The following is a 69049-nucleotide window of genomic DNA, read 5'->3' as shown; positions in this document are numbered from 1 at the left end:
GTGTTTTGGGAAGTAGTAAGGGTGTTTTGGAAAGTAGTAAGGGTGTTTTGGAAAGTAGTAAGGGTGTTTTGGGAAGTAGTAAGGGTGTTTTGGAAAGTAGTAAGGGTGTTTTGGGATGTAGTAAGGGTGTTTTGGGAAGTAGTAAGGGTGTTTTGGGAAGAAGTAAGGGTGTTTTGGGATGTAGTAAGGGTGTTTTGGGATGTAATAAGGGTGTTTTGGGAAGTAGTAAGGGTGTTTTGGGAAGTAGTAAGGGTGTTTTGGGAAGTAGTAAGGGTGTTTTGGAAAGTAGTAAGGGTGTTTTGGGAAGTAGTAAGGGTGTTTTGGAAAGTAGTAAGGGTGTTTGGGAAGTAGTAAGGGTGTTTGGGAAGAAGTAATGGTGTTTTGGGAAGTAGTAAGGGTGTTTTGGAAAGTAGTAAGGGTGTTTTGGAAAGTAGCAAGGGTGTTTTGGAAAGTAGTAAGGGTGTTTTGGGAAGTAGTAAGGGTGTTTTGGGAAGTAGTAAGGGTGTTTTGGGAAGTAGTAAGGGTGTTTCGGGAAGTAGTAAGGGTGTTTTGGGAAGAAGTAATGGTGTTTTGGAAAGTAGTAAGGGTGTTTTGGGAAGTAGTAAGGGTGTTTTGGGAAGTAGTAAGGGTGTTTTGGGAAGTAGTAAGGGTGTTTTGGGAAGAAGTAAGGGTGTTTTGGAAAGTAGTAAGGGTGTTTTGGAAAGTAGTAAGGGTGTTTTGGAAAGTAACACTGGGCATAGACCTCTTTTCAATGTCTAGTTGTCAACTAATGTGAATTCAATGTGAATTCAACAGAAAATGCCATCATGTCATTGATTTAGGTTAAAAGTTGGGTGAGAAAAATAAGACATTATCTTACTGTCACGCCCTCATTTTGGTTAGGCCAGGGTGTGACTAGGGTGGGCATTCTATGTTCATTTTCTATGTTTTCTATTTCTTTGTTGTTGGGCCCTGGTGTGGTTCTCAATCAGAGGCAGCTGTCTATCGTTGTCTCTGATTGAGAACCATACTTAGGTAACTTTTTCACACAGGGTTTTTGTGGGTAGTTGTTTTCTGTGTTTGTGTCTGCACCAGACAGAACTGTTTTGGTTATTCCGTTTGTTATTTTTGTATTTAGTGTTCAGTGTCAATAAAATAACATGAACACTTACCACGCTGCGCTTTGGTCCTCACCTTCTTCCACCAACAGCCGTTACACTTACGTTGATGACTTTTTGCAAATCCAATCAGTTTTCAACGTTGATTCAACTTAATCAAATTACGTGGAAACAACGTTGATTCAAAGTTTTTTTGGGGAAGAAGTAAGGATGTTTTGGGAAGAATTTAGGAGGTTTTGTAAACAAGCAAGTGGGTTCTGGGTAGAAGGGTGGTTTGGGGAAGACAGGGTGTTTTGGGGAAGACAGGGTGTTTTGGGGAAGACAGGGTGTTTTGGGGAAGACGGTGTTCTGGGGAAGACAGGGTGTTTTGAGGAAGACGGGGTGTTTTGAGGAAGACGGGGTGTTTTGAGGAAGACAGGGTGTTTTGGGGAAGACAGGGTGTTTTGGGTGACAATGTTTTTTTTGGAGAAGAAGTAATGATGTTTTGTGAAGAAGGGTTATTTGGGAAGCAGTAAGGGTGTTTTGGGAAGATGTAGAGATGTTTTGAGGAAGAAGTAGAGATGTTTTGAGGAAGAAGTAGAGATGTTTAGAGGAAGAAGTAGAGATGTTTAGAGGAAGAAGTAGAGATGTTTAGAGGAAGAAGTAGAGATGTTTAGAGGAAGATGTAAGGGTGTTTGGGGAAGAAGTAAGGGTATTCTGAGTAAGAAGTAAAAAACTGTTTCGAGGAAGACAAGGTGTTTTGAGTAAAAAGTAATGTGCTTTGGGGAAGAAGTAATGGTGTTTTGGGGGAAAAGTAAGGTGTTTTGTAAAGAAGTAAGGGTGTTTTGGGAAAGAAGTGAAGGGTGTTTGGGGGATGGAGTGAAGGTGTTTTGCGGGAAAAGTAAGGGTGTTTTGGGGAAGAAGTAAGGGTGTTTTGGGAAGAAGCAAGTGTTTGGGGAGGAAGTAAGGTTGTTTTGGTGAAAAATTAAAGATGTTTTGGTGAGAAGTAAGTGTGTTTTGGGGAAGATGTAAGGACATTTTGGGAAGAAGTAAGGTTGTTTGGGGAAGTAGTAAGAGTGTTTTCAGGAAGAAGTAAGGTTGTTTGGGGAAGTAGTAAGAGTGTTTTCAGGAAGTAGTAAGGGTGTTTTGGGAAAAGGTACAGGTGCTTTGGCGAAGAAGTAAGGGTGTTTTGGGAAGAGGTAATGCTGTTTTGGGGAAGACGTTAGGGTGTTTTGGGGAACAATAAGGTGTTTTGGGAAGAAGCAAGGGGGTTTTGTGGAAGAAGTAAGGATGTTTTGGGGAAGACAAGGTGTTTTGGGGAAGATGTAAGGTTTTTTGGGGAAGAAGTAATGGTGTTTTGGGAAGAAGCAAGGATGTTTTGAAGAAGAAGTAAGCAGGCTTTGGAAAAAGTGCATTTGTTTTGGGGGAAGATGTAAGGGTGTTTGGGGAAGATGTAAGGGTGTTTGGGGAAGATGTAAGGGTGTTTGGGGAAGATGTAAGGGTGTTTGGGGAAGATGTAAGGGTGTTTGGGGAAGATGTAAGGGTGTTTGGGGAAGATGTAAGGGTGTTTGGGGAAGATGTAAGGGTGTTTGGGGAAGATGTAAGGGTGTTTGGGGAAGATGTAAGGGTGTTTGGGGAAGATGTAAGGGTGTTTGGGGAAGATGTAAGGGTGTTTGGGGAAGATGTAAGGGTGTTTGGGGAAGATGTAAGGGTGTTTGGGGAAGATGTAGGGTGTTTTGGGGAAGATGTAGGTGTTTGGGGAAGATGTAAGGGTGTTTGGGGAAGATGTAAGGGTGTTTGGGGAAGATGTAAGGGTGTTTGGGGAAGATGTAAGGGTGTTTGGGGAAGATGTAAGGGTGTTTGGGGAAGATGTAAGGGTGTTTGGGGAAGATGTAAGGGTGTTTGGGGAAGATGTAAGGGTGTTTGGGGAAGATGTAAGATGTAAGGGTGTTGGGGAAGATGTAAGGGTGTTTGGGGAAGATGTAAGGGTGTTTGGGAGATGTAAGGGTGTTTGGGGAAGATGTAAGGGTGTTTGGGGAAGATGTAAGGGTGTTTGGGGGAAGATGTAAGGGTGTTTGGGGAAGATGTAAGGGTGTTTGGGGAGATGTAGGGTGTTTGGGGAAGATGTAAGGGTGTTTGGGGAAGACAAGGTGTTTTTGGGGAAGATGTAAGGGTGTTTTGGGGAAGATGTAAGGGTGTTTGGGGAAGATGTAAGGGTGTTTTGGGGAGATGTAAGGGTGTTTGGGGAAGATGTAAGGGTGTTTTGGGGAAGATGTAAGGGTGTTGGGGAAGATGTAAGGGTGGTTTGGGGAAGATGTAAGGGTGTTTGGGGAAGATGTAAGGGTGTTTGGGGAAGATGTAAGGTGTTTGGGGAAGATGTAAGGGTGTTTGGGGAAGATGTAAGGGTGTTTGGGGAAGACAAGGTGTTTTGGGGAAGACAAGGTGTTTTGGGGAAGACAAGGTGTTTTGGGGAAGATGTAAGGGTGTTTGGGGAAGATGTAAGGGTGTTTGGGGAAGATGTAAGGGTGTTAAGGGGAAAAGTAAGGGTGTTTTGGGAAGAAGTAACGGTGTTTGGGACAATAAGTATGGGTGTTTTGGGAAGAAGTAACGGTGTTTTGGGGAAGAGGTACGTTTTTGGGGGGGGATGAAGTAAGGGTGCTTTGGGGACGTTGTAAGGGTGTTAGGGGAGAATTAAGGGTGTTTTGGGAAGAAGCAATAGGGTTTTGGGAAGAAGTAATGGTGTTTTGTGGAAGACAGAAGGGTCTTTGATGGAAAGGTAAGGGTGTTTGGGGAAAAACTAGGGATGTTTTGGGAAGAAGGGTGTTTTGTGGGACCAGTGGGAAAGCAATGCTACGTTTTGATAGTGAGACCAGTGGGAAAGCAATGCTACGTTTTGATAGTGAGACCAGTGGAAAAGCAATGCTACGTTTTGATAGTGAGACCAGTGGAAAAGCAATGCTACGTTTTGATCGTGAGACCAGTGGAAAAGCAATGCTACGTTTTGATAGTGAGACCAGTGGAAAAGCAATGCTACGTTTTGATCGTGAGACCAGTGGAAAAGCAATGCTACGTTTTGATAGTGAGACCAGTGGGAAAGCAATGCTACGTTTTGATAGTGAGACCAGTGGAAAACGAATACTATGTTTTGATAGTGAGACCAGTGGAAAACGAATACTATGTTTTGATAGTGAGACCAGTGGAAAAGCAATGCTACGTTTTGATCGTGAGACCAGTGGAAAAGCAATGCTACGTTTTGATCGTGAGACCAGTGGGGAAAGTGACAGTTGTTGGGTATAAAGGCCAGACAGATGAAATAGTTAAATCCATAAGCCAGACTGACAGAAGACAAACCATTTAGTAAAGATGTTCTTAGAGATATGATGTAATCATCAGCCAATCCGCTGTACTCACGCTCATAATCTTTAATGTTGATTGTATAAATGTTGTTCTCTAGTCTGTGATAGTATAATCTCTCACTGCAGAAGAATTTGGATCTGATATTTCAGCATAATTCCCCAATACCATTGTCTAACACCTCAAACATGCAGTGCAGTAAAGTTTTGCCTATGACCAATGTACTGTAACACAACATTCTCTATCTATGGCCTTGAAATGTAAGATACAACGTTGAAGCTTCCAAAAAATGTTTTCCATTTGGCTCAAATCAGTTAACTCAATAAATAGGACGAACATTTTCAATAACTCTCCATAATGAGCCCCAATCACAAATCAAAATGATTTCTTATCACTTTCATGTTCATAAAAATGGATAATTGTTTACAGTGCTTCAGTCATCCAGTACAACAATAGTGATCCCTTGTTGTAAGGGCAAAGTGATTCAATATGCTACTTGCATTAAAAAAGAATACTACCAAAAGCCAGGATGTCAAATTGATTACCATAAAACACGCTGATGGCAGCCAGGCAGGGATGTCTGACGGCGGTGGGTTTTAAGGATTTGAAGGGCTAACGAGTGAAACTCTATAGTTTATAGCACTCAAGAAAATGGAACTCCCAATCAATAAATATCGAGTTCATTACCCTGAGAGGTGGAGAACCTTGTCTTGGCTTGCCAACATAACAGGTCCGTCCCGAATGGCAGCTTTTCCTATATAGTGCATTACTTTTTGGCCATGACCTCTGGTTAAAAGTAATGCATTACATAGAGGATAGGGTGCCATTGGGGAAAAAAATCATAACGTGGATGATATACGGCTGATGCAGTAGGGCCTGACATTGGCTATAGTGACGCTAGAGCGCCCCCTAACCGTATAATGTGATACTGCAGAACAATATGATTAGGCTAGGCTCCTATCATGGGGATTAATGGTCAGAGAGATAGCCATCTCAGTGCATTGTCCTTTGTCCAGAATAAAAGTGGCAGGCAGAGAGTATTGAATTTCAACAATCTGCGTTTATGCTACAAAAGCACAAGGCACTAGGCTAGATACTGTGTTGTATGCTGTGACTGACTGACTGACTGTCGTTTCAACTGTTGACAATTGGCATGTGATTGCCTACTGCCACCCCAAACTGTCATGGCAAAATGACATTAAAAAAAAGCTTAGAATATAAACATTTCATTTTTAGTCAGATATTATTATTTTTTTAAAGTGCCATTTCCATGTAAGGCACTGGCACAGGAGGGTGATCACGAGGGTCTTAGAACGATGCAAAATTGGATCGACCCGTGTTGTACGCTGCAATTCATGGTCCACTGAAATATCTAAATCAATAGTCTACAGAATTCTGAGTCTGACACACAAACACAATAAACAACAGCATACTGACAACCATCAGTAAATATCCTTCGCCCAAAATCACCCATGCAATACCAAACATATGGAGCAAATAACTGTCATGAGGGCAAAGGTAGCACACAAGGAACAGACAGGTACATGGCACTTGACAGCGCCCTGATCATTTCCTGTGCAATCGTATAACGGATAAGGAAACCTACCGTCTGTCTGTGTTCTACGGCTCGGTAGCGAACTGTTTTGATTGTTTATTACGTGTTCGTCAATGAAAGGACAGGGCAGGTCCTAAATCCTATTCTCCGTTTGAGACGCGTTTAAAGACGGGAGCATTGAGTGTAGCGTACCCCCCCCCCTCTTGGTGCGTTTTGGTTCTATCTGAGTCTCTGTGTACGAGCGAGGGGTCCCATCTGGCTAATTATGTTATCGCTGTAAACCTGAGAGCTCGTGAAGGAGAGCTGGGAGAGAGTGGGGGAGGGAGCTGTCCCCTCTTCCTGGTGCTGAAATAGGATACACATGCACACCAGATTGAGTGGTCTCTCCTGTATGATCTCTCTTATTCATGTTTGTTTCCAACATCAACGTTGCTCGAATTAGGGATTTTTAAAAATGTGTTTATATTCATTCATTCATTCCCCCCAAAGACATGTAATTTTGTATAGAGGTAGTTGTTTTTATTTTGACCTCACGTGAGCGAATCCGTAACCGCATCCTAAACCAATAGCACGACAGAACAGATGACGTGCACACTCCACTAGGTGTCGACATTTCACTAGTTTTACATAACTGTCAAACGATGACAAGAACATGCCAAATCATTGTTCATGATGAATTACCTTCTCATTACAAACGTTCACAAATTCCGCCTCTATAGTCCGAAACAACTGATGCTCTTACGTTTTTCTTTCTCTCTCTATCTTTCTCAAACAGTCCAAATGCTTGTATTTCCATAACTTCAATGACTCAGAGGGGATGAACCACCAATATCAGATGTAATATTGCATCTTGGCTTGGGACTGCTCATCCCCTAGATAGTAGCATAATACTGAGGCTGACACAGTGGTTGTGTCTGACCTGGTACCCTATTTACCTAGATAGTGTACCACCTTTGACCTTTGACCAGGGCAGTGGTACATGGACACTTTTCTACCCTACGCTGTAATCTTAGTCTCTGCATCCACAGCAACATGTTGACATACAACTCATATAGGCTAATGATGGTTATAAACATGTTAACATACAACTCATATAGGCTAATGATGGTTATAAACATGTTAACATACAACTCATATAGGCTAATGATGGTTATAAACATGTTAACATACAACTCATATAGACTGATGGTTATTATCTGTACCAAAGGGAACTCATCAGAGTAGCCTACGATAGATAAAAGGAAACAACCCATTCTGCCTTTTTCGAGCGCAGATGAAACAGCTCTGTCAAAGCTGAATGACTACAGTTGGCTGAATAAAGTCCACAATAGACAACATAAGAATTTCAGTGAATTTAGTGCAACTTAAAAAATATATATAATGTCAACATACTGTATGTATGTCAGAAACAGGACAAAATCCACACTGGATGCTTAGATATGCTGTATGAAAGAAATGGAGGTAGCGTTAAGTGTGTAGGCGAAGCGATTGAAGGTGAATATTCCTGGTGTTTGGGATGCCCACCGTTCAGACACTGTGGTGAGTGTGTTGATACAGAGGAGACACTGTGGTGAGTGTGGTGATACAGAGGAGACACTGTGGTGAGTGTGGTGATACAGAGGAGACACTGTGGTGAGTGTGGTGATACAGAGGAGACACTGTGGTGAGTGTGGTGATACAGAGGAGACACTGTGGTGAGTGTGGTGATACAGAGGAGACACTGTGGTGAGTGTGGTGATACAGAGGAGACACTGTGGTGAGTGTGGTGATACAGAGGAGACACTGTGGTGAGTGTGGTGATACAGAGGAGACACTGTGGTGAGTGTGGTGATACAGAGGAGACACTGTGGTGAGTGTGGTGATACAGAGGAGACACTGTCAGTCCTTTTTGAATTTTGAGTCGGAGACTCAACCAGACAAAGTCATATTAGGATATCAGTTTTCCTGTTAAAGCTTCTGTGCAGAATCAACTGCGCTGTTTCAGGTGCAACGTTGATGGTCATGTTGCAGTCGTGTGTAAGAGGGAGATTCCAAGATGTGGGGAGTGTGCAGGAGGGCATGGGACAGAGGATTGTGTAGTTTTGGTGGATACAGTTGTGTGTGTCAACTGTAGGGGTGCCCATGTTGCTGGGGATCGGAAGTGTCCGGTGAGAGAGAGGCCTTTTCTGGTGTCTAGAGTCAGAGTAGTGCAGAAGGTGTCGTATGCTGAGGCAGGGAAGATAGCAGAGGAGGATGGGTCAAGGGTCAAGGATCCTGAGAGGATCGCTGTGGGTAGTACATCTGTGCCAGCACAGAGGGATCGGCCAATGAGTGATATATGTTTCAGTAAGGTTGGCTTCTTGGTGTTCATAGCAATGGTTATCAACTGTACCACAGAAATGGAATGTAAATCACAGCAAATAGATGTTGTGGTGGCAGCTGCAGAGAAGTATTTGGGTATACGATATTTGACTCTTTTGTTTTCCCCTTTTGCATCACAAAGTACAATGGATTTATATTATAGTCCAGTTGGGGCCGATAGTGCAACATATTGGATGCCAACCGCCGTTAAAATCCAAAGAAGAAGAAGCTATACGCCATATCCGGCATGTCGCCAGTCCGTCTGAAATTACAGTCCGCCTCATTATCTTCAGCAGCGTGTGTAGCAGCTAACTTCATGTTAGCACCGAACCTGTTGAAATTCACTTTCCGAACTTCAGTGTTTACTAGTGTTTATAGAAATATACCGGTTAGGGACAGTATACCAGTTGCAGAAAGAAGATACATGTCACACCAACCCAAGCGACTCTGCACAGAAAACATGTCTGGTAAAAGAATCGGAACCCATAACGGGACATTTCATTGTGATGAAGTGCTAGCCTGTTTCTTCCTTCACCAGCTCCCGGAGTACAAGGTGCATAAACATTGATTTGTTCATATTTTGCAGGAAACTATATGGTTAATATTAATGCACGATTCAACGTTTCTTCCACCCCGGCAAAGACAAGAGTTCGCTAGCTAGTTAACGTTAGTATATTGTAAAGCCAGCTAGCTACTGCACTTATGGCATAAGCTCAGCATTGCATAACGTTCAAACAGATTGAATTTCATTAAACCACATGGTTCGCCCTCGCCACGATAAGACGCTGAATATTCGTGGGTGCATTCCTTTTAGCTCGCCGGTTCGGCGGATTTTTTTTCCAACTCCATTGCACAGCACCTAATTTAATTTTTTGATCTTTATTTAACCAGGCAAGTCCGTTAAGAACACATTCTTATTTTCAATGACAGCCTAGGAACAGTGGGTTAACTACCTGTTCAGGGGCAGAACGACAGATTTGTACCTTGTCAGCTCGGGGGTTTGAACCTTCCGGTTACTAGTCCAACGCTCTAACCACTAGGCTACGCTGCTGCCTGTTGCATACTAATGTATTGGACATGAATGATATTTTAGACATTTCTGCTGAATTTCATATTTTTTTCAGGATGCTGAGATCGTCAGAACTCGGGACCCTACAGAGCTCGCCAAGTGTGACATCGTGGTGGATGTGGGAGGAGAGTTTGACCCCAAGAAGCATCTCTATGACCATCATCAGAGGTACAGTGGAACTAGCCCTTAGTCAGGACTCTGTTCCATTGCGTTACACACAAATCATTGGACGAAGGCTTCTTTACGGGGGAGTTTATTTAAATTAATATTTTATTTAACTAGACAAGTCTGTTAAGAACACATTTTTATTTACAATGACGGCCTACCGGGGAACAGTGGGTTAACTGGTCTAGGAACAGTGGGTTAACTGCCTTGTTCAGGGGCAGAACGACAGACTTTTACCATGTCAGCTCGGGAATTCGATCCAGCAACCTTTCGGTTACTGGCCCAACACTCTAACCACTAGGCTACCTTCCCCAGCCCCGGCTACCTGCCCCAGCCTCGGCTACCTGCCCCAGCGCCGGCTACTTGCCCCATCCCCGGCTACCTGCCCCAGCCCCGGCTACCTTCCCCGGCTACCTTCCCCAGCCCCGTCTACCTGCCCCAGCCCCGGCTACCTTCCCCAGCCCCGTCTACCTGCCCCAGCCCCGTCTACCTTCCCCAGCCCCGTCTACCAGCCCCGGCTACCTTCCCCAGCTCCGGCTACCTTCCCCAGCTCCGGCTACCTTCCCCAGCCCCGGCTACCTTCCCCAGCCCCGGCTACCTTCCCCAGCCCCGGCTACCTTCCCCAGCCCCGGCTACCTTCCCCAGCCCCGGCTACCTTCCCCAGCCCCGGCTACCTGCCCCGGCTACCTGGCCCGGCTACCTTCCCCAGCCCCGGCTACCTTCCCCAGCCCCGGCTACCTGCCCTGGCTACCAGCCCCGTCTACCTTCCCCAGCCCCGTCTACCTGCCCCAGCCCCGGCTACCTGCCCCAGCCCCGGCTACCTTCCCCAGCCCCGTCTACCAGCCCCGGCTACCTTACCCAGCCCCGTCTACCTTCCCCAGCCCCGTCTACCTGCCCCGGCTACCAGTCCCGGCTACCTGCCCCAGCCCCGTCTACCTGCCCCAGGCCCGGCTACCTTCCCCAGCCCCGGCTACCTTCCCCAGCCCCGTCTACCTTCCCCAGCCCCGTCTACCTGCCCCAGCCCCGTCTACCAGCCCCGTCTACCTTCCCCAGCCCCGTCTACCTGCCCCAGCCCCGGCTACCTTCCCCAGCCCCGTCTACCAGCCCCGGCTACCTTCCCCAGCTCCGGCTACCTTCCCCAGCCCCGGCTACCTTCCCCAGCCCCGGCTACCTTCCCCAGCCCCGGCTACCTTCCCCAGCCCCGGCTACCTGCCCCAGCCCCGGCTACCTGGCCCGGCTACCTGCCCCAGCCCCGGCTACCTTCCCCAGCCCCGGCTACCTGCCCTGGCTACCAGCCCCGTCTACCTTCCCCAGCCCCGTCTACCAGCCCCGGCTACCTGCCCCAGCCCCGGCAACCTTCCCCAGCCCCGTCTACCTTCCCCAGACCCATCTACCTGTCCCAGCCCCGTCTACCTTCCCCAGCCCCGTCTACCAGCCCCGGCTACCTTCCCCAGCCCCGGCTACCTTCCCCAGCCCCGGCTACCTGCCCCAGCCCCGGCTACCTTCCCCAGCCCCGTCTACCAGCCCCGTCTACCTCCCCCAGCCCCGTCTACCTGCCCCAGCCCCGTCTACCTTCCCCAGCCCCGTCTACCTGCCCCAGCCCCGTCTACCTGCCCCGGCTACCAGTCCCGGCTACCTGCCCCAGCCCCGGCTACCTGCCCCAGCCCCGTCTACCTGCCCCAGCCCCGGCTACCTTCCCCAGGCCCGGCTACCTTCCCCAGGCCCGGCTACCTTCCCCAGCTCCGGCTACCTTCCCCAGCCCCGGCTACCTTCCCCAGCCCCGGCTACCTTCCCCAGCCCCGGCTACCTTCCCCAGCCCCGGCTACCTTCCCCAGCCCCGTCTACCTGCCCCAGCCCCGTCTACCTGCCCCAGCCCCGGCTACCTTCCCCAGCCCCGTCTACCTGCCCCAGCCCCGTCTACCTTCCCCAGCCCCGTCTACCAGCCCCGGCTACCTTCCCCAGCTCCGGCTACCTTCCCCAGCCCCGGCTACCTTCCCCAGCCCCGGCTACCTTCCCCAGCCCCGGCTACCTTCCCCTGCCCCGGCTACCTGCCCCGGCTACCTGCCCCGGCTACCTGGCCCGGCTACCTGCCCCAGCCCCGGCTACCTTCCCCAGCCCCGGCTACCTGCCCTGGCTACCAGCCCCGTTTACCTTCCCCAGCCCCGTCTACCAGCCCCGGCTACCTGCCCCGGCAACCTGCCCCAGCCCCGTCTACCTTCCCCAGCCCCGTCTACCTTCCCCAGCCCCATCTACCTGTCCCAGCCCCGTCTACCTTCCCCAGACCCGTCTACCAGCCCCGGCTACCTTCCCCAGCCCCGGCTACCTTCCCCAGCCCCGGCTACCTTCCCCAGCCCCGGCTACCTTCCCCAGCCCCGGCTACCTTCCCCATCCCCGGCTACCTGCCCCAGCCCCGGCTACCTTCCCCAGCCCCGGCTACCTGCCCTGGCTACCTGCCCCAGGCCCGGCTACCTTCCCCGGGTACCTGCCCCAGCCCCGGCTACCTGCCCCGGCTACCTGCCCCAGGCCCGGCTACCTTCCCCGTCTACCTGCCCCAGCCCCGGCTACCTGCCCCCTGTGCTTGTTTATGTTTATGGAAGAAGACCACACCTGTGTGTAACGGAAAACCGCCGTCAGAAAAGTGTTGTCAGTGTTAAAATACTGTCGACTACAACTGAGATAAAACCGGTTAAAACTGTAAGTTTGTATTTTACGTTTGAAATGATTTTGATATGATATGAAAGTAAAGAGCTATTTGTTTCTAGAACCGTATCGCAATTTGACAATGGATTCACGTGTAGATGGAGTATTTGGATGTTTTGTCTGCCAGTGCCAGTCTACCTCTGAAAAGAACATCGTGTCCTTGGCCCTTGAGGAGTAACGGTACGCTCCAGTATTACATACCGACTGATACCAACCACAAGCTGTAGTCTTAGAGCAACATGATTGCTGAGATGTGAATTTATAGAAGGCACACTGACATCGCATATAAGAGAGAAATCATGTATTTTTTATGTGGCTAAATCTTGTCATCACATTAATGATTTATCAGTCAATTACCTGTCTGTCTACTGATTGGTGTGGAAATGCCAGAGGTTTCCCCCCCCCCAGCAGGTAGGAGAGAGAACTAAGCTTCTCCATCATTCTCCCCCTTCCCGCCCTCCCCTCCTCCCTTCCCTCCTCCCCCTCCCTCCCCCCCTCCCTCCCTTCCCTCCTTCCCTCCTGATATTATCTCTAGCTGCTATCTCAGGTGGCGCTAGCTAACGTTGACTATCTAGCAAAAACAACTAGCTTTTTAAGTCATATAATCAATATAATATCGTCAATAATATGGCGATACTCTACTGTATCGATTCTGCCCCATCCCGCATAGCAACACCCAGGCCCTCTGGCACCAAAAAAATCAAAGTAAGCCCGTTTTAGGCAGAGGACATAAGGAAAAGGGGTGGGGATGGGTTTATGGGAACAACATGGCAACAGCATGGGAACCTGTAACAACATGGCAACAGCATGGGAACCTGTAACAACATGGTAACAACATAGCAACGGGTAACAACATGGCAACAGCATGGGAACCTGTAACAACATGGCAACAGCATGGGAACCTGTAACAACATGGCAACAGCATGGGAACCTGTAACAACATGGTAACAACATAGCAACGGGTAACAACATGGCAACAGCATGGGAACCTGTAACAACATGGCAACAGCATGGGAACCTGTAACAACATGGCAACAGCATGGGAACCTGTAACAACATGGTAACAACATAGCAACAGGTAACAACATGGCAACAACATAGCAACGGGTAACAACATGGCAACAACATGGCAACGGGTAACAACATGGCAACAACATAGCAACGGGTAACAACATGGCAACAACATAGCAACGGGTAACAACATGGCAACAACATAGCAACGGGTAACAACATGGCAACAACATAGCAACGGGTAACAACATGGCAACAACATAGCAACGGGTAACAACATGGCAACAACATAGCAACGGGTAACAACATGGCAACAACATAGCAACGGGTAACAACATGGCAACAACATAGCAACGGGTAACAACATGGCAACAACATGGCAACGGGTAACAACATGGCAACGGGTAACAACATGGCAACGGGTAACAACATGGCAACGGGTAACAACATGGCAACAACATAGCAACGGGTAACAACATGGCAAACACAGAACACCAGGCTTCATACAACTCTTACGTTCAGTAGGTCACATGATTATGTAACTTTTGGACAGATACATTTGTGTCAGACTGACAGACAGGCGGGTGATTGATTGCTCCACTGTGTCCTTCTCTTTTTGTCCATATTTAACTGCCATCTCTGTATAATTGATGCAGGGATTCCGTTGCTAGTTATCGACCGTGTGCCACACAGCATGCCACTCCAGTATCTGACGCTTGGCGCTCAGCGGGGCTAGAAGTGGCAAGCGTCCCTAATGGCACCCTATTCCCTATATAGTGCACTACTTTATACCAGAGCCCAATTCCGTGGGGCGGCAGGGTAACCTAGTGGTTAGAGCGTTGGACTAGTAACCGGAAGGTTGCAAGTTCAAACCCCCGAGCTGACAAGATACAAATCTGCCGTTCTGCCCCTGAACAGGCAGTTAACCCCACTGTTCCCAGGCCGTCATTGAAAATAAGAATTTGTTCTTAACTGACTTGCCTAGTTAAATAAAGGTAAAATTAAAAAAAAATTGTAATAAAAAGACCAGAGCCCTATTCCCTATATAGTGCACTACTTTAGACCAGAGCCCTATTCCCTATATAGTGCACTACTTTAGACCAGAGCCCTATTCCCTATATAGTGCACTACTTTAGACCAGAGCCCTATTCCCTATATAGTGCACTACTTTAGACCAGAGCCCTATTCCCTATATAGTGCACTACTTTAGACCAGAGCCCTATTCCCTATATAGTACACTACTTTAGACCAGAGCCCTATTCCCTATATAGTACACTACTATAGACCAGAGCCCTATTCCCTATATAGTACACTACTTTAGACCAGAGCCCTATTCCCTATATGGTACACTACTATAGACCAGAGCCCTATTCCCTATATAGTACACTACTTTAGACCAGAGCCCTATTCCCTATATAGTACACTACTTTAGACCAGAGCCCTATTCCCTATATAGTACACTACTATAGACCAGAGCCCTATTCCCTATATAGTACACTACTTTAGACCAGAGCCCTATTCCCTATATAGTACACTACTTTAGACCAGAGCCCTATTCCCTATATAGTACACTACTTTAGACCAGAGCCCTATTCCCTATATAGTGCACTACTTTAGACCAGAGCCCTATTCCCTATATAGTGCACTACTTTAGACCAGAGCCCTATTCCCTATATAGTACACTACTTTAGACCAGAGCCCTATTCCCTATATAGTACACTACTTTAGACCAGAGCCCTATTCCCTATATAGTACACTACTTTATACCAGAGCCCTATTCCCAATATAGTACACTACTTTAGACCAGAGCCCTATTCCCAATATAGTACACTACTATAGACCAGAGCCCTATTCCCTATATAGTACACTACTTTAGACCAGAGCCCTATTCCCTATATAGTACACTACTATAGACCAGAGCCCTATTCCCTATATGGTGCACTACTTTAGACCAGGGCCTATAGTGCACTACTTTAGATCAGAGCCCTATTCCCTATATAGTGGACTACTTTAGACCAGAGCCCTATAGTATACTACTTTAGACCAGAGCCCTATTCCCTATATAGTACACTACTTTAGACCAGAACCCTATAGTATACTACTTTAGACCAGAGCCCTATTCCCTATATAGTGCACTACTTTAGACCAGGGCCTATAGTGCACTACTTTAGACCAGAGCCCTATTCCCTATATAGTACACTACTTTAGACCAGAGCCCTATTCCCTATATAGTGCACTACTTTAGACCAGAGCCCATAGTGCTAAGGGCCCATAGTGCACTGTAGGGAATAGGGTGCCATTTGTCACGTTACCGTTGTCTCAATTAAGCCAGAATTAAATGACCACTGCAGGCCCCCCTGTTGTGAGGCACTCATCTCCTCACGCGCTCAGTAGACACCTTCCTGGGTAGAGTTGATTGACATTATCAACTGAATGACATTATCAACTGAATGACATTATCAACTGGCCTACTAAAAATGAAAGGCAACACTTGTGTAGAGACATATCACTGAAAGCCAAGGAGTACTCCAAGATGGCGTAGCAGTAAGTCGTCCTGTCGTGTCGTGTCCCTGTATATTTAGTTTATATTTTGTTTATTTTTCGTTTTTTACATATTTTTCGTTTTTTACATAGCTATCCCTTTAAAAACATTTTGCTAAACCTAAGCTTCCAAATAAGCTGGATCTTCACAACTAGCTATCTAGCTAAACCGCAACCCCGGATGATTACCCCTGGCTAGCGTTTCCACCCACTTAGCTTGAAGCTAGCCCGGCCTGCGCTACCACCGTAGCATACTCCTGAGCTACAATACCCGGGCCCACGACCGGTCTATCGATGTCACCGCATGAAGAGGAATAAACAGACTCACCCCATCGCGACGTCCCCCAAAGGCTAACTCTCTAGCCCTCGCTATCTCCCTGCTTGCTAATTCGGCCTGCTAACTGCTAGCTTGTCCAGCTCCGGTCCGCTAACTGCTACCTTGTCTAGCCCGGGCCTACAAACTGTTAGCTTGTTAGCACAGGCCTGCTAACCGCCTGAATCGCCGCGTCCCAAACGCCCGCCGGACCCATATTTACTTTCTATCTCTTTTGACTTTTAATTTGTTTATACCTTCCGGAAACCTGCCTCACCCAATGTGATACGGAATCGCTATTATTTTTTATTTATTTTTAGAACACACTCAAGAACCTCCAGAAGCTAACCAGCTAACTAGCTACAAGCTATTTAGTCATTGTTCGTTTTTTTTAACCTGGATAACACTCGCCAGTCCAGCTTCCCTTCCCCATCCACCGCTGCCCCCTGGACACTGATCTCTTGGCTACATAGCTGATGCACGCTGGACTGTCCATAAATCACGGTACTCCATTCTGCTTGTTTGTTTTATCTGTTGGCCCCGTTGCCTAGTCTACGCCATTTTACCTGCTGTTGTGCTAGCTGATTAGCTGTTGTCTCACCTACTGTTTTAGCTAGCTTTCCCAATTCAACACCTGTGATTAGTGTATGCCTCGCTGTATGTCTCTCTCAAATGTCAATATGCCTTGTATACTGTTGTTCAGGTTAGTTATCATTGTTTTAGTTCACAATGGAGCCCCTAGTTCCACTCTTCATACCCCTGATAACTCCTTTGTCCCACCTCCCACACATGCGGTGACCTCACCCATTACTACCAGCATGTCCAGAGATACAACCTCTCTCATCATCACCCAGTGCCTGGGCTTACCTCCGCTGTACCCGCACCCCACCATACCCCTGTCTGCGCATTATGCCCTGAATATATTCTACCATGCCCAGAAACCTGCTCCTCTTATTCTCTGTCCCCAACGCTCTAGGCGACCAGTTTTGATAGCCTTTAGCCGCACCCTCATACTACTCCTTCTCTGTTCCGCGGGTGATGTGGAGGTAAACCCAGGCCCTGCATGTCCCCAGGCACCCTCATTTGTTGACTTCTGTGTTCGAAAAAGCCTTGGTTTCATGCATGTCAACATCAGAAGCCTCCTCCCTAAGTTTGTCTTACTCACTGCTTTAGCACACTCTGCTAACCCTGATGTCCTTGCTGTGTCTGAATCCTGGCTCAGGAAGGCCACCAAAAAATTCAGAGATTTCCATACCCAACTATAACATCTTCCGTCAAGATAGAACTGCCAAAGGGGGAGGAGTTGCAGTTTACTGCAGATCCATACCCAAACAGTTCGAACTACTAATTTTGAAAATTACTCTCTCCAGAAACAAGTCTCTCACGGTTGCCGCCTGCTACCGACCCCCCTCAGCTCCCAGCTGTGCCCTGGACACCATTTGTGAATTGATCGCCCCCCATCTAGCTTCAGAGTTTGTTCTGTTAGGTGACCTAAACTGGGATATGCTTAACACCCCGCCAGTCCTACAATCTAAGCTAGATGCCCTCAATCTCACACAAATCATCAAGGAACCCACCAGGTACAACCCTAACTCTGTAAACAAGGGCACCCTCATAGACGTCATCCTGACCAACTGGCCCTCCAAATACACCTCCGCTGTCTTCAACCAGGATCTCAGCGATCACTGCCTCATTGCCTGTATCCGCTACGGAGCCGCAGTCAAACGACCACCCCTCATCACTGTCAAACGCTCCCTAAAACACTTCTGTGAGCAGGCCTTTCTAATCGACCTGGCCCGGGTATCCTGGAAGGACATTGACCTCATCCCGTCAGTTGAGGATGCCTGGTCATTCTTTAAAAGTAACTTCCTCACCATTTTAGATAAGCATGCTCCGTTCAAAAAATGCAGAACTAAGAACAGATACAGCCCTTGGTTCACCCCAGACCTGACTGCCCTCGACCAGCACAAAAACATCCTGTGGCGGACTGCAATAGCATCGAATAGTCCCCGTGATATGCAACTGTTCAGGGAAGTCCGGAACCAATACACGCAGTCAGTCAGGAAAGCTAAGGCCAGCTTCTTCAGGCAGAAGTTTGCATCCTGTAGCTCCAACTCCAAAAAGTTCTGGGACACTGTGAAGTCCATGGAGAACAAGAGCACCTCCTCCCAGCTGCCCACTGCACTGAGGCTAGGTAACACGGTCACCACTGATAAATCCATGATTATCGAAAACTTCAATAAGCATTTCTCAACGGCTGGCCATGCCTTCCGCCTGGCTACTTCAACCTCGGCCAACAGCTCCGCCCCCCCCGCAGCTCCTCGCCCAAGCCTCTCCAGGTTCTCCTTTACCCAAATCCAGATAGCAGATGTTCTGAAAGAGCTGCAAAACCTGGACCCGTACAAATCAGCTGGGCTTGACAATCTGGACCCTCTATTTCTGAAACTATCCACCGGCATTGTCGCAACCCCTATTACCAGCCTGTTCAACCTCTCTTTCATATCGTCTGAGATCCCCAAGGATTGGAAAGCTGCCGCAGTCATCCCCCTCTTCAAAGGGGGAGACACCCTGGACCCAAACTGCTACAGACCTATATCCATCCTGCCCTGCCTATCTAAGGTCTTCGAAAGCCAAGTCAACAAACAGGTCACTGACCATCTCGAATCCCACCGTACCTTCTCCGCTGTGCAATCTGGTTTCCGAGCCGGTCATGGGTGCACCTCAGCCACACTCAAGGTACTAAACGACATCATAACCGCCATCGATAAAAGACAGTACTGTGCAGCCGTCTTCATCGACCTTGCCAAGGCTTTCGACTCTGTCAATCACCATATTCTTATCGGCAGACTCAGTAGCCTCGGTTTTTCGGATGACTGCCTTGCCTGGTTCACCAATTACTTTGCAGACAGAGTTCAGTGTGTCAAATCGGAGGGCATGCTGTCCGGTCCTCTGGCAGTCTCTATGGGGGTGCCACAGGGTTCAATTCTCGGGCCGACTCTTTTCTCTGTGTATATCAATGATGTTGCTCTTGCTGCGGGCGATTCCCTGATCCACCTCTACGCAGACGACACCATTCTATATACTTTCGGCCCGTCTTTGGACACTGTGCTATCTAACCTCCAAACAAGCTTCAATGCCATACAACACTCCTTCCGTGGCCTCCAACTGCTCTTAAACGCTAGTAAAACCAAATGCATGCTTTTCAACCGGTCGCTGCCTGCACCTGCATGCCCGACTAGCATCACCACCCTGGATGGTTCCGACCTAGAATATGTGGACGTCTATAAGTACCTAGGTGTCTGGCTAGACTGCAAACTCTCCTTCCAGACTCATATCAAACATCTCCAATCGAAAATCAAATCAAGAGTCGGCTTTCTATTCCGCAACAAAGCCTCCTTCACTCAAGCCGCCAAGCTTACCCTAGTAAAACTGACTATCCTACCGATCCTCGACTTCGGCGATGTCATCTACAAAATGGCTTCCAACACTCTACTCAGCAAACTGGATGCAGTCTATCACAGTGCCATCCGTTTTGTCACTAAAGCACCTTATACCACCCACCACTGCGACTTGTATGCTCTAGTCGGCTGGCCCTCGCTACATATTCGTCGCCAGACCCACTGGCTCCAGGTCATCTACAAGTCTATGCTAGGTAAAGCTCCGCCTTATCTCAGCTCACTGGTCACGATGGCAACACCCATCCGTAGCACGCGCTCCAGCAGGTGTATCTCACTGATCATCCCTAAAGCCAACACCTCATTTGGCCGCCTTTCGTTCCAGTACTCTGCTGCCTGTGACTGGAACGAATTGCAAAAATCGCTGAAGTTGGAGACTTTTATCTCCCTCACCAACTTCAAACATCAGCTATCTGAGCAGCTAACCGATCGCTGCAGCTGTACATAGTCTATTGGTAAATAGCCCACCCTTTTCACCTACCTCATCCCCATACTGTTTTTATTTATTTACTTTTCTGCTCTTCTGCACACCAATATCTCTACCTGTACATGACCATCTGATCTTTTATCACTCCAGTGTTAATCTGCAAAATTGTAATTATTTGCCTACCTCCTCATGCCTTTTGCACACATTGTATATAGACCCCCCCCTTTGTTTTCTACTGTGTTATTGACTTGTTAATTGTTTACTCCATGTGTAACTCTTTGTTGTATGCTCACACTGCTATGCTTTATCTTGGCCAGGTCGCAGTTGCAAATGAGAACTTGTTCTCAACTAGCCTACCTGGTTAAATAAAGGTGAAATAAAAAAAATAAAAAAATTTGGTGTTTTGAATTTTGACTGAAATGTTATTTTTCATTTACACTTAGCCTTTGCTGAAAGCACTGTCTTGCTCTAGATAGCCAGCCGCGGGCGTCCGGAGTCCCTGGTGGGGATCATTCTGATTTCATCTGTGTGTTCTGTTGTTCCTGTTCTGATCAGTCTGTATTGACAAGACTCTATAGTATTATCAATCTAATCTGTTGATCTCATTTTATGTCTCTTTTAAATGAACCACATTGATTTAAATTGGATTTTAAATAGTCTATTAACCTATTTTTTGGGGGAGAAGCAGAAGGATGCTTCCTCGGTTGATAACACATCTAGGCTACCTCTAGTTAATGTTACGTGAATATAAACTCTGATATGATCAGTACAATCACCAACAGCAAAACTATTTAACAAGTAGACTACTGCTTTACGTTTTAAATGACAATAATTCATTTGTCATAGATGGAACAGAGAATCATTTTCCTGCCATTCACCACCTGATACTGTTTTCAATGAGCATCCAGCCAGTCTTTAAAGACCGAGGTCACATCCTGCTGTTATCCTCCAGCCAGTCTTTAAAGACCGAGGTCACATCCTGCTGTTATCCTCCAGCCAGTCTTTAAAGACCGAGGTCACATCCTGCTGTTATCCTCCAGCCAGTCTTTAAAGACCGAGGTCACATCCTGCTGTTATCCTCCAGACAGTCTTTAAAGACCGAGATCACATCCTGCCGTTCACCTGATACTGTTTTCAATGAGCATCCAGCCAGTCTTTAAAGACCGAGGTCACATCCGGCTGTTATCCTCCAGCCAGTCTTTAAAGGCCGAGGTCACATCCTGCCGTTCCCCACCTGATAAACTGTTTTCAATGAGCACCCAGACAGTTTTTAAAGACAGACATCACACCCTGCTGTTATTCTGCTGAAACCAAGACTGGTTGTGTTAGAGGAGACTCGCCTCAAGCCAAATAAACACTTGTCTTGGGCACATTCAGCAGCCTGTGTCCAGGACGTTTAGGGGCACATTCAGCAGCCTGTGTCCAGGACGTTTAGGGGCACATTCAGCAGCCTGTGTCCAGGACGCTTAGGGGCACATTCAGCAGCCTGTGTCCAGGACGTTTAGGGGCACATTCAGCAGCCTGTGTCCAGGACGCTTAGGGGCACATTCAGCAGCCTGTGTCCAGGACGTTTAGGGGCACATTCAGCAGCCTGTGTCCAGGACGTTTAGGGGCACATTCAGCAGCCTGTGTCCAGGACGTTTAGGGGCACATTCAGCAGCCTGTGTCCAGGACGTTTAGGGGCACATTCAGCAGCCTGTGTCCAGGACGTTTAGGGGCACATTCAGCAGCCTGTGTCCAGGACGTTTAGGGGCACATTCAGCAGCCTGTGTCCAGGACGTTTAGGGGCACATTCAGCAGCCTGTGTCCAGGACGTTTAGGGGCACATTCAGCAGCCTGTGTCCAGGACGTTTAGGGGCACATTCAGCAGCCTGTGTCCAGGTATCTGATGGTCCATAAACATGGGATTAGTATTATCATAGAGGCGATAGATAATGGAAAGGGGAGGGGGATATTTCTACAAGATGGAGACATAACATATTCATGTGTGCTGCTCTCTGCTTATCCAGGACCTTCTCTGAGACGTTCCACAGCCTGTGTCCAGAGAAGCCCTGGGTGACCAAGTTGAGCTCGGCCGGTTTGGTCTACCTTCATTTTGGCCGGAGGGTCCTGTCTCAGCTCACCTCCCTGAAGGAAGGGGACAGACAGCTGGAGGTGCTCTATGATAAGGTGAGACTGGGGGGGGGGGGGCTCTCCATCCCTATTGATAACCTCTCTGCCATGTTCTGTTCTCTGTAGCTGAATGAGAACTAGGTGGATGTTCTGTTCTCTGTTCTCTGTAGCTGAATGAGAACTAGGTGGATGTAATGTTCTCTGTAGCTGAATGAGAACTAGGTGGATGTAATGTTCTCTGTAGCTGAATGAGAACTAGGTGGATGTTCTGTTCTCTGTTCTCTGTAGCTGAATGAGAACTAGGTGGATGTTCTGTTCTCTGTTCTCTGTAGCTGAATGAGAACTAGGTGGATGTTCTGTTCTCTGTAGCTGAATGAGAACTAGGTGGATGTAATGTTCTCTGTAGCTGAATGAGAACTAGGTGGATGTAATGTTCTCTGTAGCTGAATGAGAACTAGGTGGATGTAATGTTCTCTGTAGCTGAATGAGAACTAGGTGGATGTAATGTTCTCTGTAGCTGAATGAGAACTAGGTGGATGTAATGTTCTCTGTAGCTGAATGAGAACTAGGTGGATGTAATGTTCTCTGTAGCTGAATGAGAACTAGGTGGATGTAATGTTCTCTGTAGCTGAATGAGAACTAGGTGGATGTAATGTTCTCTGTAGCTGAATGAGAACTAGGTGGATGTAATGTTCTCTGTAGCTGAATGAGAACTAGGTGGATGTAATGTTCTCTGTAGCTGAATGAGAACTAGGTGGATGTAATGTTCTCTGTAGCTGAATGAGAACTAGGTGGATGTAATGTTCTCTGTAGCTGAATGAGAACTAGGTGGATGTAATGTTCTCTGTAGCTGAATGAGAACTAGGTGGATGTAATGTTCTCTGTAGCTGAATGAGAACTAGGTGGATGTAATGTTCTCTGTAGCTGAATGAGAACTAGGTGGATGTAATGTTCTCTGTAGCTGAATGAGAACTAGGTGGATGTAATGTTCTCTGTAGCTGAATGAGAACTAGGTGGATGTAATGTTCTCTGTAGCTGAATGAGAACTAGGTGGATGTAATGTTCTCTGTAGCTGAATGAGAACTAGGTGGATGTAATGTTCTCTGTAGCTGAATGAGAACTTGGTGGATGTAATGTTCTCTGTAGCTGAATGAGAACTAGGTGGATGTAATGTTCTCTGTTCTCTGTAGCTGTATGAGAACTTGGTGGAGGAGGTGGATGCTGTGGACAACGGGATCTCCCAGTATGATGGAGAGGCTCGCTACGCTGTCTCTACCACTCTCAGCGCCCGCGTCGGACACCTTAACCCACGCTGGAACAGCAAGAGCCAGGACACCGAGGTCAGTCAATGTGTGGCGTGCCGTGTGTGTGGAAGTATAACCTATTAAAAGGGCTGAAAGACCAGCCTTCAGTCAGTACAGCTGTGTGTGTGTGTGTGTGTGAGACTATTAATATAGTCCCCCGTTAACACTTTGTTGTGGCGTCCAACCGGCGCCAGACAAGCTCAGAGATGTCAAGATTTGAGCTCTGCCAGTGTTTCTGAATAATTTTAAGGCCCTACCAGGCTGTCTGGTTGAATGAGTCTCTTCTTCCTGAGTCGATACTTCTGAATCTGACAGGGGGAAATGTACCTTCTCGGTATACCACCACCACCACCATCCCTTCCCTGCACTCAATATTTCAATAGGATACCTGACATAATGTAAAGGTTATACATGACCCTCTCTCCCTCAGTGACATATCCTGACATAATGTAAACATTATACATGACCCTCTCTCCCTCAGTGACATATCCTGACATAATGTAAACATGATACATTACCCTCTCTCCCTCAGTGACATATCCTGACATAATGTAAACATTATACATGACCCTCTCTCCCTCAGTGACATATCCTGACATAATGTAAACATGATACATTACCCTCTCTCCCTCAGTGACTTATCCTGACATAATGTAAACATGATACATTACCCTCTCTCCCTCAGTGACATATCTTGACATAATGTAAACATTATACATTACCCTCTCTCCCTCAGTGACATATCCTGACATAATGTAAACATTATACATTACCCTCTCTCCCTCAGTGACATATCCTGACATAATGTAAACGTTATACATTACCCTCTCTCCCTCAGTGACATATCCTGACATAATATAAACGTTATACATTACCCTCTCTCCCTCAGTGACTTATCCTGACATAATGTAAAGGTTATACATTTATTTATTTATTTTTATTTATTTTACCTTTATTTAACCAGGTAGGCAAGTTGAGAACAAGTTCTCATTTACAATTGCGACCTGGCCAAGATAAAGCAAAGCAGTTCGACAGATAAAACGACACAGAGTTACACATGGAGTAAAAACAAACATACAGTCAATAATGCAGTATAAACAAGTCTATATACAATGTGAGCAAATGAGGTGAGAAGGGAGGTAAAGGCAAAAAAGGCCAAGATGGCAAAGTAAATACAATATAGCAAGTAAAATACTGGAATGGTAGTTTTGCAATGGAAGAATGTGCAAAGTAGAAATAAAAAAATAATGGGGTGCAAAGGAGCAAAATAAATAAATCAATTAAAATTAAATACAGTTGGGAAAGAGGTAGTTGTTTGGGCTAAATTATAGGTGGGCTATGTACAGGTGCAGTAATCTGTGAGCTGCTCTGACAGTTGGTGCTTAAAGCTAGTGAGGGAGATAAGTGTTTCCAGTTTCAGAGATTTTTGTAGTTCGTTCCAGTCATTGGCAGCAGAGAACTGGAAGGAGAGGCGGCCAAAGAAAGAATTGGTTTTGGGGGTGACTAGAGAGATATACCTGCTGGAGCGTGTGCTACAGGTGGGAGATGCTATGGTGACCAGCGAGCTGAGATAAGGGGGGACTTTACCTAGCAGTGTCTTGTAGATGACATGGAGCCAGTGGGTTTGGCGACGAGTATGAAGCGAGGGCCAGCCAACGAGAGCGTACAGGTCGCAATGGTGGGTAGTATATGGGGCTTTGGTGATAAAACGGATTGCACTGTGATAGACTGCATCCAATTTGTTGAGTAGGGTATTGGAGGCTATTTTGTAAATGACATCGCCAAAGTCGAGGATTGGTAGGATGGTCAGTTTTACAAGGGTATGTTTGGCAGCATGAGTGAAGGATGCTTTGTTGCGAAATAGGAAGCCAATTCTAGATTTAACTTTGGATTGGAGATGTTTGATATGGGTCTGGAAGGAGAGTTTACAATCTAACCAGACACCTAAGTATTTGTAGTTGTCCACGTATTCTAAGTCAGAGCCGTCCAGAGTAGTGATGTTGGACAGGCGGGTAGGTGCAGGCAGCGATCGGTTGAAGAGCATGCATTTAGTTTTACTTGCATTCAAGAGCAATTGGAGGCCACGGAAGGAGAGTTGTATGGCATTGAAGCTTGCCTGGAGGGTTGTAAACACAGTGTCCAGAGAAGGGCCGGAAGTATACAGAATGGTGTCGTCTGCGTAGAGGTGGATCAGGGACTCACCAGCAGCAAGAGCGACCTCATTGATGTATACAGAGAAGAGAGTCGGTCCAAGAATTGAACCCTGTGGCACCCCCATAGAGACTGCCAGAGGTCCGGACAGCAGACCCTCCGATTTGACACACTGAACTCTATCAGAGAAGTAGTTGGTGAACCAGGCGAGGCAATCATTTGAGAAACCAAGGCTGTCGAGTCTGCCGATGAGGATATGGTGATTGACAGAGTCGAAAGCCTTGGCCAGATCAATGAATACGGCTGCACAGTAATGTTTCTTATCGATGGCGGTTAAGATATCGTTTAGGACCTTGAGCGTGGCTGAGGTGCACCCATGACCAGCTCTGAAACCAGATTGCATAGCAAAGAAGGTATGGTGAGATTCGAAATGGTCGGTAATCTGTTTGTTGACTTGGCTTTCGAAGACCTTAGAAAGGCACGGTAGGATAGATATAGGTCTGTAGCAGTTTGGGTCAAGAGTGTCCCCCCCTTTGAAGAGGGGGATGACCGCAGCTGCTTTCCAATCTTTGGGAATCTCAGACGACACGAAAGAGAGGTTGAACAGGCTAGTAATAGGGGTGGCAACAATTTCGGCAGATAATTTTAGAAAGAAAGGGTCCAGATTGTCTAGCCCGGCTGATTTGTAGGGGTCCAGATTTTGCAGCTCTTTCAGAACATCAGCTGAATGGATTTGGGAGAAGGAGAAATGGGGAAGGCTTGGGCGAGTTGCTGTTGGGGGTGCAGTGCTGTTGTCCGGGGTAGGAGTAGCCAGGTGGAAAGCATGGCCAGCCGTAGAAAAATGCTTATACATGACCCTCTCCCTCAGTGACATATCCTGACATAATGTAAACATGATACATTACCCTCTCTCCCTCAGTGACATATCCTGACATAATGTAAACATTATACATTACCCTCTCTCCCTCAGTGACATATCCTGACATAATGTAAACATTATATATTACCCTCTCTCCCTCAGTGACATATCCTGACATAATGTAAACATTATACATTACCCTCTCTCCCTCAGTGACATGAATAAGTATATTTCATATTCTCAGAGCCGTTTCAATGCTACTCATATGCCCACAGCTGGCAACACACAAGTTATCATCAATTCGGCTGCAATGCGACCTGATCGTAATGCCTGTGGTAAATTTGAGTTGACTTTGGATATCCCTATGGGGTTAGTTAGGGACCATTTGGTAAATTACACATTGTACATGGGACAATATGTCAAATTCCATTTGCTTCAAATTTCAATGACAAAACCCTTAAACCAACTATAAATTGTATAAAAAAAATATCCAGCTTGAAAATATTCATACTTACATTGGTGTAATTTATTGACAGTCCTCAACTAGTCCTCGAGATAAGCTATCCAAAGTCAAACCAACTTTGCCACAGTCACACACCAGTCGGCTGAAGCTAATTGGCTAAATAATTTGGCTAACTCTTTCCACCTGCAAACACCCACATGAAACCACACCCACATGAAACCACACCCACATGAAACCACACCCCGATACCAACTCACGTTTTGAGTTCAGTCACGGCAGCTAGCATTTCTTAAGGAACCAAATCTAAAACTAGGACAAATCAGGAAGTGCAGTCGCCTTTTAAACTCTGTACATCGATTGGACAAGTAGGTCAAACACCTGTGATTTATCGTCTGTCTCAGATGGGGAAGGGGGAGGGCAGAGGGAGAAATAAACTCTTATCGTCTGGCTCATATGGGGGAGGGCAGAGGAGGAATAAACTCTTATCTTCCGTCTCAGCTGGGGAATGGGGAGGGCAGAGGGGGAATAAACTCTTGGTCCATCCATTTTCCTCCATTTCCCACACCTTTCTCAGACCAGGAGCACTTACTTATTACTCTGTGAGAGGCTGGTGGTCGACTCTATTCATTCGTCCCTGGAAAGGCACTGTGGATTGTGACAGGCTGCGCTACTCAACGGCCCTGTGATTTCCTGATCCAATCAATTGTCACCTTGTCACTTTTTGATTGAAAAAAAAAAATAGAAAGTAATATATTTTTCCTCCTGCCCTTCTCGTCCTGTCTCACCAAACTCTCAGCTGCTCACACTCACACACGTACCACACGCTCAGCCAGATGCTACGACATTACGGTGGTGATGTTAGTGGTGTGTGTGTGTGTGTGAGACGTCAGTGCACGTGCTTTATTATGTTTGCGCTAGCGTGTGTGTGTGTGTGTGTGTGTGTGTGCATGCACATCAGTGCCGTAAGTGGCAGCAGGAGTGTGTGAGAACAGTCTGTGAGGGAGAGACTGACTGAGACTGACAAAGGGAGTGAGTCAGTCAGTCAGTGAGGGAGAGACTGAGTGAGTCAGTCAGTGAGGGAGAGACTGAGTGAGTCAGTCAGTGAGGGAGAGACTGAGTGAGTCAGTCAGTGAGGGAGAGACTGAGTGAGTCAGTCAGTGAGGGAGAGACTGAGTGAGTTAGTCTGTGAGGGAGAGACTGAGTGAGTTAGTCTGTGAGGGAGACCTTTAGCGACCTTTAGTTTTCCTTGTAGAAAAATGTTTATCCTGTATTTACTTTAGCAGCTGTTGTGCTGTCCTTCATGTGCTGCAAGACTGCTGATATCTCCTGGTGTAGCCTTATGTTTCGTGACATTTCCTGTCTCTCGTCGTCTCCTCCTGTCGTCGTCTCCTCCTGTCGTCGTCTCCTCCTGTCGTCGTCTCCTCCTGTCGTCGTCTCCTCCTGTCGTCGTCTCCTCCTGTCGTCGTCTCCTCCTGTCGTCGTCTCCTCCTGTCGTCGTCTCCTCCTCATGTCGTCTCCTCCTCATGTCGTCTCCTCCTCATGTCGTCTCCTCCTCATGTCGTCTCCTCCTCATGTCGTCTCCTCCTCATGTCGTCTCCTCCTCATGTCGTCTCCTCCTCATGTCGTCTCCTCCTCATGTCGTCCTCTCCTCATGTCGTCTCCTCCTCATGTCGTCTCCTCCTCATGTCGTCTCCTCCTCATGTCGTCTCCTCCTGTCGTGTATTTTAGGAGGGCTTCCATAAGGCTCTGGGCATGGTAGGAGCAGAGTTCCTGCACCGGGTTGACTTCTACCAGAACTCCTGGCTTCCTGCCCGTGTGGTGGTGGAGGGAGCTGTACAGACGAGGAAGCAGGTACCTACTGTAGACATGCAGATATTCACTTTCACTAGGAAGCGGACAGGGTGGCGCTGTTCTGATGACATCCCCTGTCATGTTGCTTCTCTCCAGAACTACTTTGTCTGTTAAAACAAATGACATGTATGATACACGTGTAAATATGTGTAAACGCGCGCCTAGTTACGGCGTAAATGCGCACCTAGTTACGGCGTAAACGCGCACCTAGTAACAGCGCAAACGCGCGCCTAGTTACGGCGTAAACGCGCGCCTAGTTACGACGTAAACGCGCGCCTAGTTACGGCGTAAACGCGCGCCTAGTTACGGCGTAAACGCGCAACCTAGTTACGGCATAAACGCGCGCCTAGTTACGGCGTAAACGCGTAGGTTTAAGTGTAGTAACAATACACATATATTAATGCAAAGTGTTAGCGTGAGACGTTATGAAATTGTAGGTATTGATTGATGCAGTGTGTGCGTCACCAATAGGTATCGATCCCGTGTTTTTAAGTTTGCAAAGCACTTTGTGACCAGTGAATTCCTGAGTAAATGTGATTGATTTGTGTCCGTCCCCAGGTTGACCCCAGTGGCGAGATAGTGGTGTTTTCTCAGGGTGGTTGTCCCTGGAAGGAGCACCTGTTTTCCCTGGAGAAGGAGCTGAGCGTGGACACCTCCATTAAGTTTGTCCTCTACCCTGACCAGAACGGACAGTGGAGAGTCCAGTGTGTCCCAGCCGGTCTGCACACCTTCAATAACAGGTAGTGTACACTACCCAGATCGCCTTCAATAGCAGGTAGTGTACACTACCCAGATCGCCTTCAATAGCAGGTAGTGTACACTACCCAGATCGCCTTCAATAGCAGGTAGTGTACACTACCCAGATCGCCTTCAATAGCAGGTAGTGTACACTACCCAGATCGCCTTCAATAGCAGGTAGTGTACACTACCCAGATCGCCTTCAATAGCAGGTAGTGTACACTACCCAGATCGCCTTCAATAGCAGGTAGTGTACACTACCCAGATCGCCTTCAATAGCAGGTAGTGTAAACTACCCAGATCGCCTTCAATAGCAGGTAGTGTACACTACCCAGATCGCCTCCAATAGCAGGTAGTGTACACTACCCAGATCGCCTACAATAGCAGGTAGTGTACACTACCCAGATCGCCTTCAATAGCAGGTAGTGTACACTACCCAGATCGCCTTCAATAGCAGGTAGTGTACACTACCCAGATCGCCTTCAATAGCAGGTAGTGTACAATACCCAGATCGCCTTCAATAGCAGGTAGTGTACACTACCCAGATCGCCTACAATAGCAGGTAGTGTACACTACCCAGATCACCTTCAATAGCAGGTAGTGTACACTACTTTAGTACACTACTTAGACTGTCCCTGTAGGAGAACCCTTTTTAGTTCCATTTAGAGCCCTCTATGGTATGGAAAGGGTTCTACATGGAACCCAAAAGGGGTTCTCCTATGGGGATGTCTGAAGAACCCTTATGTTCAAGATAGAAACTAATTTTTTCTAAGACAGTGCTTTAGAGTTGACTATAGGTGTAGTGAACTAGTGGGAGGGTCCAGTGTTTTCCTGTCCGACTACATATCCTACATCTACCAATACATGTGGCGGCAGGGTAGCCTAGTGGTTAGTGTTGGACTAGTAACCGGAAGGTTGCAAGTTCAAATCCCCGAGCTGACAAGTTGTCGGTTTGTAGCTACGGGGAGGAACAGCTTCCTGAGTTGTAGGTTTGTAGCTAGGGGGAGGAACAGCTTCCTGAGTTGTTGGTTTGTAGCTACGGGGAGGAACAGCTTCCTGAGTTGTAGGTTTGTAGCTAGGGGGAGGAACAGCTTCCTGAGTTGTAGGTTTGTAGCTAGGGGGAGGAACAGCTTCCTGAGTTGTAGGTTTGTAGCTACGGGGAGGAACAGCTTCCTGAGTTGTAGGTTTGTAGCTAGGGGGAGGAACAGCTTCCTGAGTTGTAGGTTTGTAGCTAGGGGGAGGAACAGCTTCCTGAGTTGTAGGTTTGTAGCTACGGGGAGGAACAGCTTCCTGAGTTGTAGGTTTGTAGCTACGGGGAGGAACAGCTTCCTGAGTTGTAGGTTTGTAGCTACGGGGAGGAACAGCTTCCTGAGTTGTAGGTTTGTAGCTACGGGGAGGAACAGCTTCCTGAGTTGTAGGTTTGTAGCTACGGGGAGGAACAGCTTCCTGAGTTGTAGGTTTGTAGCTAAGGGGAGGAACAGCTTCCTGAGTTGTAGGTTTGTAGCTAAGGGGAGGAACAGCTTCCTGAGTTGTAGGTTTGTAGCTAGGGGGAGGAACAGCTTCCTGAGTTGTAGGTTTGTAGCTAGGGGGAGGAACAGCTTCCTGAGTTGTAGGTTTGTAGCTAGGGGGAGGAACAGCTTCCTGAGTTGTAGGTTTGTAGCTAGGGGGAGGAACAGCTTCCTGAGTTTTGTAGCTAGGGGGAGGAACAGCTTCCTGAGTTTTGTAGCTAGGGGGAGGAACAGCTTCCTGAGTTGTAGGTTTGTAGCTACGGGGAGGAACAGCTTCCTGAGTTGTAGGTTTGTAGCTACGGGGAGGAACAGCTTCCTGAGTTGTAGGTTTGTAGCTAGGGGGAGGAACAGCTTCCTGAGTTGTAGGTTTGTAGCTAGGGGGAGGAACAGCTTCCTGAGTTGTAGGTTTGTAGCTAGGGGGAGGAACAGCTTCCTGGGTTGTAGGTTTGTAGCTAGGGGGAGGAACAGCTTCCTGAGTTGTAGGTTTGTAGCTACGGGGAGGAACAGCTTCCTGAGTTGTAGGTTTGTAGCTAGGGGGAGGAACAGCTTCCTGAGTTGTAGGTTTGTAGCTAGGGGGAGGAACAGCTTCCTGAGTTGTAGGTTTGTAGCTACGGGGAGGAACAGCTTCCTGAGTTGTAGGTTTGTAGCTAGGGGGAGGAACAGCTTCCTGAGTTGTAGGTTTGTAGCTAGGGGGAGGAACAGCTGCCTGAGTTGTAGGTTTGTAGCTACGGGGAGGAACAGCTTCCTGAGTTGTAGGTTTGTAGCTACGGGGAGGAACAGCTTCCTGAGTTGTAGGTTTGTAGCTAGGGTTCTGACGATCATGGAATTTTGAATGGTAGTTATTTTTTGCAGACACTTTCTTCTCTCGTTCGCTCCTGAAGGCATCTGCTGCCATTTAAATACAATGAATAGAAGGGGGGTTCAAGAATGGTGTCATAATGGGTGGACTGGTATACTCTCCTAGGTGTCATTTAATGTCAGACCATCACGTTTGTGATTCATACAGACGGACAGACTCTCTCTCCCCTGCTGATTGACTGGGGTCACTAGGTAAAACAGCCCTCTGCTGATTGGCTGGGGTCACTAGGTTAAAGAGCCCTCTGCTGATTGCCTGGGGTCACTGGGTTAAAGAGCCCTCTGCTGATTGGCTGGGGTCACTAGGTTAAAGAGCCCTCTGCTGATTGGCTGGGGTCAATAGGTAAAAGAGCCCTCTGCTGATTGGCTGGGGTCATTGGTAAAAACAAAGAGATGGAACAAATATCATCTCATGTTGTTGATAACCCATGAGGAAAATATCAACCTATGTTTTGATATGCAAATATATTCTAATACAGAGTGCTGAATGTTTAGTTATTTTATGCAGTTTGCTTTAGTTAATTATCATAGTTCTGGTTTGAAAGGTGTATTTGGAGTACACACATACACACACACAACGTGTACATTTATAAACTGTGCACACATCTGTGTTGTTCTCCCCTCTAGCAGAAATCACACTTACAGTTTCCAATCAGTTATTTGTGGATAAGTAATTATTTTCAGGGGATTATTTTAGTAAGTAATTTACAATGCAATTCTGTAGTGGATTGCTTCTCCCGCAGGTCAAAAGGATAATGGTAATGGATGAAATTATGTAGAAGTCAAAAGGATAATGGTAATGGATTCAATTATGTAGAAGTCAAAAGGATAATGGTAATGGATGAAATTATATAGAAGCCAAAATGATAATGGTAATGGATTCAATTTTGTAGAAGCCAAAAGGATAATGGTAATGGATAAAATTATGCAGGAGTCAAAAGGATAATGGTAATGGATAAAATTATGTAGAAGTCAAAAGGATAATGGTAATGGATGAAATTATGCAGAAGTCAAAAGGATAACGATAATGGATGAAATTATGTAGAAGTCAAAAGGATAACAGTAATGGATGAAATTATGTAGAAGTCAAAAGGATAACGGTAATGGATGAAATTATGTAGAAGTCAAAAAGATAACGTAAATGGATGAAATTATGTAGAAGTCAAAAGGATAATGGTAATGGATGAAATTATGTAGAAGTCAAAAGGATAATGGTAATGGATGAAATTATGCAGAAGTCAAAAGGATAACGGTAATGGATGAAATTATGCAGAAGTCAAAAGGATAATGGTAATGGATGAAATTATGTAGAAGTCAAAAGGATAATGGTAATGGATGAAATTATGCAGAAGTCAAAAGGATAATGGTAATGGATGAAATTATGTAGAAGTTCTCACCTCTTGATCTCTACTTCTTGCAGTCGGGTCATAGTTAGTTATTTCACTGGTATGTTGTGACCGTTTATCATGGGGGGGTGACCGTTCATCATGGGTGGGTGACCGTTCATCATGGGGGGGTGACCGTTCATCATGGGGGGGTGACCGTTCATCATGGGGGGGTGACCGTTCATCATGGGGGGGTGACCGTTCATCATGGGGGGGTGGCCGTTCATCATGGGGGGGTGACCGTTCATCGTGGGGGGTGACCGTTCATCGTGGGGGGGTGACCGTTCATCGTGGGGGGGTGACTGTTCATCGTGGGGGGGTGACTGTTCATCGTGGGGGGGTGACTGTTCATCGTGGGGGGGTGACTGTTCATCGTGGGTGGGTGACCGTTCATTGTGGGGGTTGACTGTTCATTGTGGGGGTTGACTGTTCATTGTGGGGGTTGACTGTTCATTGTGGGGGTTGACTGTTCATTGTGGGGGTTGACTGTTCATTGTGGGGGTTGACTGTTCATCATGGGGGGGTGACCGTTCATCATGGGGGGGTGACCGTTCATCATGGGGGGGTGACCGTTCATCATGGGGGGGTGACCGTTCATCATGGGGCGGTGACCGTTCATCATGGGGCGGTGACCGTTCATCATGGGGCGGTGACTGTTCATCATGGGGGTGTGACTGTTCATCATGGGGGTGTGACTGTTCATCATGGGGGGGTGACTGTTCATCGGGGGGGGGGGTGACTGTTCATCGGGGGGGGGGTGACTGTTCATCGGGGGGGGGGGGGTGACTGTTCATCGGGGGGGGGGGTGACTGTTCATCGTGGGGGGTGACTGTTCATCGTGGGGGTTGACTGTTCATCGTGGGGGTTGACTGTTCATCGTGGGGGTTGACTGTTCATCGTGGGGGTTGACTGTTCATCGTGGGGGTTGACTGTTCATCGTGGGGGGTTGACCGTTCATCGTGGGGCGGTGACCGTTCATCATGGGGGGGTGACCGTTCATCATGGGGGGGTGACCGTTCATCATGGGGCGGTGACCGTTCATCGTGGGGGTTGACTGTTCATCATGGGGCGGTGACTGTTCAACATGGGGAGGTGGCCGTTCATCATGGGGGGGTGACCGTTCATCATGGGGGGGTGGTATATGTTGACTGTTCATCATGGGGGGTTGACTGTTCATCATGGGGGGTTGACTGTTCATCATGGGGGGGTGACTGTTCATCATGGGGGGGTGACTGTTCATCATGGGGGGTGGTATATGTTGACTGTTCATCATGGGGCGTTGACTGTTCATCATGGGGGGGTGGTATATGTTGACTGTTCATCATGGGGCGTTGACTGTTCATCATGGGGGGGTGGTATATGTTGACTGTTCATCATGGGGCGTTGACTGTTCATCATGGGGGGGTGGTATATGTTGACTGTTCATCATGGGGCATTGACTGTTCATCATGGGGGGGTGGTATATGTTGACTGTTCATCATGGGGCGTTGACTGTTCATCATGGGGGGTGGTATATGTTGACTGTTCATCATGGGGCGTTGACTGTTCATCATGGGGGGGTGGTATATGTTGACTGTTCATCATGGGGCATTGACTGTTCATCATGGGGGGGTGGTATATGTTGACTGTTCATCATGGGGCGTTGACTGTTCATCATGGGGCGTTGACTGTTCATCATGGGGGGGTGGTATATGTTGACTGTTCATCATGGGGCGTTGACTGTTCATCATGGGGGGGTGGTATATGTTGACTGTTCATCATGGGGCATTGACTGTTCATCATGGGGGGGTGGTATATGTTGACTGTTCATCATGGGGCATTGACTGTTCATCATGGGGGGTGGTATATGTTGACTGTTCATCATGGGGCGTTGACTGTTCATCATGGGGCGTTGACTGTTCATCATGGGGGGGTGGTATATGTTGACTGTTCATCATGGGGCATTGACTGTTCATCATGGGGGGGGTGGTATATGTTGACTGTTCATCATGGGGCGTTGACTGTTCATCATGGGGGGGTGGTATATGTTGACTGTTCATCATGGGGCGTTGACTGTTCATCATGGGGGGGTGGTATATGTTGACTGTTCATCATGGGGCATTGACTGTTCATCATGGGGGGGTGGTATATGTTGACTGTTCATCATGGGGGGTGGTATATGTTGACTGTTAATCATGGGGCGTTGACTGTTCATCATGGGGCGTTGACTGTTCATCATGGGGGGTGGTATATGTTGACTGTTCATCATGGGGCGTTGACTGTTCATGGGGGGGTGGTATATGTTGACTGTTCATCATGGGGTGTTGACTGTTCGTCATGGGGTGTTGACTGTTCGTCATGGGGGGGTTGACTGTTCATCATGGGGGGGTGGTATATGTTGACTTCATCATGGGGCGTTGACTGTTCATCATGGGGGGGGTGGTATATGTTGACTGTTCATCATGTTTCAGGTCCTGGACGTTTCAGGTACTGTGTCATACTGTAGGTTTAAAGTACATTTGTAGTGAGAGGACTTCACTTCTCCTCAGCGCTGCTCTTCATCCCGTTCCTGTGCAGTTTTCTGTGCGTAAATAAACCCTGTGAGTTTAAAGCCCATTTAGTGCTTTGTAAAAGGTGAGAGGGGTTTGAATGACCAGAGGGTTGAGGAACATAAGGCACATCTCTAGGCTTCAAAAGTCAGCTGCATGGTCTCCGTTCTGTCTCTCTTTCTCTCACCCATCTCCTCCCTCTCTCTCCACTCCCGTGAGGAATCTCATTAGAATTGGTTTTCCACTAGGATGACCTGACACCTGACAGTGGGAAGAATAGGAGATTGTATGAGATGCTGCTAAGCTTTCCATTTAGTTCAATGTTATGCGTAGTGTAGATGCTGACAATGCCTAACAACCAGACCTGTATTTGAATACTATTTCAAATTATTCATATATTTTTTTAGCTGGGCTTGGCTGCGTTTTTGCCTGGCGAATTGGAACCAATAGAAAAATCGCAAAACTGCAACCCCCCCCCCCCCCACCCATATGACACTTTCGACAGGCTAGAGTAAATGCTGAAAGATTTGGAATAAGAGCATGAACCCTGGCCCGCTGACACCATGCCTCCCCAGATGGCTGTGTCTGAGGGAGGAGGAATGAGGGTCGAGGGACGGGAACATGTTGGTGGATTGAAACGCAACCTGTGGGATCCAGATGGCAGCGCTTGAGGGAAGCATGATTCTCCCAGCAAGTAGCTGCTGCCGGATCCCCGCTCCTGCAGGATAACAGGAAGAGTGTTGTTATCACCTGTGTCTCGAGTACGTAAACACCACCTGCGTAGAATAGACTATTTTTATCACTGCTCATCGCACCAGGAAATGTGAGCAGAGCTGGTTCTTCTGTTCTCGTGCATGTTGGAGAGAGAGGGAAGATGAAGTAGTCATTTTGCAGGATTGGGGTACATTTTTTGTTTTTATCAGCAATCAAGGAATTTATTTTCAGTATTTTTAGTTCGCATTCTGAAGTGTGAAATGCAATTTATGAATTTCAAGTCATTTCTCTGCTACGTCCTATAATGTCATACAATTTGATTTGGTTATTTAACATTTTTACCTATACAATTAAAGATTACTCACCTGTGGTCTTTCTGTAGGGATACTATTAAAACAACAGTATTGTCAGTTATCCAGAGAGGACTGGGTTTTGTTTTTTTGATATCTCACTGGTTCTCTTTCACCACTTTATCGTTGTCAAAATCACAGTGTGTATAAAGGGACAGTGATGGGGACATTGCCCTGCCTTGGGTGCTGTCTTTCAGATGACGCGTTAAACCGATGTCCTGACTCTCTGTGGTCATAAAAATTCCCATGGAACCTACCATCAGTGTTCTGACTAAATTCCATCATGGCCACCTAATTACCCCCACCCCTCCTCCGATTCCCAATTGGTGTATATCACTCCTCACCTCTCCACCTGATAGCTGCTGTGTGGTAAGTGTTCTGGCACAAAATGGCTGCCATGGCATCACCCAAGTGGGTGCTACACATTGAGGGTAGATGCGCTGAGTTTCTCCCCCTACTATGTAAAGCGCTTTGAGCATCTACTGTAGGTGGAAAAGCGTTATGTAAATGCAGTCTGTTAGTAATAGTCCATAGCCTATCTAGTGCAGACGGAGGGTGTCGTTGACTCACGAACTCAACCAGTGACATATTTCAATATAACACCTCGTCTGTCATGTTTAAACGCCACTTGTCTAAAATTGCAACAGAAGGCACCGAATAAAATGAAGAAGTGCATGATGGTTGCTAGACATAAGAGCTTTCTTCCCAACCTTATTCTCTCTCCAGGGCACTCCCTTTCACCAGAGCCCAATGGGTAGCCTAGTGGTTAGAGGCAGGTAGCCTAGTGGTTAGAGGCAGGTAGCCTAGTGGTTAGAGGCAGGTAGCCTAGTGGTTAGAGGCAGGTAGCCTAGTGGTTAGAGGCAGGGTAGCCTAGTGGTTAGAGGCAGGGTAGCCTAGTGGTTAGAGGCAGGGTAGCCTAGTGGTTAGAGGCAGGGTAGCCTAGTGGTTAGAGGCAGGGTAGCCTAGTGGTTAGAGGCAGGGTAGCCTAGTGGTTAGAGGCAGGGTAGCCTAGTGGTTAGAGGCAGGGTAGCCTAGTGGTTAGAGGCAGGGTAGCCTAGTGGTTAGAGGCAGGGTAGCCTAGTGGTTAGAGGCAGGGTAGCCTAGTGGTTAGAGCGTTGGACTAGTAACTAGAAAGGTTGCTGGATCGAGTCCATTTTGGTGCCAATTGCCCCTCTTCCTACTTACTATTATTGTTCCAGTCTACTTTTCCTTTGCTGTGTCTGTCCTGAGAATTACTGCCCAGTTATTCCGTGGAATTATTCAAGGTTATAAGGATTCGCTGCTCAAAGCCTACTAGATTATCTTTTGTGAATTATTATTATTAATCAGAAGTAAAATGGTGTCAAAATTCATGAAATCAAGCAGGTGCCCTAGTTACCATTTTTCCTGAATGAATTCAAACCCTTCTTCATCCTTAGCGACCTCCATCCTCCCTTCACACTTGACTTGTTCCTGCTCGTCTTTCCTCCCTCTCGTGAGATTGGATATTGACTGAGAGAGCACCGTGTCACATTCCCCTCCACCCAATTTCCATCTGTCCTCTTCCACCTTATTAGTCCCTTTTCACACCTCAACAGATTCTCAAGAGGTTTCCAGAGAATATCCTCGGCTATATCTTTTTTTAATAATGTGAACTACTGCTACTGAAGGTAATGCGCGACACTGGCCCGACAGTTGCCCCTACTGCTACTGAAGGTAATGCACGACACTGGCCCGACAGTTGCCCCTACTGCTACTGAAGGTAATGCACGACACTGGCCCGACAGTTGCCCCTACTGCTACTGAAGGTAATACACGACACTGGCCCGACAGTTGCCCCTACTGCTACTGAAGGTAATGCACGACACTGGCCCGACAGTTGCCCCTACTGCTACTGAAGGTAATGCACGACACTGGCCCGACAGTTGCCCCTACTGCTACTGAAGGTAATGCACGACACTGGCCCGACAGTTGCCCCTACTGCTACTGAAGGTAATGCACGACACTGGCCCGACAGTTGCCCCTACTGCTACTGAAGGTAATGCACGACACTGGCCCGACAGTTGCCCCTACTGCTACTGAAGGTAATGCACGACACTGGCCCGACAGTTGCCCCTAATGTTATATATATATACAGACACACAGACAGACTAGATCAGGGATTCCCAAACTCAGTCCCGGGGCCTACCCTAGGTGCACATTTTGCCATAGCACTAGACAGCCGATTCAAATAACCAACTCCTAATTTTAGGCAGGTCAGTTAAGATTTGATTATTTTTAATCCACTGTTCTACAGCTGTGTACTGTTACAGAATGGAGATTAGATGTTAGAGCTCTGTACTGTTACAGAATGGAGATTAGATGTTAGAGCTCTACTGTTACAGAATGGGGATTAGATGTTAGAGCTCTACTGTTACAGAATGGAGATTAGATGTTAGAGCTCTGTACTGTTACAGAATGGAGATTAGATGTTAGAGCTCTGTACTGTTACAGAATGGAGATTAGATGTTAGAGCTCTGTACTGTTACAGAATGGGGATTAGATGTTAGAGCTCTACTGTTACAGAATGGGGATTAGATGTTAGAGCTCTGTACTGTTACAGAATGGGGATTAGATGTTAGAGCTCTGTACTGTTACAGAATGGAGATTAGATGTTAGAGCTCTGTACTGTTACAGAATGGAGATTAGATGTTAGAGCTCTGTACTGTTACAGAATGAGGATTAGATGTTAGAGCTCTGTACTGTTACAGAATGGGGATTAGATGTTAGAGCTCTGTACTGTTACAGAATGGAGATTAGATGTTAGAGCTCTGTACTGTTACAGAATGGAGATTAGATGTTAGAGCTCTGTACTGTTACAGAATGAGGATTAGATGTTAGAGCTCTGTACTGTTACAGAATGGGGATTAGATGTTAGAGCTCTGTACTGTTACAGAATGGAGATTAGATGTTAGAGCTCTGTACTGTTACAGAATGGAGATTAGATGTTAGAGCTCTGTACTGTTACAGAATGAGGATTAGATGTTAGAGCTCTGTACTGTTACAGAATGGGGATTAGATGTTAGAGCTCTGTACTGTTACAGAATGGGGATTAGATGTTAGAGCTCTGTACTGTTACAGAATGGAGATTAGATGTTAGAGCTCTGTACTGTTACAGAATGGAGATTAGATGTTAGAGCTCTGTACTGTTACAGAATGGAGATTAGATGTTAGAGCTCTGTACTGTTACAGAATGGGGATTAGATGTTAGAGCTCTGTACTGTTACAGAATGGGGATTAGATGTTAGAGCTCTGTACTGTTACAGAATGGGGATTAGATGTTAGAGCTCTGTACTGTTACAGAATGGGGATTAGATGTTAGAGCTCTGTACTGTTACAGAATGGAGATTAGATGTTAGAGCTCTGTACTGTTACAGAATGGATATTAGATGACAGGGCCTGACCCTCGCCAGCCACAGCCTATGACAGGGCCTGACCCTCGCCAGCCACAGCCTATGACAGGGCCTGACCCTCGCCAGCCACAGCCTATAACAGGGCCTGACCCTCGCCAGCCACAGCCTATCACAGGGCCTGACCCTCGCCAGCCACAGCCTATGACAGGGCCTGACCCTCGCCAGCCACATCCTATGACAGGGCCTGACCCTCGCCAGCCACAGCCTATGACAGGGCCTGACCCTCGCCAGCCACAGCCTATGACAGGGCCTGACCCTCGCCAGCCACAGCCTATGACAGGGCCTGACCCTCGCCAGCCACAGCCTATGACAGGGCCTGACCCTCGCCAGCCACAGCCTATGACAGGGCCTGACCCTCGCCAGCCACAGCCTATGACAGGGCCTGACCCTCGCCAGCCACAGCCTATGACAGGGCCTGACCCTCGCCAGCCACAGCCTATGACAGGGCCTGACCCTCGCCAGCCACAGCCTATGACAGGGCCTGACCCTCGCCAGCCACAGCCTATGACAGGGCCTGACCCTCGCCTGCCACAGCCTATGACAGGGCCTGACCCTCGCCTGCCACAGCCTATGACAGGGCCTGACCCTCGCCAGCCACAAACCTATGACAGGGCCTGACCCTCGCCAGCCACAGCCTATGACAGGGCCTGACCCTCGCCAGCCACATCCTATGACAGGGCCTGACCCTCGCCAGCCACATCCTATGACAGGGCCTGACCCTCGCCAGCCACATCCTATGACAGGGCCTGACCCTCGCCAGCCACATCCTATGACAGGGCCTGACCCTCGCCAGCCACATCCTATGACAGGGCCTGACCCTCGCCAGCCACAGCCTATGACAGGGCCTGACCCTCGCCAGCCACAGCCTATGACAGGGCCTGACCCTCGCCAGCCACAGCCTATGACAGGGCCTGACCCTCGCCAGCCACATCCTATGACAGGTCCTGACCCTCGCCAGCCACAGCCTATGACAGGGCCTGACCCTCGCCAGCCACAGCCTATAACAGGGCCTGACCCTCGCCAGCCACAGCCTATGACAGGGCCTGACCCTCGCCAGCCACAGCCTATGACAGGGCCTGACCCTCGCCAGCCACAGCCTATGACAGGGCCTGACCCTCGCCAGCCACAGCCTATGACAGGGCCTGACCCTCGCCAGCCACAGCCTATGACAGGGCCTGACCCTCGCAAGCCACAGCCTATGACAGGGCCTGACCCTCGCCAGCCACATCCTATGACAGGTCCTGACCCTCGCCAGCCACAGCCTAGGACAGGGCCTGACCCTCGCCAGCCACAGCCTATGACAGGGCCTGGAGTTCACTTGAAAAACAGACAGAACCCTTGGCTTGTGTTACTGTGTTACTGTGTTACTGTGTTACTATGTTGTGGGAATGGGCTGTTTCCCTTTCCTGGTCAGTCGCTCTCTGTGTGTCCATCCTGCCTGACCTCAGTGTCCTCACAGTATCCCTCTGTCCATCCTGCCTGACCTCAGTGTCCTCACAGTATCCCTCTGTCCATCCTGCCTGACCTCAGTGTCCTCACAGTATCCCTCTGTCCATCCTGCCTGACCTCAGTGTCCTCACAGTATCCCTCTGCCTGTTCCCAGATCTGTTTTGTGCTGCCTTGCCAACTCCTGCAGTTATTGGCAACGTGAACACTGTACAACCCACTCTGACTCCATGCTACCTCTGCTCTCCTCTGTGTCCCCTTCCTGCCCCGAGCCTGGAGGGCCACGTAGTCTTGGAAAAACAGTGTTTTTCTGGAATCAGCCTTAGCCGTTAGGGGGTGACTTGGACTGTGTTCAGGTACTCTGTGTGCTCAAGCATATCCCTCTGTGTCCAACCTGCCTGTATTGACAATGTCCCTCTGTGTCCAACCTGCCTGTATTGACAATGTCATTCTGTGTCCAACCTGCCTGTATTGACAATGTCCCTCCGTGTCCAACCTGCCTGTATTAACAATGTCCCTCCGTGTGTCTGTCCCAGGTTGTCTCTGTTGGAGGAGTGGCGTGGGGTACGTGACGATGCCCTGTCAGAGCTCAGTGGGATCCCCGACTGTGTCTTCGTCCACGCCGGAGGTTTCATCGGTGGGAACAAGACCAAGGAAGGGGCCTTGGAGATGGCCCACAGGACCCTGCAGGGTGCAGCCAAGTCCCCATCCAAACACACCAACTGCAGCTGATTTTAGCCAGTCCCGGAGGATGATTAACCAGGAAAGCTCAGTGTATCGCTTGGTTTACCTCCGCTTAGTAGTGTGAACGTAGTTCATCCACACACACACACTCTCAATCACGTCACTGTTCGGTTAAATGAATTGTACTGTATGTGTGTTGTATTTGTTTTGCTATAAAAAAATACAAAATTTTGATTTTGACCAAATGGATATCCTGTGGTGTTTGAGGAGTTGGGATTAGGAAGTTGTGTTTTGTATCTCATGAATGTCAGTCAAGAAGGTACTGGGAGAAAGAAATCCAAGAGAAGCCAGTGAGAAAGAACCAGGTGTAAACTTCCCATAAAACAATGTCCTTTTCTGGACTGGTCATCATGACACAATGGTAGTCCTTTCACCCTCCGTACTGCTGGTATTAACACTGGGACCATAGTCACCCTCCCTCCATACTGCTGGTATTAACACTGGGACCATAGTCACCCTCCCTCCATACTGCTGGTATTAACACTGGGACCATAGTCACCCTCCCTCCATACTGCTGGTGTTACCACTGGGACCATAGTCACCCTCCCTCCATACTGCTGGTATTAACACTGGGACCATAGTCACCCTCCCTCCATACTGCTGGTGTTACCACTGGGACCATAGTCACCCTCCCTCCATACTGCTGGTATTAACACTGGGACCATAGTCACCCTCCCTCCATACTGCTGGTATTAACACTGGGACCAGAGTCACCCTCCCTCCATACTGCTGGTATTAACACTGGGAACATAGTCACCCTCCCTCCATACTGCTGGTATTAACACTGGGACCATAGACAGTACAGACAATACACATTTCTGCAGGCCAGAACCAAATCTCACGTGAGTAGCCAGCTACTCAAAGTTTCGTTGTCTCGAGATTAATACAGACTATACAGGCCGAGGCCGGACTCTCCTCTTCTCAAGACCCTCTCTTCCCAAGCCTCGTGCAGGCAGAGGCCAGATCATCTCTCTTCTCAGGACCCTCTGTCCTCCCGCCTCGTCCTATAGATGAACCATACAGGCCAGACCCTCGGTCCTCCAGCCTCGTCCTATAGATGAACCATACAGGCCAGACCCTCGGTCCTCCAGCCTCGTCCTATAGATGAACCATACAGGCCAGACCCTCGGTCCTCCAGCCTCGTCCTATAGATGAACCATACAGGCCAGACCCTCGGTCCTCCAGCCTCGTCCTATAGATGAACCATACAGGCCAGACCCTCGGTCCTCCAGCCTTGTCCTATAGATGAACCATACAGGCCAGACCCTCGGTCCTCCAGCCTCGTCCTATAGATGAACCATACAGGCCAGACCCTCGGTCTTCCAGCCTCGTCCTATAGATGAACCATACAGGCCAGACCCTCGGTCCTCCAGCCTCGTCCTATAGATGAACCATACAGGCCAGACCCTCTGTCCTCCAGCCTCGTCCTATAGATGAACCATACAGGCCAGACCCTCGAAAAGTGCAAATCAATCCCAGAACAACAGCAAAGGACCTTATGAAGATGCTGGAGGAAACAGGTACAAAAGTATCTATATCCACAGTAAAACCATTTATCGACATAACCTGAAAGGCCGCTCAGCAAGGAAGAAGTCACTGCTCCAAAACTGCCACAAAAAATCCAGACTACGGTTTGCACCTGCACATGGGGACAAAGATCGAAATTTTTGGAGAAATGTCCTCTGGTCTGATGAAACAAAAATGGCGATAATGGCCATAATGACCATCGTTATGTTTGGAGGAAAAAGGGGGAGGCTTGCAAGTCAAAGAATACCATCTCAACCGTGAAGCACGGGGTTGGCAGCATCATGTTGTGGGGCAGCTTTGCTGCAGGAGGGACTGATGGCATCATGAGGAATGATGCCATCATGAGGAATGAAAATTATGTGGATATATTGAAGCAACATCTGAAGACATCAGTCAGGAAGTTAAGCTTGATCTCAAATGGGTCTTCCAGATGGACAATGACCCCAAGCATACTTCCAAAGTTGTGGCAAAATGGCTTAAGGACAACAAAGTCAAGGTATTGGAGTGGCCAACACAAAACCCTGACCTCAATCCTATAGAAAATGTGTGGGCAGACCTGAAAAAGCGTGTGCGAGCAAGGAGACCTACAAACCTGACTCAGTTCCACCAGCTCTGTCAGGAAGAATGGGCCAAACCCAATTTATTGTGGGAATCTTGTGAAAGGCTACCTGAAACGTTTGGCCCAAGTTAAACAATTTAAAGACTATGCTACCAAATACTAATTGAGTGTATGTAAACTTCTGACCCACTGGGAATGTGATGAAAGAAATAAAAGCTGAAATAAATCATTCTCTCGCTCATTCTTAAAATGAAGTGGTGATCCTAACTGACCTAAAACAGGTCTTTTTTACTGGGATTAAATGTCAGGAATTGTGAAAAACTGAGTTTAAAGGTATTTGGCTATGGTGTATGTAAACTTCAGACTTCAACTGTATGTTTACATTGCCAAATCAAGTGAACTAGATAATAAACAAAAGTGAAATAAACAATACAAATCAACAGTAAACATGACACATACAGAAGTTCCAAATGAATAAAGACATTTCCAATGTCATATTATTTCTATGTTGTAACGATGTTTAAATAGTTAAAGAACAAAAGGGTAAATAAATAAGCATAAATATGGGTTGTATTTACAATGGTGTTTGTTCTTCACTGGTTTCCCTTTTCTTGTGGCAACAGGTCACAAATCTTGCTGCTGTGATGGCACTCTGTGGAATTTCACCCAGTAGATATGGGAGTTTATTCAAATTGGGTTTGTTTTCAAATTCTTTGTGATCTGAGGGAAATATGTGCCTCTAATATGGTCATACATTTGGCAGCAGTTTAGAAAGTGGAGCTCAGTTTCCATTTCATTTTGTGGGCAGTGAGAACATAGCCTGTCTTCTCTTGAGAGCCAGGTCTGCCTTTGGCGACCTTTCTCAATAGCAAGGCTATGCTCACTGAGTCTGTATATACTACATCTCTCTCCCACTCTCCCCTTCCCTCTTTCTCTCTCCCTCCCTCCCTCTTTCTCTCTCCCTCTCTCTTTCTGTCTCTCTCGCTCTCTCGGGTCTCTCTCTATTTCTGTCTCGCTCTCCCTCTCTCTTTCTGTTTCTCTCCCTCTCTCTCTCCCTCTCTCTCTCTCTCTCTCTCTCTTTCTCTCTCTCTCTTCTCTCTCTCTCTCTCTCTCTCTCTCTCTCTCTCTCTCTCTCTCTCTCTCTCTCTCTCTCTTTCTCTCCCATCTCTCTCTCTCTCTCTCTCTCCATCTCTCTCTCTCTCTCTCTCTCTCTCTCTCTCTTTCTGTCTCTCTCTTTCTGTCTCTCTCTCCTCTCTCTCTCTCTCTCTTTCTGTCTTCTCTCTCTCTCTCTTTTCCTCTGCTGTTTCTTTCACCTACATTCAGACACTCCATCTGTCTTTCTCTCTCCTTCATTACTCCTCTTTTCCTCTGTTCTCTCCATCCCTGGGATGGTTTCTGATGTCACGGTCATTACAAAATTAGCTACCTGTACTCACCTGCTCTGTCTAGGCCTACCTGTATTCACCTGCACTGTCTAGGCCTACCTGTACTCACCTGCTCTGTCTAGGCCTACCTGTTCTCACCTGCTCTGTCCAGGTCTACCTGTACTCACCTGCTCTGTCTAGGCCTACCTGTATTCACCTGTACTGTCTAGGTTTACCTGTTCTCACCTGCTCTGTCTAGGCCTACCTGTATTCACCTGCTCTGTCTAGGCCTACCTGTATTCACCTGCTCTGTCTAGGTCTACCTGTACTCACCTGCTCTGTCTAGGCCTACCTGTATTCACCTGCACTGTCTAAGTCTACCTGTTCTCACCTGCTTTGTCTAGGCCTACCTGTATTCACCTGTACTGTCTAGGTCTATCTGTTCTCACCTGCTCTGTCTAGGCCTACCTGTATTCACCTGTACTGTCTAGGTCTACCTGTATTCACCTGCTCTGTCTAGGTCTACCTGTATTCACCTGCTCTGTCTAGGCCTACCTGTATTCACCTGCTCTGTCTAGGCCTACCTGTACTCACCTGCTCTGTCTAGGCCTACCTGTATTCACCTGCTCTGTCTAGACCTACCTGTATTTAACTGCTCTGTCTAGGCCTACCTGTATTCACCTGCTCTGTCTAGGCCTACCTGTTCTCACCTGCTCTGTCGAGGCCTACCTGTTCTCACCTGCTCTGTCTAGGCCTACCTGTTCTCACCTGCTCTGTCGAGGCCTACCTGTTCTCACCTGCTCTGTCTAGGCCTACCTGTTCTCACCTGCTCTGTCTAGGCCTACCTGTATTCACCTGTACTGTCTAGGTCTACCTGTTCTCACCTGCTCTGTCTAGGCCTACCTGTATTCACCTGTACTGTCTAGGTCTACCTGTTCTCACCTGCTCTGTCTAGGCCTACCTGTATTCACCTGTACTGTCTAGGTCTACCTGTTCTCACCTGCTCTGTCTAGGCCTACCTGTTCTCACCTGCTCTGTCTAGGCCTACCTGTTCTCACCTGCTCTGTCTAGGCCTACCTGTTCTCACCTGCTCTGTCTAGGGCTACCTGTATTCACCTGCTCTGTCTAGGCCTACCTGTATTCACCTGCTCTGTCTAGGTCTACCTGTATTCACCTGCTCTGTCTAGGCCTACCTGTATTCACCTGCTCTGTCTAGGCCTACCTGTATTCACCTGCTCTGTCTAGGCCTACCTGTTTGCATAATTCAACAAGTGTGTCAATATCAGGACACCCTCAGATTAAAAATCAACAGTTTGACACTAGATTACACCTTTCTATACATACTTTACATTGTTTGAGACTTTATATCACTATAATCCAAGCGTTCCGGAAGTTTCTTTCATTTCAGCGCATCTCATTTCTAAACATTTCAACTGTATGAAATTATATATATATATATATATTTTTTTAAAGATTCCACCAAAAATCAACTGAAAGTTCTCTCACATTCTTCTCTTCCTTGTGATTTAAGCGTTGAGACGATGCATAAAATGAAGTTGTAAACTTCTTATAGATGCAACAAAATACAATGTATTGAGTCTCCATTCAGTCATTACCGTAGTGTGATTGACAGGTCATTTTAAAACACGTCCGCAGTCGTAACATGACCTGGAAAAGCGACACAAGCGAATATACAGAAGTTCCGATAAGACATATAAATAAATAAAACCTCCCTTGTCTTGTCGATCACAACATCATTTTCTTTTTCTTCTTTTAAACAGAAGTCGTTTTGTTGTTGTTGTTGTTGTGGAGATCGGCAGATAAACTTTATAAAATAGGGGTGGGCTTGGTGAAGATAGATTGACAGTATGGCTGAGGCGAGTATGGCTCTCTCTCTCTCTCTCTCTCTCTCTCTCTCTCTCTCTCTCTCTCTCTCTGTCTCTGTCTCTCTGTCTCTCTCTCTCTCTCTCTCTGTCTCTCTCTCTCTGTCTCTCTCTCTCTCTGTCTCTCTCTCTCTGTAGTTCAGGCCTGAAGTTACTTTAGTTGTTTTTTTTGCCTGGTCAAAGCTGATGTGTTGTGCATTGAAGTCCACAAGCAAAGGGAAGAGGTGAGAGGAGGAGAGAGCATGATTTGAGAAGGAATACAACGTGGCTGCTATGAAAGTGACTGTGTTTACTCTGTGTTTACTCGTGATCAGGGGAGCCATGATCCTCCGAGCCTACGGAGGATCAGCTCATCCATGTTTTATTTGGGTCAGGGTCTGGGATTAACCCAGATACAAATTGCATTATGTCTGTCTGTTATAGAGGGCTTCCTGTTTTGGCTCCAATCCAATTTGCTATTCTACTTTTAAAACGGATTGAATGTGGAATGTTCAGTGTTATAAAATATGACATTGAGTTCTGTGGTTGCACACTACCAATGAAAGTTGACCAAAGTTTACCACACTACCAATGAAAGTTGACCAAAGTTTACCAGACTACCAATAGAAGTTTATTTTAAATCTCTTTAATAGTTTTAATTAGGGAGGTTCTGTCAATAGAAGCAAAAGCACATTCAAAAACAACAGTTAACTAGTAGTACATCAAAATAAAAACTAGTAAAACAGGTGAAATGTTATGGTTTATAAATACTCCCAACCATTCATGAAGAATACAGTTTATTTGTTATTTCAGCCACAAATGGTGGGCAAAATGTGAGGCTGCTGAGGGGAGGACGGCTCATAATAATGTCTGGAACGGAGTAAATGGAATGGCATCAAACACATGGAAATAATGAGTTCCCCTTCCACCCATTCCGCTACAGACATTACCACGAGCTCATCCTCCCTAATTAAGGTACCACCAACCTCCTGTGATTAGCAAATGGCTACTATAACAGATGGGCTCTAGTTAAAGGTGTTAGATATCTGAGGAGTTCTACCACCTCTGGTTCATTATGAACATTGCCGTTGACCTATCATCAATAAATCAAATCAAATCAAATGTTATTTGTCACATACACATGGTTAGCAGATGTTAATGCGAGTGTAGCGAAATGCTTGTGCTTCTAGTTCCGACAATGCAGTAATAACCAACAAGTAATCTAGCTAACAATTCCAAAACAACTACCTTATACACACAAGTGTAAAGGGATAAAGAATATGTACATAAAGATATATGAATGAGTGATGGTACAGAGCAGCATAGGCAAGATACAGTAGATGGTATTGAGTACAGTATATATATATGAGATGAGTATGTAAACAAAGTGGCATAGTTAAAATGGCATAGAGTACATAGAGTACAGTATATACGTATACATATGAGATGAATAATGTAGGGTATGTAAACATTATATTAGGTAGCATTGTTTAAAGTGGCAATACCACAGGAGGTTCTTGAGGGGAGGACGGCTCATAACAATGGCCAGAACGGAGCTACATGGAAGCCATGTGGAAGCCATGTGGAAGCCATGTGGAAACCATGTGGAAACCATGTGGAAACCATGTGGAAGCCATGTGGAAGCCATGTGGAAACCATGTGGAAGCCATGTGGAAACCATGTGGAAGCCATGTGGAAACCATGTGGAAACCATGTGGAAGCTACATGGAAGCCATGTGGAAGCCATGTGGAAGCTACATGGAAGCCATGTGGAAGCCATGTGGAAACCATGTGGAAGCCATGTGGAAGCTACATGGAAGCCATGTGGAAACCGTGTGTTTGATGTATTTGATACCCCTTCCACCCATTCCACTCCAGACATTACCACGATCTCGTCCTCCCGTAATTAAGTTGCCACCAACCTCCTGTGATCAATACGTCCACTTCTATCAATAGAGTTTATCTCGTGATCTCGACAAAAGGAGGGAATCATTTAAAAAAAAATACATAAGTCCTCTCTGGACATCCGTAAGAGTATGAAAGAGTCGCAGGACTAGAATGAAAGAGTCGCAGGACTAAAATGAAAGAGTCGCAGGACTAGAATGAAAGAGTCGCAGGACTAAAGTGAAAGAGTCACAGGACTAGAATGAAAGAGTCGCAGGACTAAAGTGAAAGAGTCGCAGGACTAGAATGAAAGAGTCGCAGGACTAGAATGAAAGAGTCGCAGGACTAGAATGAAAGAGTCGCAGGACTAGAATGAAAGAGTCGCAGGACTAAAATGAAAGAGTCGCAGAACTAAAGTGAAAGAGTCGCAGGACTAGAATGAAAGAGTCGCAGGACTAGAATGAAAGAGTCGCAGGACTAGAATGAAAGAGTCGCAGGACTAAAGTGAAAGAGTCGCAGGACTAAAGTGAAAGAGTCGCAGGACTAGAATGAAAGAGTCGCAGGACTAGAATGAAAGATTCGCAGGACTAGAATGAAAGAGTCGCAGGACTAGAATGAAAGAGTCGCAGGACTAGAATGAAAGAGTCGCAGGACTAGAATGAAAGAGTCGCAGGACTAGAATGAAAGAGTTGCAGGACTAGAATGAAAGAGTCGCAGGACTAGAATGAAAGAGTCGCAGGACTAGAATGAAAGAGTCGCAGGACTAAAATGAAAGAGTCGCATGACTAAAGTGAAAGAGTCGCAGGACTAGAATGAAAGAGTCGCAGGACTAGAATGAAAGAGTCGCAGGACTAGAATGAAAGAGTCGCAGGACTAAAATGAAAGAGTCGCAGGACTAAAGTGAAAGAGTCGCAGGACTAGAATGAAAGAGTCGCAGGACTAGAATGAAAGAGTCGCAGGACTAGAATGAAAGAGTCGCAGGACTAAAATGAAAGAGTCGCAGGACTAAAGTGAAAGAGTCGCAGGACTAGAATGAAAGAGTCGCAGGACTAGAATGAAAGAGTCGCAGGACTAGAATGATAGAGTCGCAGGACTAGAATGAAAGAGTCGCAGGACTAAAGTGAAAGAGTCGCAGGACTAAAGTAAAAGAGTCGCAGGACTAGAATGAAAGAGTCGCAGGACTAGAATGAAAGAGTCGCAGGACTAGAATGAAAGAGTCGCAGGACTAAAGTAAAAGAGTCGCAGGACTAGAATGAAAGAGTCGCAGGACTAGAATGAAAGCGATCAATCCAGTGAGATTTAAGTGACAAGTGGGTGTTACACCAAACGCTGGAGGAAAAAGTACTCAGTTGTCATACTTGAGTAAAAGTAAAGATACCTTAATAGAAAATGACTCAAGTAAAAGTGAAAGTCACCCAGTAAAATACTACTTGAGTAAAAGTTTTTAAACGTACTTAAGTATCAAAAAGTAAAAGTTTAAATGATTTCAACTTCCTTATATAATGCATCCTCAGGTGGGCGGGGCAAGCGTGTTTCGACTTAATGAGAAAGCAATAATAAAGCCACATGATTCGTAGAGCCAGTGTTCCAATTATACATTACACTCTTGGGGGAAACCAACGTCTATCAAGAGCTATGTGACAGTCATTTAATGTGCTGACTCTTTTAGTGAAAGTGTAAAAGGGTTCACTCAAGCTTTGCCCACACAGAAAACATTTTAGTGGTGTTGTTACTCATGTGTGAGGCTCTCATTTATTCTGGGCCAAAGCCAAGTTCTCAATCCAATCAAGGAAAGGAAGTGAGGTTTACACATATCCAGAAAAGTTGAAGTACTGCCCACAAACATGGTTAATAAACAGGGATACAGTGACTGCGTTTTGACGGACATCCCCTTTATTTTCATTGGCTCAGCCATGCAGTTTGACCTTCCTTCCTTCCTATCAAACGGTTGACCTTTTAATCTCTCTTTCTTTCTCCCAGAATCCATCTAACGATCTCGTTTGAAGAGAGTGACTGGGTGACTGAGAGCCAGTGGCGGTCAGTGCCGTTTAAGATAAGGGAGGACATTTTTTTTCTTCTCCCATGAGTATGGCCTTATTTCTATTACAGCATATTGGATGACTGTCATTTATATTCCATTCACCCAGTTCAATGTAACATCGATACGTTTAGGCTACCACGTGATACTGTAATTTTCCCCTGATCACGAGTAAACACAGAGTAAACACAGTCACTTTCATAGCAGCCACGTTGTATTCCTTCTCAAATCATGCTCTCTCCTCCTCTCACCTCTTCCCTTTGCTTGTGGACTTCAATGCACAACACATCAGCTTTGACCAGGCAAAAAAAACAACTAAAGTAACTTCAGGCCTGAACTACAGAGAGAGAGAGACAGAGAGAGAGAGAGACAGAGAGAGAGAGACAGAGGAGAGGAGGAGAGAGAGACAGAGAGAAGAGCAGAGAGACAGAGAGAGAGAAGAGAGAGAGAGAGAGAGAGAGAGAGAGAGAGAGAGAGAGAGAGAGAGAGAGAGGAGAGAGAGAGAGAGAGAGACAGAGAGACAGAGAGAGAGAGACAGAGAGAGAGAGACAGAGAGAGAGAGATAGAGAGAGAGGGTTGTTATTGTTCCAGAGAGTGAACTACTCAGATTTCCCACTGAGTTGTACTGAATGTTTCATCACCACCTGTTTCTCACTGTGACCAGTTCACACCTGCCACATCACAAACAACACTACACCTTTATCAGTTGCACTGTAGGTGGGAAAGCAGGACCGTGATAATCCGGGAGATGCACTTCACTTTAAATGATTTGTTTGTTTTGCGCAGTGCCATTTTCAACTGTGGGTTTTCCCAACGTAGTTTACATATATTAAAAACACATTTATTAAATAAAATAATTACAACATCCCATAGAACCATTACGGGAAGAACAAACCAGAGATGTTTGGCAACAGCAACCCTGGACGTACATGTTATATGCATCATTGCAGGAACCTAGTAGGAAGAGGACAGGTTGTATGTTTGAGTCTCTCCTGACAGATTTGGGTCTGGATTCTGAGATTATGCATTTTCTGTGACATCCTATTGAATGCTAATATTAAGGTTTGCATGGGAAGAGGAGAAAAAACCCAAGGATATCACATATATTATATATGAAAAATAGAATCGTTTTTAAATCTGTTGATGGCTGTTGGACAGGTAGGAGAGGGAGGATGTTAGGTAGGAGAGGGAGGATGCCAGGTAGGAGAGGGAGGATGTCAGGTAGGAGAGGGAGGATGCCAGGTAGGAGAGGGAGGATGTCAGGTAGGAGAGGGAGGATGTCAGGTAGGAGAGGGAGGATGTCAGGTAGGAGAGGGAGGATGTCAGGTAGGAGAGGGAGGATGTCAGGTAGGAGAGGGAGGATGCCAGGTAGGAGAGGGAGGATGTCAGGTAGGAGAGGGAGGATGTCAGGTAGGAGAGGGAGGATGTCAGGTAGGAAAAGGAGGATGTCAGGTAGGAGAGGGAGGATGTCAGGTAGGAAAGGGAGGACGTCAGGTAGGAGAGGGAGGATGTCAGGTAGGAGAGGGAGGATGTCAGGTAGGAAAGGGAGGATGTCAGGTAGGAAAGGGAGGATGTCAGGTAGGAGAAGGATGATGTCAGGTAGGAAAGGGAGGATGTCAGGTAGGAGAGGGAGGATGTCAGGTAGGAAAGGGAGGATGTCAGGTAGGAGAGGGAGGATGTCAGGTAGGAGAGGGAGGATGTCAGGTAGGAGAAGGAGGATGTCAGGTAGGAGAGGGAGGATGTCAGGTAGGAGAGGGAGGATGTCAGGTAGGAGAGGGAGGATGTCAGGTAGGAAAGGGAGGATGTCAGGTTGGAGAGGGAGGATGTCAGGTAGGAGAGGGAGGATGTCAGGTAGGAAAGGGAGGATGTCAGGTAGGAGAGGGAGGATGCCAGGTAGGAGAGGGAGGATGTCAGGTAGGAGAGGGAGGATGCCAGGTAGGAGAGGGAGGATGTCAGGTAGGAGGAGAATGAAATATGCATCACTGTAGTTGTCAGCCAGTCGAGTCCTTTCCCCTGGGGAGACCCCTGTGGTGAGTGTTTCCTGTTTGTACAGTATACTCTGCATAATCTCAGCACCTAGAACTAAATCTCACGCTGGCCAGCTGCTCTACTGTTACATCTGTCACAAAATACTCTGAACTGAAGGCTACTTCAACCATAACCTCCACCAGGCTATTGTGCATTAGAAGGAAGTGTCTGGGAATGAGATTACCGTCCTAAACCATGGGGTGCAGATGGATGCTGTGGGGTGCAGATGGATGCTGTGGGGTGCAGATGGATGCTGTGGGGTGCAGATGGATGCTGTGGGGTACAGATGGATGCTGTGGGGTGCAGGTGGATGCTGTGGGGTGCAGATGGATGCTGTGGGGTGCAGATGGATGCTGTGGGGTGCAGATGGATGCTGTGGGGTACAGATGGATGCTGTGGGGTGCAGATGGATGCTGTGGGGTACAGATGGATGCTGTGGGGTGCAGATGGATGCTGTGGGGTGCAGATGGATGCTGTGGGGTACAGATGGATACTGTTGGGTGCAGGTGGATGCTGTGGGGTACAGATGGATGCTGTGGGGTGCAGATGGATGCTGTGGGGTACAGATGGATACTGTTGGGTGCAGGTGGATGCTGTGGGGTACAGATGGATGCTGTGGGGTGCAGATGGATGCTATGGGGTGCAGATGGATGCTGTGGGGTGCAGGTGGATGCTGTGGGGTGCAGATGGATGCTGTGGGGTGCAGATGGATGCTGTGGGGTGCAGATGGATGCTGTGGGGTGCAGATGGATGCTGTGGGGTGCAGATGGATATATTTCTGACAAATAAATAAATTACATTTCCCACAAAACAAATGTAGCTCAATATTTTAATTATTATTTCATACATTCATTATATATCAAGGATGTCAATAATTTGTGACTCCACTATATGTGTGCGTGTGTGTGTGTGTGTGTGCGTGCGTGCGCGTGTGTGTGTGTGTGCGTGCGTATGTGCGTGTGCGTGCGTGCGTGTGTGCGTGCGTGTGTTATCATAAAGTCCATCTTTAATTATATGAGCTCCATCACAACCCTGTGATTCTCAGATCAATTCAGTGTCTAGAAATGAATTCTCTGAGAGTCCTTACAAAACAGTTCTTAGTATCATTTATAGCCAAGACACACCCATCTCAACTCACATGACGAATAACAGATCTTAGGAACATTACAAAGGAAGACTTTACTTGAGAGAGGAGTATCCCATAGCCAGACATCATTAGCTATAAATGATGGTTCAGTTTGCTCTCCTAAAATTAGGTTCTACTTCTCGTTCTTGGTACAACATAGTACCAAGACATTAGGATATATATCAATTGTCATTTTAGATCACGGAGACACAGTGACTGGCCCACAGACATTGTGGAGCCAAGAGATAATTGGTTCCCCCTCAATCATCCCTTCACATGGTTTAAAATATATGTTTACATATGAAGACAAGCTTGACCTCTCCCCTCTCTGGGGCCCAAGTAACTGACCCCAGGACAGAGAACAGATAACTGCAACCAGCCACCACTATAGTACAACAAGACATTCTATATGACAAGTAACTGACCCCAGGACAGAGAACAGATAACTGCAACCAGCCACCACTATAGTACAACAAGATACATTCTGATGAGAAGTAACTGACCCCAGGACAGATAAAGGATAACTGCAACTGGCCACCACTATAGTACAACAAGATACATTCTATATGAGAAGTAACTGACCCCAGGACAGAGAACAGATAACTGCAACCAGCCACCACTATAGTACAACAAGATACATTCTGATGAGAAGTAACTGACCCCAGGACAGATAAAGGATAACTGCAACTGGCCACCACTATAGTACAACAAGACATTCTATATGAGAAGTAACTGACCCCAGGACAGAGAACAGATAACTGCAACTGGCCACCACTATAGTACAACAAGATATATTCTGATGAGAAGTAACTGACCCCAGGACAGATAAAGGATAACTGCAACCAGCCACCACTATAGTACAACAATTTTTTATTTATTTTTTTATTTCACCTTTATTTAACCAGGTAGGCTAGTTGAGAACACCTTTATTTAACCAGGTAGGCTAGTTGAGAACACCTTTATTTAACCAGGTAGGCTAGTTGAGAACACCTTTATTTAACCAGGTAGGCTAGTTGAGAACACCTTTATTTAACCAGGTAGGCTAGTTGAGAACACCTTTATTTAACCAGGTAGGCTAGTTGAGAACAACTTTATTTAACCAGGTAGGCTAGTTGAGAACACCTTTATTTAACCAGGTAGGCTAGTTGAGAACAACTTTATTTAACCAGGTAGGCTAGTTGAGAACACCTTTATTTAACCAGGTAGACTAGTTGAGAACACCTTTATTTAACCAGGTAGGCTAGTTGAGAACAACTTTATTTAACCAGGTAGGCTAGTTGAGAACACCTTTATTTAACCAGGTAGGCTAGTTGAGAACAACTTTATTTAACCAGGTAGGCTAGTTGAGAACACCTTTATTTAACCAGGTAGGCTAGTTGAGAACAAGTTCTCATTTGCAACTGCGACCTGGCCAAGATAAAGCATAGCAGTGTGAGCAGACAACAAAGAGTTACACATGGAGTAAACAATTAACAAGTCAATAACACAGTAGAAACCAAAGGGGGAGTCTATATACAATGTGTGCAAAAGGCATGAGGAGGTAGGCAAATAATTACAATTTTGCAGATTAACACTGGAGTGATGAATGATCAGATGGTCATGTACAGGTAGAGATATTGGTGTGCAAAAGAGCAGAAAAGTAAATAAATAAAAACAGTATGGGGATGAGGTAGGTGAAAAAGGGTGGGCTATTTACCAATAGACTATGTACAGCTGCAGCGATCGGTTAGCTGCTCAGATAGCTGATGTTTGAAGTTGGTGAGGGAGATAAAAGTCTCCAACTTCAGCGATTTTTGCAATTCGTTCCAGTCACAGGCAGCAGAGTACTGGAACGAAAGGCGGCCAAATGAGGTGTTGGCTTTAGGGATGATCAGTGAGATACACTTGCTGGAGCGCGTGCTACGGATGGGTGTTGCCATCGTGACCAGTGAGCTGAGATAAGGCGGAGCTTTACCTAGCATGGACTTGTAGATGACCTGGAGCCAGTGGGTCTGGCGACGAATATGTAGCGAGGGCCAGCCGACTAGAGCATACAAGTCGCAGTGGTGGGTGGTATAAGGTGCTTTAGTGACAAAACGGATGGCACTGTGATAGACTGCATCCAGTTTGCTGAGTAGAGTGTTGGAAGCCATTTTGTAGATGACATCGCTGAAGTCGAGGATCGGTAGGATAGTCAGTTTTACTAGGGTAAGCTTGGCGGCGTGAGTGAAGGAGGCTTTGTTGCGGAATAGAAAGCTGACTCTTGATTTGATTTTCGATTGGAGATGTTTGATATGAGTCTGGAAGGAGAGTTTGCAGTCTAGCCAGACACCTAGGTACTTATAGACGTCCACATATTCTAGGTCGGAACCATCCAGGGTGGTGATGCTAGTCGGGCATGCGGGTGCAGGCAGCGACCGGTTGAAAAGCATGCATTTGGTTTTACTAGCGTTTAAGAGCAGTTGGAGGCCACGGAAGGAGTGTTGTATGGCATTGAAGCTTGTTTGGAGGTTAGATAGCACAGTGTCCAAAGACGGGCCGAAAGTATATAGAATGGTGTCAGAGGTGTAGAGGTGGATCAGGGAATCGCCCGCAGCAAGAGCAACATCATTGATATACACAGAGAAAAGAGTCGGCCCGAGAATTGAACCCTGTGGCACCCCCATAGAGACTGCCAGAGGACCAGACAGCATGCCCTCCGATTTGACGCACTGAACTCTGTCTGCAAAGTAATTGGTGAACCAGGCAAGGCAGTCATCCGAAAAACCGAGGCTCCTGAGTCTGCCGATAAGAATATGGTGATTGACAGAGTCGAAAGCCTTGGCAAGGTCGATGAAGACGGCTGCACAGTACTGTCTTTTATCGATGGCGGTTATGATATCGTTGAGTACCTTGAGTGTGGCTGAGGTGCACCCATGACCGGCTCGGAAACCAGATTGCACAGCGGAGAAGGTGCGGTGGGATTCGAGATGGTCAGTGACCTGTTTGTTGACTTGGCTTTCGAAGACCTTAGATAGGCAGGGCAGGATGGATATAGGTCTGTAACAGTTTGGGTCCAGGGTGTCTCCCCCTTTGAAGAGGGGGATGACTGCGGCAGCTTTCCAATCCTTGGGGATCTCAGACGATATGAAAGAGAGGTTGAACAGGCTGGTAATAGGGGTTGCGACAATGGTGGCAGATAGTTTCAGAAATAGAGGGTCCAGATTGTCAAGCCCAGCTGATTTGTAGAGAGAGGCTTGGGCGAGGAGCTGCGGGGGGGGCAGAGCTGTTGGCCGAGGTTGAAGTAGTCAGGCGGAAGGCATGGCCAGCCGTTGAGAAATGCTTATTGAAGTTTTCGATAATCATGGATTTATCAGTGGTGACCGTGTTACCTAGCCTCAGTGCAGTTGGCAGCTGGGAGGAGGTGCTCTTGTTCTCCATGGACTTCACGGTGTCCCAGAACTTTTTGGAGTTGGAGCTACAGGATGCAAACTTCTGCCTGAAGAAGCTGGCCTTAGCTTTCCTGACTGACTGCGTGTATTGGTTCCGGACTTCCCTGAACAGTTGCATATCACGGGGACTATTCGATGCTATTGCAGTCCGCCACAGGATGTTTTTGTGCTGGTCGAGGGCAGTCAGGTCTGGGGTGAACCAAGGGCTGTATCTGTTCTTAGTTCTGCATTTTTTGAACGGAGCATGCTTATCTAAAATGGTGAGGAAGTTACTTTTAAAGAATGACCAGGCATCCTCAACTGACGGGATGAGGTCAATGTCCTTCCAGGATACCCGGGCCAGGTCGATTAGAAAGGCCTGCTCACAGAAGTGTTTTAGGGAGCGTTTGACAGTGATGAGGGGTGGTCGTTTGACTGCGGCTCCGTAGCGGATACAGGCAATGAGGCAGTGATCGCTGAGATCCTGGTTGAAGACAGCGGAGGTGTATTTGGAGGGCCAGTTGGTCAGGATGACGTCTATGAGGGTGCCCTTGTTTACAGAGTTAGGGTTGTACCTGGTGGGTTCCTTGATGATTTGTGTGAGATTGAGGGCATCTAGCTTAGATTGTAGGACTGGCGGGGTGTTAAGCATATCCCAGTTTAGGTCACCTAACAGAACAAACTCTGAAGCTAGATGGGGGGCGATCAATTCACAAATGGTGTCCAGGGCACAGCTGGGAGCTGAGGGGGGTCGGTAGCAGGCGGCAACCGTGAGAGACTTATTTCTGGAGAGAGTAATTTTCAAAATTAGTAGTTCGAACTGTTTGGGTATGGACCTGGAAAGTATGACATTACTTTGCAGGCTATCTCTGCAGTAAACTGCAACTCCTCCACCTTTGGCAGTTCTATCTTGACGGAAGATGTTATAGTTGGGTATGGAAATCTCTGAATTTTTGGTGGCCTTCCTGAGCCAGGATTCAGACACAGCAAGGACATCAGGGTTAGCAGAGTGGGCTAAAGCAGTGAGTAAAACAAACTTAGGGAGGAGGCTTCTGATGTTGACATGCATGAAACCAAGGCTTTTTCGATCACAGAAGTCAACAAATGAGGGTGCCTGGGGACATGCAGGGCCTGGGTTTACCTCCACATCACCCGCGGAACAGAGAAGGAGTAGTATGAGGGTGCGGCTAAAGGCTATCAAAACTGGTCGCCTAGAGCGTTGGGGACAGAGAATAAGAGGAGCAGGTTTCTGGGCATGGTAGAATATATTCAGGGCATAATGCGCAGACAGGGGTATGGTGGGGTGCGGGTACAGCGGAGGTAAGCCCAGGCACTGGGTGATGATGAGAGAGGTTGTATCTCTGGACATGCTGGTAGTAATGGGTGAGGTCACCGCATGTGTGGGAGGTGGGACAAAGGAGTTATCAGGGGCATGAAGAGTGGAACTAGGGGCTCCATTGTGAACTAAAACAATGATAACTAACCTGAACAACAGTATACAAGGCATATTGACATTTGAGAGAGACATACAGCGAGGCATACAGTAATCACAGGTGTTGAATTGGGAAAGCTAGCTAAAACAGTAGGTGAGACAACAGCTAATCAGCTAGCACAACAACAGCAGGTAAAATGGCGTAGACTAGGCAACGGGGCCAACAGATAAAACAAACAAGCAGAATGGAGTACCGTGATTAATGGACAGTCCAGCGTGCATCAGCTATGTAGCCAAGAGATCAGTGTCCAGGGGGCAGCGGTGGATGGGGCAGGGAAGCTGGACTGGCGAGTGTTATCCAGGTAAAAAAAACTAACAATGACTAAATAGCTTGTAGCTAGTTAGCTGGTTAGCTTCTGGAGGTTCTTGAGTGTGTTCTAAAAATAAATAAAAAATAATAGCGATTCCGTATCACATTGGGTGAGGCAGGTTTCCGGAAGGTATAAACAAATTAAAAGTCAAAAGAGATAGAAAGTAAATATGGGTCCGGTGAGCGTTTGGGACGCGGCGATTCAGGCGGTTAGCAGGCCTGTGCTAACAAGCTAACAGTTTGTAGGCCCGGGCTAGACAAGGTAGCAGTTAGCGGACCGGAGCTGGACAAGCTAGCAGTTAGCAGGCCGAATTAGCAAGCAGGGAGATAGCGAGGGCTAGAGAGTTAGCCTTTGGGGGACGTCGCGATGGGGTGAGTCTGTTTATTCCTCTTCATGCGATGACATCGGTAGACCGGTCGTGGGCCCGGGTATTGTAGCTCAGGAGTATGCTACGGTGGTAGCACAGGTGCTACGGCCGGGCTAGCTTCAAGCTAAGTGGGTGGAAACGCTAGCCAGGAGTAATCCGGGGTTGCGGTTTAGCTAGATAGCTAGTTGCTGAAAAATCCAGCTGAAAGATGTTCCGTTTGCGGTGGGAATCCGGGGATGAATCCGGGGATGAAAAATAAATAGGTCCGTTGTGCTCTGGTTAAAGTCGCGTTGTACGAACAGGCGAGAGCTTTCCGAACTACAGGTTAGCTGATGACCGGTTAGCTGAAGACCGCTAGCATACCCGCTGGTTAGCTGGCTAGCTTCAGTTGAGGGGTCCCGAAGTAAATATAAATACTTTAGGAAAAATAGCTACATTGGGTGAGTCGGGTTGCAGGAGAGTATTTGGAAGCTTAGGGTTTAGCAAAATGTTTTCAAAGAGATATGTGGAGAAAATATGTAAAAAACGGAAAAGAAACTACATATACAGGGACACGACAGGACAGGACGACCTACTGCTACGCCATCTTAGAAGACATTCTATATGAGAAGTAACTGACCCCAGGACAGAGAACAGATAACTGCAACCAGCCACCACTATAGTACAACAAGATACATTCTGATGAGAAGTAACTGACCCCAGGACAGATAAAGGATAACTGTAACTGGCCACCACTATAGTACAACAAGACATTCTATATGAGAAGTAACTGACCCCAGGACAGAGAAAGGATAACTGCAACCGGCCACCACTATAGTACAACAAGATACATTCTATATGAGAAGTAACTGACCCCAGGACAGAGAACAGATAACTGCAACCGGCCACCACTATAGTACAACAAGACATTCTATATGAGAAGTAACTGACCCCAGGACAGAGAACAGATAACTGCAACCGGCCACCACTATAGTACAACAAGACATTCTATATGAGAAGTAACTGACCCCAGGACAGAGAACAGATAACTGCAACCGGCCACCACTATAGTACAACAAGATACATTCTATATGAGAAGTAACTGACCCCAGGACAGAGAACAGATAACTGCAACCAGCCACCACTATAGTACAACAAGACATTCTATATGAGAAGTAACTGACCCCAGGACAGAGAACAGATAACTGCAACCGGCCACCACTATAGTACAACAAGATACATTCTATATGAGAAGTAACTGACCCCAGGACAGAGAACAGATAACTGCAACCGGCCACCACTATAGTACAACAAGATACATTCTATATGAGAAGTAACTGACCCCAGGACAGAGAACAGATAACTGCAACCAGCCACCACTATAGTACAACAAGACATTCTATATGAGAAGTAACTGACCCCAGGACAGAGAACAGATAACTGCAACCGGCCACCACTATAGTACAACAAGATACATTCTATATGAGAAGTAACTGACCCCAGGACAGAGAACAGATAACTGCAACCGGCCACCACTATAGTACAACAAGATACATTCTATATGAGAAGTAACTGACCCCAGGACAGAGAACAGATAACTGCAACCAGCCACCACTATAGTACAACAAGACATTCTATATGAGAAGTAACTGACCCCAGGACAGAGAACAGATAACTGCAACCGGCCACCACTATAGTACAACAAGATACATTCTATATGAGAAGTAACTGACCCCAGGACAGAGAACAGATAACTGCAACCGGCCACCACTATAGTACAACAAGACATTCTAAATGAGAAGTAACTGACCCCAAGACAGAGAACAGATAACTGCAACCAGCCACCACTATAGTACAACAAGACATTCTATATGAGAAGTAACTGACCCCAGGACAGAGAACAGATAACTGCAACCGGCCACCACTATAGTACAACAAGATACATTCTATATGAGAAGTAACTGACCCCAGGACAGAGAACAGATAACTGCAACCGGCCACCACTATAGTACAACAAGATACATTCTATATGAGAAGTAACTGACCCCAGGACAGAGAACAGATAACTGCAACCAGCCACCACTATAGTACAACAAGACATTCTATATGAGAAGTAACTGACCCCAGGACAGAGAACAGATAACTGCAACCGGCCACCACTATAGTACAACAAGATACATTCTATATGAGAAGTAACTGACCCCAGGACAGAGAACAGATAACTGCAACCAGCCACCACTATAGTACAACAAGATACATTCTGATGAGAAGTAACTGACCCCAAGACAGAGAACAGATAACTGCAACCAGCCACCACTATAGTACAACAAGATACATTCTGATGAGAAGTAACTCACAAGCATATAATGAAAATAAAACATCTTATCTATGTTACCCAACTATTCTGATTAATCCCCAAAAATGTGTGTGTGTGTGTGTGTGTGTGTGTGTGTGTGTGTGTGTGTGTGTGTGTGTGTGTGTGTGTGTGTGTGTGTGTGTGTGTGTGTGTGTGTGTGTGTGTGTGTGTGTATATATATATTGTTTATAAATGTTCAACAAGTGGGCAAAATGTATCTACTGTTCCAGACAGGGTCAAACAACATTGTGTCAAATTCCTCATCGATACGAGTGATGGGATGGACAGAGTGTGATAAAGGACGGGGAAGAGAGGCGACATCTCCTCTCCTTTAATGTTCTCCTGCCTGCCTGTGAGTCTGCCCATACATCAATCTGTGTTTCTCACAGTCACTCACAGTCACTCACAGTCACCCACAGTCACCCACAGTCACCCACAGTCACCCACAGGCACTCACAGTCACTCACAGTCACTCACAGCCACTCACAGTCACTCACAGTCACTCACAGTCACCCACAGTCACTCACAGTCACTCACAGTCACCCAGAGTCACTCATAGTCACTCACAGTCACTCACAGGCACCCACAGTCACTCAAAGTCACTCACAATCACCCACAGTCACTCACAGTCACTCACAGTCACCCACAGTCACCCACACTCACTCAGTCACTCACAGTCACCCACAGTCACTCACAGTCACTCACAGTCACCCACAGTCACTCACAGTCACTCACAGTCACCCACAGTCACTCACAGTCACCCACAGTCACTCACAGTCACTCACAGTCACCCACAGTCACTCACAGTCACCCACAGTCACTCACAGTCACTCACAGTCACTCACAGTCACCCACAGTCACTCACAGTCACTCACAGTCACTCAGCCTGTTTGTGTTTTAGCAGCAGCTTTGGATTTACTTGAAGACTCATCTAAACTTTTTTTTCAGGTCACGACATGACTGGTGGACTGACCAGATAGATGGGTTTTACGATCAATAATCAATAGCCCAAACAATACTCTTGGATTATTTGATTTTAGCCTACTTTCTATTTTCCTCTCAATGTTTATTTGGCGGGAACAAAAATGTGTAAACACCAAATCAGATTTTTGTATTTGACTTCATGGTGTTAAATGTATATAATTGTAACTACATTTTTAATGGGGGAGGTGATACACAGACTGCTGTATGTATGTCTCATCTTTTCCACAAGGGAGGTACAAAACATCACACAACGGCCCCTTTAAGAGGGAGGTACAACACATCACACAACGGCCCCTTTAAGAGGGAGGGACAACACATCACACAACGGCCCCTTTAAGAGGGAGGGCCAACACATCACACAACGGCCCCTTTAAGAGAGAAAGAGGGAGAAATAGAAAGAGAGAGAGAGAGATGTGATAACAGTGACAGAATTGTTCTATGATGACAACCGGATTAATGTTTGACGCTCTGTCATATTAAAGAATAGCCACATTACAAATCCGTGTCGGACACATCAGAGTCAGACTGAACCTCGTAGTCAACATCTTTGCGTGTGGATTCCAACTTGAAGAAGAATTTTGGCGGTTAATTACGTGTCACAGGTAGGAAATTCAATTATCTTTTCTGTTTTCATAATTATTTATTGACATATTAGATGCAGGATAATTGTCTCTGGGTTGAATTCATCACCTATTTCTTTATTATTACCAATCTATGGGTTAAAGTGATTTCTTCTAGAAGTGTTTTTAAGGAACATTTTCTGCAATGATTACTGCATGATTATCCCCATTAGACTATGTCAACCTAACAACTACATGATTTTGAGATAGACCGATTTAAAACATGGAATTATTTATTTTCCAGCTAAATTATTATATTACTTCTATACAGTAGACTAATACCACTTTACAGCAGACTATACACCAGTAGCTAAAGGGTATAGGGTTTAAAAGGAAAATAAATGACTGTTGAATGAATTCAATAACAACCTGTAAATTGAGCCAGTAACTTCTGCTAACAGAACATTCATTCATACAGACGGTGTAGCTGAGACTAAATGGTCAATTGCATGTTCCTCACTAGGAAGGTATCATTCACTGTTTGTGCCAGTCTCACTGTTTCTCCTACATTTCTCTCTCTCTCTCTTATCCCTATTTTTCCCCTCTCTCTCTCTCTCTCTTCTCCCTATGTCTCTCTTTCTCTCTCTCCTTATTTCTCTCTCTTCTTTCTCTCTCTCTCTCTTCTCCCTATTTCTCTCTCTCTCTTCTCCCCATTTCTCTTTCTCTCCTCCCTATTTCTCTCTCTCTCTTCTCCCCATTTCTCTTTCTCTCCTCCCTATTTCTCTCTCTCTCTTCTCCCCATTTCTCTTTCTCTCCTCCCTATTTCTCTCTAACTCTTCTCCCCATTTCTCTTTCTCTCTCTCTCTCGCTCTCTTTCTTTTCTTCCTATCTCTCAATCTCTTTTCTCCCTATTTATCTTTCTCTCTCTCTTTCTCTCTCTCCTCATTAACTGCCCTGGGGAAATGGAAGTTATAACAGCATTGGCTGAGCCTGTCATTTCTCCTTTCTCACGCTCGATTATATCCTTCTCGCTTTCTTTCTCTCCTATCTCTCTCTTTCACACTCACTCTCTCTAATTGTCATTCTTGTGGGTTCCACAAAATGCAACGATTGATTGTTTTCAATTGTGTTAATTGGTGTGATAGCTTTCCCTGAATTGCTGCTGTCTTCTAACAGAACTTTATAACGGGTTTATAACGGGTTTATAATGCACTGAAGCTACTTTCTGTCTGTCAGGCAGTTAGACAGACAGGCAGTATATGGGACTCACTCGGTGGACATTTTTATGGCCTCTGATAGTGTGTGTGTGTGTGTGTGTGTATGTGTGGGGTGTGTGTGTGTGTGTGTGTGTGTGTGGGGGTGGGGGGGGGGGTGTGTGTGTGTGTGTGTGTGTGTGTGTGTGTGTGTGTGGCCACTGCTCAGATTGACAACTACAGTATATTTCATCTCCAATGTTTATTGAAAACATAAATTCATTTTCACAATGAGCACGGACGTCTCTCAAACACATTGCTACATTAGTTGGTTAGCTAGCGAATTTGAGTCATATCAGCATTGACATGAAATCAGTCAAAACACCTCAAAACCAGACATAAAAGAAGATGAAACTAGCTGAAATCCGTCACTTACGATTCCCCACATGACAGTTTCTTGTCATTGTTAGTAGCTATCTCGCCATCCAGAATCAAAACAACTCTCAGATTTCAGCCCCGTTGAAGAGTAATCGTCGTTTTCGTGACGTTTTCGTGACGTTACCAGCTATCCCATCTATGTCAAACCAGAATGTAGATCAATGTGGAGTGCGAAATGGAAAAACGTCCCTTATATAGGATTGGATTTGATGAAGATGATTATGATTATATAAAGAATAATTTTAATAAAAGTGTCTACTTGAATCACTCAAATATCTAATAAAAAAATGCAATACAAGCACATATGAAACAAATACACAGCTGATATTTCAGCCTGGATTCTAACCAGAACCAGAGGAGGATACCAATCACCACTTGGTAAATGGACAAATGTGTTGAAAAATGTAGGACGGGTCTATTTTCCTGGCTAAGGCACATGTCACATGTCGAGTTCTGTCCCTTCATTTGATAAACAGACCGAACAGATGTTATCTATTCTCCCGCAGTCATATTCCGATTGAAGTTTGATTTTTCCTCGCTGATACAACCCAAGCCCAGATTCTAACCAACTCAGATACGATCGTGGAATATATATTCTCCTGCAGTCTGACTGATACCGACTGAAGAGTATTTCTATCTTAGTTTGTTTTTACTGACTGAGCCAAGAGATAAGTAGTATCCAGTCTATTTTTACAGCACATATAGTCTTACATCACATTCTGACTGAACTTTGTGTCTCCTTGCTGGCCCAGCACCAACTGAGGCCAGGTCTCAAACCACAGGATAAACAAACACGGAATATTCTCCTGCAGTAATAGATCAGACTCTAACAGTGGAGTCTTGCTACCATAGTTTGCTCTTCCTTGCTGGGACAGGAGATAAATTACATACAACACAGTAGATACTCTACACAGATTCTAACCAAGACTCGGATATAATCATTGGACTAATGTATTTTTTCTACACAGTCACCAACATGCTACAGTATAGTGTTCTTTTCCCTGTCTTGACAAGAAGATAGTGTACAGCCCAGACCAGGCGACTTCTGACCATGGACTACAGTCAGGGCCAAAAGTATTGGTCCCCTTGATAAAGATAAGCAAAAAATAATGCAAAGATGGAAATATATTGTATGCAACAAACATTTTTTTTTCTAAATTATAATATGTTATACTAATACAATTGCTGAGAGAAAGAGATTTTATTTAATAAGTTATACAAAAAAAAAAATGAAAAAAATATTATTGGCACCCCTGTTTTCAATACTTCCTCTTGGGAGGATAACAACACTGAGGCTTTTTCTAGAATGTTTTAAGAGCTTGGAGAACACGTTGGGAGGCTGACATGGCCATTGCAAAATGGCCTAAAATGTCTTGGTACTGGGTAAAGTTCATGATGCCGTTGACCTTAACCCCAGGACGAGTGGAAGCGAAACAGACCCATAACATCAAAGATCCACCACCATATTTTACAGTAGGTATGCTTCTGTTTTTGAACACCAAACCCACCACTGGTATGCGTGGCCCAAGAGCTCTATTTTCATGTCATCTGCCCATAGCACCGCTCGGAGTTCCAAGTGCCAATGCCGTTTAGCAAACTCCAAGTGGTGCTGTGGTCAGATAACATGAAAATAGAGCTCTTTGGCCACACACATTAGTGGTGGGTTCTAAATACTGTAACTTCAACCCAACCCCGTCCCCAGCCCACAGCCCAACCCAGCCCACAGCCCAACCCAGCCCACAGCCCAACCCAGCCCAACCCAGCCCACAGCCCAACCCAGCCCAACCCAGCCCACAGCCCAACCCAGCCCACAACCCAGCCCACAGCCCAGCCCACAACCCAGCCCACAGCCCAGCCCACAACCCAGCCCAATACCCGGCCCACAACCCAGCCCACAACCCAGCCCACAACCCAGTCCACAGCCCAACCCACAGCCCAACCCAGCCCACAACCCAGCCCACAGCCCAGCCCACAACCCAGTCCCCAGCCCACAGCCCACAGCCCAACCCAGCCCACAACCCAGCCCACAGCCCAGCCCACAACCCAGCCCACAGCCCAGCCCACAACCCAGCCCAATACCCGGCCACAACCCAGCCCAGTCCCCAGCCCACAGCCCAACCCAGCCCACAACCCAGCCCACAGCCCAGCCCACAACCCAGCCCAATACCCGGCCACAACCCAGCCCAGTCCCCAGCCCACAGCCCAACCCAGCCCACAACCCAGCCCACAGCCCAGCCCACAACCCAGCCCACAGCCCAGCCCACAACCCAGCCCAATACCCGGCCACAACCCAGCCCAGTCCCCAGCCCAAGCTGTGTCTCTTCCAGCTGTGTAATTATCCACACTAGATAGCTCCAACTAGGACAAACGCATGTCATATTCACCAGCACCACCCAGCCACAGCTCACAACCCACAATCCAACCACAGCCCAGTCCACAACCCACAATCCAACCACAACCCAGCCACAAATCAGCCCACAGCCCAACCCAGCACACAACCCAGCCCACAGCCCAGCCCACAACCCAGCCCAATACCCGGCCACAACCCAGCCCACAACCCAGCCCAACCCAGTCACAACCCAGCCCACAGCTCACAACCCACAATCCAACCACAGCCCAGTCCACAACCCACAATCCAACCACAACCCAGCCACAAATCAGCCCACAGCCCAACCCAGCACACAACCCAGCCCACAGCCCAGCCCAATACCCGGCCACAACCCAGCCCACAACCCAGCCCAACCCAGCCACAACCCAGCCCACAGCTCACAACCTACAATGCAACCACAGCCCAGCCCACAACCCAGACACAGCCCAGCCCAGCCCACAGCCCAGCCCATAGCCCAGCCCACAGCCCAGCCCACAACCCAGCCCACAGCCCAGCCCACAGCCCAGCCCACAGCCCAGCCCAGCCACCAACCCAGCCCATAGCCCAGCCCACAGCCCAGCCCACAGCCCAACCACAACCCAGCCCACAGCCCAGCCCACAACCCAACCCAACCACAGCCCAGCCCACAGCCCAGCCCACAGCCCAGCCCACAGCCCAGCCCACAGCCCAGACACAGCCCAGCCCAGCCCACAGCCCAACCACAACCCAGCCCACAGCCCAGCCCACAACCCAACCCAACCACAGCCCAGCCCACAGCC

At 46.9% G+C, this 69049-nt stretch overlaps 2 protein-coding genes across 2 annotated transcripts in view; both read left to right on the top strand.

The window, feature by feature from the left end:
• Nucleotides 1–8564: 8564 nt before the first annotated feature.
• Nucleotides 8565–42630, top strand: myg1 (myg1 exonuclease). The gene is made up of 7 exons (XM_031822754.1): nt 8565–8878; nt 9450–9562; nt 22016–22175; nt 23309–23458; nt 28624–28746; nt 29305–29486; nt 42238–42630. Exons 1-7 carry the CDS (start codon nt 8573–8575, stop codon nt 42431–42433), a joined length of 1230 nt encoding a protein of 409 aa, XP_031678614.1. The 5' UTR covers nt 8565–8572; the 3' UTR covers nt 42434–42630.
• Nucleotides 42631–64074: 21444 nt separating this feature from the next.
• Nucleotides 64075–69049, top strand: part of LOC109899846 (leucine-rich repeat-containing protein 3) — a 20749-nt gene continuing 15774 nt past the window's right edge. Inside the window, exon 1 of the mRNA XM_020495437.2 lies at nt 64075–64313. The gene's annotated coding sequence lies outside the window, so the exon portion shown is untranslated. The remainder of the gene's footprint in view (nt 64314–69049) is intronic.

Source organism: Oncorhynchus kisutch, linkage group LG1, assembly GCF_002021735.2.
Source record: "Oncorhynchus kisutch isolate 150728-3 linkage group LG1, Okis_V2, whole genome shotgun sequence".
In the NCBI taxonomy this organism is placed as follows: domain Eukaryota; kingdom Metazoa; phylum Chordata; class Actinopteri; order Salmoniformes; family Salmonidae; genus Oncorhynchus; species Oncorhynchus kisutch.
This window is presented reverse-complemented; position numbering and strand designations above follow the sequence as displayed.

Coding starts and splice junctions, on each gene's coding strand:
- myg1 (XM_031822754.1), top strand. CDS start 8,573: ATGTCGCCAGTCCGTCTGAAATTACAGTCCGCCTCATTATCTTCAGCA. Junction 22,176..23,308: donor TGGAGGTGCTCTATGATAAG/GTGAGACTGGGG, acceptor TGTTCTCTGTAG/CTGTATGAGAACTTGGTGGA. Junction 23,459..28,623: donor GCAAGAGCCAGGACACCGAG/GTCAGTCAATGT, acceptor CGTGTATTTTAG/GAGGGCTTCCATAAGGCTCT.